This window comes from Paracoccidioides lutzii (genome assembly GCF_000150705.2).
Source record: "Paracoccidioides lutzii Pb01 unplaced genomic scaffold supercont2.37, whole genome shotgun sequence".
Lineage (NCBI taxonomy): Eukaryota > Fungi > Ascomycota > Eurotiomycetes > Onygenales > Ajellomycetaceae > Paracoccidioides > Paracoccidioides lutzii.
The window spans coordinates 26,380-98,468 of NW_015440983.1; the positions used below are offsets into that span (position 1 = coordinate 26,380).

At 33.6% G+C, this 72,089-nt stretch overlaps 6 protein-coding genes across 6 annotated transcripts; 4 read left to right on the forward strand and 2 right to left on the reverse strand.

The window, feature by feature from the left end:
* Window positions 1-14,468: 14,468 nt before the first annotated feature.
* PAAG_12579 (hypothetical protein) lies at window positions 14,469-14,873 on the reverse strand (the record flags this gene model as incomplete). The annotated part of the gene is made up of 1 exon (XM_015848054.1): window positions 14,469-14,873. One exon carries the CDS (start codon window positions 14,871-14,873, stop codon window positions 14,469-14,471), a length of 405 nt encoding a protein of 134 aa, XP_015702329.1.
* Window positions 14,874-33,630: 18,757 nt separating this feature from the next.
* On the forward strand, window positions 33,631-35,597 carry PAAG_12580 (hypothetical protein; the record flags this gene model as incomplete). The annotated part of the gene is made up of 2 exons (XM_002789489.2): window positions 33,631-34,651; window positions 34,726-35,597. 2 exons carry the CDS (start codon window positions 33,631-33,633, stop codon window positions 35,595-35,597), a joined length of 1,893 nt encoding a protein of 630 aa, XP_002789535.2.
* A 784-nt stretch (window positions 35,598-36,381) lies between these two features.
* PAAG_12581 (hypothetical protein) lies at window positions 36,382-40,253 on the forward strand (the record flags this gene model as incomplete). The annotated part of the gene is made up of 2 exons (XM_015848055.1): window positions 36,382-36,405; window positions 36,555-40,253. 2 exons carry the CDS (start codon window positions 36,382-36,384, stop codon window positions 40,251-40,253), a joined length of 3,723 nt encoding a protein of 1,240 aa, XP_015702330.1.
* A 974-nt stretch (window positions 40,254-41,227) lies between these two features.
* Window positions 41,228-41,777, forward strand: PAAG_08533 (hypothetical protein; the record flags this gene model as incomplete). Its single annotated transcript, XM_015846541.1, has 2 exons — window positions 41,228-41,473; window positions 41,538-41,777. 2 exons carry the CDS (start codon window positions 41,228-41,230, stop codon window positions 41,775-41,777), a joined length of 486 nt encoding a protein of 161 aa, XP_015701205.1.
* Window positions 41,778-47,830: 6,053 nt separating this feature from the next.
* On the reverse strand, window positions 47,831-49,888 carry PAAG_08535 (hypothetical protein; the record flags this gene model as incomplete). Its single annotated transcript, XM_015846542.1, has 6 exons — window positions 47,831-48,735; window positions 48,858-49,234; window positions 49,311-49,444; window positions 49,516-49,531; window positions 49,604-49,638; window positions 49,799-49,888. The coding sequence occupies 6 exons, from the start codon at window positions 49,886-49,888 to the stop codon at window positions 47,831-47,833; spliced, it is 1,557 nt and encodes a 518-aa protein (XP_015701206.1).
* Window positions 49,889-64,296: 14,408 nt separating this feature from the next.
* Window positions 64,297-64,749, forward strand: PAAG_12582 (hypothetical protein; the record flags this gene model as incomplete). Its single annotated transcript, XM_015848056.1, has 2 exons — window positions 64,297-64,478; window positions 64,557-64,749. The coding sequence occupies 2 exons, from the start codon at window positions 64,297-64,299 to the stop codon at window positions 64,747-64,749; spliced, it is 375 nt and encodes a 124-aa protein (XP_015702331.1).
* Between the last annotated feature and the right edge of the window lie 7,340 nt (window positions 64,750-72,089).

The window sequence follows — 72,089 nt, forward strand, 5'->3', positions numbered from 1 at the left end:
TTATTTTTATAAATTCTGAAACTTATATAAATTTTATCAATAAATTTTAAATCAAATTATATAAATTACTATCAACAGAATATATATCATATAGAATAAAAAGATATAATAATTAATAAATATATTTATTTAAAATTATAAATCTAGAGATAGAGTTATATATAATAAAAAAACTATAATTAGAAAATCTTTTTTCTTTTATATTATTAAACTTTCAGATTATGATATAATATTAAAATTTTTTTAATTTAAACAAATTAAGTTTTTTATTAATTAAAAGAATATAAAATTTTATTTTTATTAAAAAATAAATAATTAAGAAATAAATCTAAGTGCAATAGATGTTATTAATAAATTACTGATTAATACTTCTGACTATATACTTACAATAGTATCTATATCAATCTCATTGATCTCTGAGTCTTTTATCAAAATCTTTAAAAATTATGCATTCACTTCTGAACTTTATATTAATAGTTCTCAGATTTCTGTACAAGTCTCTGAGTCTATTATCAGAATATGTAAAGACTTTATATTTATCTTTAAACTTCATATTAGAGGTTCTCAGATTATTATATATATCTCTGAGTCTTATATCATAATCTTCAGAGATTTTATATTTATCTTTGAACTTCATATCAGAAAATTTTAGATCTTTTTACAGGTTTTCAGATCTATTACTAAAATTATTAATAATGTTGCATTTGTTTCTAAACTTCATGTTGAGAGTTTTCAAATCTCTATATAAGCCTCTGAGTTTTTTATTAAAATTTTAACACTTTTAAAAGATAGTTTACTTGCAAATACAGCTTCTATTGATGATTTATCTAACTATATCTAATTATATGTATATCTTTTCTCTAAAGAAAATATGTTCAGTGTATTTATACCTTATATATAGTATTTAATTAATTTTGAAGAAGAAGTTATATTCTCATTCATATTTATCTACAATCTCTCTGAAATAGAGCTTAAAACTCTTCAGAATTATATAAATAATACATTAAAAAAGATTGAATATTTTCTTCTTAGAGTTTTGCAGATATTCTTATTTCCTTTATTTTAAAGAAAAATAAATATATATAACTCTGTATAAATTATAAAATTTTGAATCATCTCACAATCAAAAATAAATATTTATTATCTTTTGTGAGTAAAATACTAAATAGATTCTTTAAAGTACAAATCTTCTCTTGTATTAATTTTTAATATACTTATTATAGAATATATATTCAGCAGAGTGATAAATGAAAAATAGTATTTCACATATGATATAATCACTCTGAGTATAATATTATATCTTTTAAACTCACAAATACTACTGTTATCTTTCAAGTATAAATAAACTATATTTTAGTAGATTTTCTTGATATATACTGTGTGATTTATCTACATAATATTTATATCTATTCAAATTTAATAAATAAGTATAAAATATATATACAAAAGATATTTGAATATCTTGACTATGTGAATTTGTATATAAAGTACAATAAATATAAATTTATTAAAAATAAAATTTTTTTTCTAAAATTTATTATTGAATATTAAAATATTAAAATAAAATTAAATTGAGTAGTAATTATAATAGAATAATTAATCTTAACTAGTGTTAAAGAAGTTTAAACTTTTTTAAAATTTATAAACTTTTATCATCACTTTATTAAAAACTACTTTAAAATTATGAGATCTATTTTTGATTTTATAAAGATCTCAAAGAAGAAAAAATGAATACTCTAGTTTAAATAAATAAAAAACATATAATATATCTTTAACATTTTAAAAAAATACTTTATATAGACTTCTCTACTCATTTATTGTGACTTAAGCTGAGAAACTTTAATTGAATCTGATATTTCTACAGTAGTAGTTATTATTATTATCTTTTAAAAACAAGATAATAATTAATAACACTCAATTATATTCTTGTCTTGTAAACTTCTAGATATAGAAATATAATATGATACTCATAATAAGAAACTTCTTATAATTGTCATATCTTTTAAGAGTTAATATCACTATTTTAAAGATAGTCAATACTTTATTCTTGTCTATTTTGATTATATCAATTTTTAATATTTTATGATAACTAAAATACTGAATCAATATCAGTCTAGATGAGTAGAATTATTATCAATATATAACTTTATTCTGCATCATCACTTAGATAAATAAAACTTTGCTGATGAACTCAGTCACTCTGTAGATTATATTAACTTTTTTTATGAGAAAATTATACTTTTTATCTTATAATAGAAGCTCTGTCACAGTATTAAATAAAATTAAAAATTTAACTTTTATAAAAAATTTATAATTCTCATTAACTATATATAAATCTATAATCAAAAGTATATACTTTATGTAAAATCTCTTAAAATCAAGACTTCAAGCTTTGAGTCTTTCTCAATCTTTACTCTAAGTATAGACTCTATTTTATCACTATGTTAGATGCTCATTCACAAGCTCATATTATATTTATTAAAATTACATAATATGTTGATAAGAAAATCTCTAAGAGAAAGAAATTTAATTTTAAAAAAAATATTTTAAAGAGTGAGATATTTTTAAATTGCTAATTAATACTACTATATTTTTCAAATCAATATATATAAATATATTAAAGTCTTTTATTATTCTTTTTGTTAAAGTATAGAACTTTAAATTTTTTTATAATAGCAAAGAAGTAGAAGATGTGAAGATACTAATGTAGATGAACTAAGTGTCAAAAAGAAGTATGAGAAGCTTTATAACTAAAATTGAAAGAAAGTAGGTGTATAGGCGCTGTGAGCATTATAGAGAGAAGAGGATAATGATAGATGAAATGTATATATAGAATTAAATAATAGTTAATCATTGAATCTCTCAATGGAACTTTAGAAATTTAAAGTGTTTATATATATAAATGAGTAGTAATAGTTTTTATCTCTAATTTTTCATGAAGTAGGGAATTAGCAATGCAGTAATTTGAATCTTTATGAAGTGCTGATTCTATCCTCCAAGAAATGTTGATGCTAAAGAGCTGATTTTCAAAAAGTACTGATCTATGCTGATTCTGAATACTGAATTTTGAGATGATACTAATCTTCTAGAAGGTGCTGATTCTAAAGTACTTTGGTAAGCAATATAAAAATAAGTGCTTTAGTAAGTAAGTGTGAGAACCTAGAGGATCTGATCCTAAAGTCCTTTGATAAGCAGTATGGTAAGCAGTGTGAGGACAAGGAGCTAGTATAGATAGCTTTGACATTATAGAAGATAAAAGATAAAGATAAAATTTTAAATAATGATATATTCTGAATTATATCAAAAAATAGTTTATTTTTATCAAATAATAAGATCTATATTCTATTACAACAAGCACTGATAAAAGAGATAATTCACATCAATTATAATAATTTATAAAAGAATTATTTTAATATAAAATAATTTATTAAATGTGTTAAAAGTACGTACTATTGATATAATCTTACTCAGAATATTACTAAATATATTTATATTTCTGATACTTGTTAGAAGATGAAAGAATGCTATTACAAATAATATGATAAACTTGATTTAATTTTATTATCAATCAATTTATAATAAATTATCAGTATTAACTTCATCACTAGTCTTTCAGTTATTATATGATTAGATAAAATCTATAATGCAATTCTTATCTTATTTTATATTTTAATCAAATATACTTTATACATTTCATACACAAAAGATATTACTGTAGAAAATTTTATAAATATTATATATACTTATACTTATAGTATTTTGATATCTTTGAAAATTATATATCAGATATAGAAGTTTTATTCACAAGTTAATACTGATCAACTCTATATTATCTATTTAAAATCAAATGTAAATTATTTATAATTTTTTATTTACAGATAGATGATTAAATTAAATGTCAAAATTAACTATTAAAGTATAATCTTTGATATTTTATAAATTTTCATCAGAATGACTAAGGTAGATAACTATCTTTAGTGCAGTTTATCTATAATAATTTATAATATAGCTCAATTAATAAAGTTTCAGCTTATATACTTCTTAGCTATAGATTTATTCTCTAAAATAATATCAATAATTTATTTTATTTAAACTCAATTAAAGTAATTAATGTAGAGAATTAAGCTCTAAGAAATAGAGGCTAGTCCTCCTATATAACAAGAATGAATTGCTTGAGAAAGGGAAGAAAAGAATGAGATGAGAACACAAGCTTAAGCAAGCTCATGTAGCATGATCATGTGCGCATATGCAAATAATAACTAGGCTGATTCAGCCAGCCAGAGCAAATCTAGAGGTTTAGCCTCTTATAATACTTCTCTTCTCCCTCTTTGTTGCAGGCCTTTATGACTATTTAAAGCTCTCTTTATATCTAATTTTGCCTGCTGAGAGGTCTCTCAAGTATTCAAAGCCTTCACTTCTTGTAGAAGACTCACATAATTTCATGTAGGCTTAGCCCAACCTACTCATTTAACAAAGTATTGCTTTTTCCTCTGGTAGGTTCATTCATCTCAAATTTCCTCAATCTTAAACTCAGGTCCTTCTGAAGTCTCTATAGCAGGTGACTGTCAGTTAGTTTGCCTCTGACTAAGCAGAAAATCCATCACTGCAGCATGTAGAAGCTTTATGTTAAAGATATTGTGAATGTCAGATGAGACATTTAGTTGATAAGTATGAGATTCTATCTTTTCTAGCATAGTATATTGATTGTATTTCACATCTAGCTTCTTGCACAGATAATTAGTTCTCATGTTCTCTAAGCTGAACCAGATTTTATCTCTGGGTTGAAAGCTTGAAGCTGAGTCTCTTCATCTATTTATGTAGTTCTCTTGAGATTGCTGAGTATCTGTCATTTTTACTTGAGCTCACTTCAACACTTTACAGACCTTTTTCATATAATTATCTGCAAACTCAATGGAATTATATGACATTTCAACAGAGGATACATCAGCTATATCAATAAAGGAGACATGAAAAAGATGTGTTAAAAAGAATGAGCTCACATCTATTGAGACAGCATCTCTATTATTGATAGCCAGCTCTGCTAGAGAGAGTTATTCATATCAGTCATCCTGTTGAAAGCTAACATACTTGTGTAGATAGGTTTTTACAGTCTGATTTATTCACTCTGTAGCTCTATCAGTCTCTGAGTGATAGACTGTAAAGAGTCATCTTTTAATGTCTAATTTCTCATACATCTGAGTTCAAAACATGCTTGTGAAAGCTGACCCTCAATTTGATACTATTATCTTAGAGATGCCATGTTGAGAGATGATATTGTAAAGGAATACTCTAGTCATTATCTCTGCATTAGTTTTCTTAACTGCTTTTAATATAATTCTCTTGGTCAGTCTATCTATTATAATTATGATATTTATTTATTCTTTAGAGCTTGATAAGTTCACAATAAAGTCCATAGAAAGCTTCTGTCATATGTGTTCAGGAATGAGAAGAGGCTTAAGCAGTTTCTGACATCAATCTCTCTATGTGATGTTTCATCTGCAAAGATGACAGTTTCTGATCATTCTTCTCACATCAGCAGCATAGTCTGACTAGTAGAACTCATATCTTAGAACTTCTGCCATTTACTCTCACCTGGGATGATCAGTAAGATGTGAGTCATGAGCCTCATATACTAACCTGGTTTGAAGAGGTTCAAAGTCTGACACTCATTTACAATCTGAAAAGAGAAGCTCCTCATTCTCATTTAAAAAGCACTCAGAGACAGAGGTCTTAATGCTGAGTTCAGAAGAAAATCTGAATCTTCTCTCATGAAGAGTCTGCTTCAGACACTGCAGAATCTTGTCATTTTTGTGAGCCTCATTTCACTGAGCTTGAAGAGATATCTCAGGTTTCACACTAGCAGTGATTACTCTTGATTTCATTTCAGATGTCAGTACATTAAACTTAAGTAGTTGAGCTTGCCTCTGCTTGATTCTCTCATCATCAGCACTCTGTAACATGTTCTGCTCTCTTTGTGATAGAGCATCTGGTTCAGTGTTCAACTTTCCTGACCAGTAATCAATTCTGAAGTTGAATTGATAGAGAATATCTATTCAACATAGCTGTCTTTCATTTAGTCTGCATGTAGTCATGAAGTATTCTAGATTCTTATGATATATGAGGATCTTGAATTCCTTTATACTTTGTAGCTCAGCATTTTATTTCTTTAAACACTCAATTATTGCTAATAACTTTTTATCATGAATCTCATAGTTACATTCCGCAGGTGAATGCTTGTGAGAGAAGAAGGCACATAAGCATAGAATGCTCTGCTCATCATATTGTAGCAGCACTTCTTCTGAGACATAACCTGAGAAGTCTGTTTCCAATATAGTCTCACAGTTAGAGTCAAATTGAAGCAGAATTGGAGCAGAGATAAACATTAATTTTAGACACTTAAAAGCTTTCTCAGCCTTGCTCATCCACCAAAAAGGAACATTCTTGCATGTAAGAATTATCAATGAGATCATGATCTTTGAGAAATCTCTGATAAATCATCTATAGAAATTGACAAAGTCTAAAAATCCTTGTATACTCTTAAGAGTAGTAGGTGTTGCTCATTCCAAAATAGCTTTAATCTTCTCTGAATTCATTTGTATATCCTTGCCTGCTTCAATGATAAATTCAAGATATTTTATACTGTTTACCTTGAACTCACTCTTTCTGATGTTTGCCTGCAAGTCTGCTTCTCATAGATATATAAAGCATCTTTTGTACATGCTCACAATGCTCCTGTAAGCTTCTTGAGAAAAATATCAAGATGTCATCTAAATAGACTGAGCAGGAGTCATCCAGATATTCACATAATACCCAGTTAATATATTTTTGAAATGTGCTTGGAGCATTGGCCAAATCAAAGAGTATAATCAGCTACTTAAATAGTCTGTATCTGATTCTAAAAGCTGTCATCCACTCATCACCTTCTGTGATTCAAATCTTATGAAAAGCTGCAATAATGTTCAGTTTAGTGAATTATTTAACTTGTCCAATTCACTGTAGAGTCTCACTGATTAATGATAGTGAATATTGATCCTTTTAGATGATTTTGTTAAGAGCTTGATAGTTCACACAGAATCTTAGCCTACTCTCAGACTTCTTTACAAATAGTATGAGAACAGCTGCAGGAGAGTTGCTCACTCTAATAAAACTCTTATCTAGATAATCTGTAAGAGTCTTTCACAAAGTCAGTAGTTCCTCTCAAGACATATTATATAGTAGGCCTCAAGAGAGTTGTTCTGTGCTACCATCAGCCTTTTTAATCAGTTCAATCCCATGATCTCTATCTGGGCCATGAAGTGGGGGTAGAGTGTCAGTAGCTTCCTTATCAAATACATTCAAAAACTTATGATAATGTTCAAGCAGCTTTTCTCTAGAGTCAATCATTGATTTCACTTTTAGAGTCTTTTGAATGTTAGCCAAACTGACAGTGAAGATCTCAATGTTTCACTTCTCTCAAGTGCTCATAAGCTTAAAGAAGCTTATGACAGAGATGAGAATCACATCAGCTTTTGCATTTGAACTAGGCTCCACCTCTATGCCACCCTCTTCAAATCTCACAATTCTTTGATGAGAGATCATGCTCATCTTTTGCTGGGCCAGCCAGGGGTCACCTAGATACATATCATGATCATATAACTCATTCACCATATAGAGAAAGGCTTGTTCAGTTACATGATCATCTATATCAATTTGAATGCTAGTCACTATGCTCATAGAGAGTTTCATGGAGTCTTCAAAGCCTGTCATTTTAACAGGGGGAATTTCAATGCATGAGAGCTTATGCTTGTTAATGTAGAATTGAGAAATAAGATCATAGACATGATATTCACTATCTATCATTGCTATAATTGAAAAGGCATTATCTACTAGAGTATTGACAGTGAAGGATTTGAATATCATCTTAGATTTAAATCTTCTTTATTGCTTCTTTATAAGCTTCTTATTTCACTTCTTTCAGTATCTTTTGATTGAAGCTACTCTTTTCTCAAATCCTCACTCATATCCACATTATTGTTGTCCATTACTAGCTTGAGAATCACCTTAGCTATCATAAGAGTGACATAGTATATGAGAGATTTGAACAGATAGCTCTTAATCATATGACCTTCAGCTTTGCATCTCAGATACAGGTCTTGCTTTCTTCATTGATTAATCTATATCTGATTTATCAATTTGATGTGGCAGGTGCTTGGGGTCTCAGCACCAGGAGAGAGATTCATCAGATTATCAGTAAAAGCTTGAGACTGGTTTCATCAATCAAGAACAGCATGACAAAGTGGAGAATGTGAATTAGATGTTGTATGATCTGAAGAAGATCTGCTCTTATAATGTTTAGACCATTATCTTAAAGTCTTAAGCTCAGAGAGTTGATGATCAACTAATCTAAGCTCCTTACAGTAATTCTTATAGAGAGATGATTCTCTTACACTCACTATGCCTTCCTTTAGCTCCATGCTTAGTGTGGATTTCAAATACCTCTTTTTAATGTAATCATTTCATTCATAACTATCAGCTTTCAGCAGTAGCTGATTAAATTCAAGCAGAAAGTCAAAAAGAGCTCTTCTACTCTGTTGTAGATTGTTGAGCTTTTGCATAGTCTTTTTCTATCATGCAGAATCACTAAAGAGCATATGTGTTTGCTTCAGTAAGCTCTCTATCATGAAGTTAATCTTATTCTTATTACTATCAATTCAGAGGTAAACTCAAGCTGCTGTCATTTCTTTCAGTCTTGAGTACACATATCAAGCACATTTCTCATTATTATCTAAAGCTTTCTCATCAATTTTAAGTTTTGATTAAAGCTTTAGCTCTCACTGAGAGTAGTGCTTCAGATTAGAATCATCATACTTCTCACAGTTCAGTAGCTTGGTCTTTAATCTTCTGACTGCAATGAGTGATTGTGAGTTTGATTGAAAGAGGATTGATGTTGAGATGTTCAAAGCTTGTTGTAGATTAGCTATTTCAGCTTGTTAAGCTGCTATTAAATTTCTATTCTCACACTGAACCTGTTTCTGCTGTTGAAGAAAAATCATTCATTGTTGTTCAAAGCTGCTGAGGGTGTCCCTGCTCATTGCTTTATGTTGATTCATTTGTGTATTTGTTGTACAAGTCTGCTGCTTTATCTTGTTCAGCTAGACATTTTCAATGTTGTTTGTGATGCAGGATTTAAGGCTCTCAATAGTCTATTATATGTCAGCACATTTGCTGAGCTTCATGATACAGGATTAAGACTCTTAGTGGCCTATCAATGAAAGAAGTGAAGCAATTTATAATGTAGAGGATTAAGCTCTAAGAACTAGAGGCTAGTCCTACTATATAACAAGGACGAATTGCTTGAGAAAGGGAAGAAAAGAATGAGATGAGAACATGAGCTTAAGCAAGCTTGTGTAGCATGATCATGTGCGCATATGCAAATAATGACTAGGCTGAGTCAGCCAGCCAGAGCGAATCTAATGGTTCAGCCCCTTATAATTAATCAGGTTAAAAAAATATAGATAATATGAAAAAAGATTTAAAACAACTAATGAAGATTAAAACTGCATAAAAAATATACTATGACTTCATATACTATGTAAAATACTTTTATATGAGAAAATTGAATTATAAATTTGTTTAACTCTTTTCAAATTATTGAATATTAAAATATATAGAAATATTAACTCTTTTTTTCACATTTAATATATAATATTCACTTTGTCTTTCATATCTCACTGTTTGAACTTTATAATAGAAGTGATAACACTACTTCATCTTCACCACCAGTGCTAGTGAATGATGAGAAATATTTTTAATTTGAGAAAATATTAAAAAATTAGAAATATTAAAGTAAGAAATAATACTGTATATAGTGAAAAAGCTATAAATCTTCTGATAATATATTAAAATCTCTTGAAAATATTTAAAAAATTGAGATATTTAATATTTTTAAGTAATAAAAATTATAGTTATAAATATATTAAACTTATTCTGAAAAGCATACAAAGTGCTAATTTTTTCTTATATATGTACTTTTAGAGAATAAATATAAGCTGCATAAGAAGAAAACTCTCTGTGTTACTAACTACTATATAATAAAATACTAAGATTGATGAGAAAAAAAAGATATTAGAGTCTGCTTACATTATAAAGTCTATATGATCACATGATCAGATCATGGCTGATCCTGTGAGATGATTGAACCTTCTATTTGGAGGAGCTAGCTAGGTTATTGCTATATTACATACAAGCGATCACGTGTAGGCGGGGCAGTCATTAGAGCAATATTACCCAGGCAAGCATCACTACACCCTCCCTCACATCACTATGCAGGATCTTGAATATCATATGTGAAAAAGAAAAAACTAGCTATGTCATCTTTGAATTTATTTAAATTATGCTATATATATTAAGTTTTGACATTCCTGTCTTTTCTGCCTGTAAAATCAAGTATATCAAGAAATTGTTGAAATGTCACTGTGCTCAAAGATTTAGTCAATCCATTTGCTGCTATTTCTTCAGTTGTGATATATTCAATCAAGATAATGTCATTGTTCAATTGACTACAGGTGTAATGAAATCACATGTCAATATGCTTGCTTCTAGCAGTAATCACAGCTACAGTGGCTAGATTGATCATGCTTTTATTATCTGTTTTGATTGACAGAGAATCATCTACTATAAAGCTTAGATCCATCATCATACTTCTTAACCATATTGCTTCATGTACAGTCTTACTCAATGTCATGTATTCAACCTCATTGAAACTCAAAGAGATGTATAAGTGCTTACTTGATCATTATAAAATTGATACATCAGCAAGCATGAAATTGTAGTCAGATGTAGACTTTTAATCATCATTCAACAGGCTGGCTTAGTCAGAATCTGTGTATCTGACTGGCATATATGCCATGTTCAGGAACTTATTCTCAGGTCTTTCATCATTATCATCCTTTGTGTAAAATATGTATGTCAATTTCACATGTGTCTTTCAAATATTGAATGACATGTAATAGGGTTTTTCATATTTTAAAAGTAGGAGCAGTATTCTTCTGTATCAATAGAGAAGCTATACAGGCAATATTCAGCTGCAGTTTACTTGCCAAATACTGCAAGCAGTCAACACCATGTTGAAATTGCTGTTTTGTAAATCCAGTCTCTTTTTCAGGAACAGAGAAGTCATTCAAATATAGACTCTTATTCATAGATGTTCAGACAGTAGTTGCATCATCCAGGTGGAAATCTTCTATCAATTGATTGATATAACATTAGAGGGTCAATTCAATATCATCATTTATATATTTTACTTCCATACCTAGATATTTTGTAGGTTCATTCAAATCTTTGATCTCAAGCTTCTGATGCAGAATATCAACTAGTCAATCAGTATTCTTCAGAGTGTCTGCAAATATATAAAGATCATCAATGTATATAATCATATATAAATATTTTTGAGCTGAATGTCATCAAAGAATAAGGTCATAAGGACTCAGAGTAAAGCTATTCTTCTGTAGCAAAGCTATCAAGTAATCATATCATATTTTGACAGTCAAATTCAACCTGTATAGGAATCTTTCAACTACACAAACAAGTGTACATAGAGCTCTTTCTTTGAAGTCAGTAGGTTGTCTTATATAGACTGTTTTTCCAAGTCTTCTGTGTAAGTATGTTATCATTATATTCACCTGCTGTAGGGTTTAATCATATTTTGCAGTAATCATAAACATCATGTGATTTGTGATATCTGTAAATACAGAGGTATATGTTTCTTGACATATTTTCTTTTTGAGTCAATTATCACAAATTACTCATCTGTACTTCTGCAATATGTCATCTTCATTAACATTGAGGTCACTAAGGTGATTCTTTTCAACAATGACTCAGCAGTAGGATGCCACTGACTCACTGTGAGAAACATCAGAATGTGAAATTAATATTCAAGTCTTTTGATATTCAAGATCATCAATTTCACATTGCATAGATTTCCTTCAATATGACCTCATCTGCAGATAATTAATCACATTCTTAAAGCTTTTCAGCAAATCACCTGTAATTGGGAAAGGTATATATGTCATGAAAGCTTTCACAGGCCTCATTCATAGAATATGTGGTTCTGAAAAATCAAGAACATCAGAATCATCCTTTATCAAATAGATGATAGGGGTTGAGGTGTTTTCAACTTTGATTATCACAGTAATGGTGAAATCCTTTTGTATTTTCTGCACTTTTATAGGGAAAATCTTATCAGAGATAGAACTTTACACATGATAGATTGACTGGCTGTGGAATTCAATAAGTTTGCATAATTCAGTCTGAGTAGACAGCTTATCTATCAGCTTCTGCAATATATGAAGATGAATAAAAATATTAGATTCAAGCTCACAGAAGTGAGTGATCTGCAGTAATGTGTTCATCAATACTGAAAAAGAAATTATATGAGAACTACAGATAAGCTTCTTGCTGTTATTATTTATGATTGCAGGCTAATACTTCTCATTATATAAGATTGTTGATATGAGTGTATTATTCATGATTGAAATAACTGTTTCTAGAACATTTACTCAGAACATCTTTGAAATTTCCTTTTCTATAATGATTACTCTGGCTTGTGTCATAATGATACAGATGCCATATTCAGATACATTGTCTTGATGAAGTGATTGAGAAGTAGTTGATTCTCATACTGTGCTATCAGCAATCATTAATGTTGTCATCTTTTGTGATTGAAAAACCTCATCTACATCTGTTCTGATGTAGGCAGAGGCTGAAAAACTGAGATTCTTAATGAACTTAACTCAATGAGAATAATAATCAGATGCTTGATCTTTGCTATATAGGAAATAGATTCATCTGAATCACATCACATCATCTGTAATTAACATAGAATATTTTGTGTCTTGGCAAGATTCTATAGGATGATTGTCTGTATCACTCAACATGTGGCTATCACTCATCAGATCAATATAAATCTATTCCATTGGCCTTACGGCCTATGGCATGAAGGTGATCAAGTATTTACATGTCATACCTGCTTTGACATAGATGTTGCAAAAGAAACTAATCTTGAGACTCTTGATGCAGATACTGGATAGTGAATTCTTAGTCAAAGTTATAATGACTCCCATGTGTATATGCCTCAGATCAACATGCCACTCAGCAAGCATTTTCACAGCTATGAGTGATTCTTGAGATTGGGGTTGAGCATTAGTGGGATTGTTGTCACCAGTGATGATCAAAGCCTTAGCATAATCATTATTGTATATATGTGATTTTGCTGTAAAATAGATCACTTTTGACTCATGATGAGTGTCAACTTCTGACATCCTTTCAATTATTTTATAAATTGAACTCTGAGCTGTGTGAATTGCAGTAAAAATAACATCATTGAGAGTCTTGATGATGAAGTAGAACAGAGTATTCAAATTTGAAAGTTCATATTGAAAACTCTGATCCTTCAACTTAGCAAAAGATACTAAGTTGACAGTAAGATTCAGAACATAATGAACATTATATATAAATATATCTTCTATATCAGATTCTAGAATGAAATTTTTAATCTTTTTGATATGATCATATTTATCATCTGCTATATGAACCTTGAGATTGCTATCATAGATTTTTCATTGAATAATAGACTGCTTTTCCCCTGTCATATGAAAACTTGCACACATATTGAGAAATCAATGATTGAAGATAATGTCAGTGATTACTGATAGAGCAATTGCAGTATTGACAGCAGCAGGTTGTGTCAATAGAAGTTTAGAAGATTTATTCTTTTTATCATTTTTATTCTTCTTTTTACTCTTTCATTTATTGTGACTGCTGGTGTTGCTATTTTCTGTGAACTTGATAATCTTATTCTTATTTGCCTCTCTTCACTCTTCAGTGGCAAGTTCAGAGTGTAATCATCAACAAGAGTTTTTAACATGTTAATTTGAGTGGCAGATCTTGCATTTGGAACTATTCAAATTTGTGGTGTCAAACAAGTTGGATTTTGATATGAAGGAGGTAGCTGTGTTGACTCATGAAGATTTGAGACATTCATTGAACTTGCTTGTACAATTCATTAACTGTTTCATGAGATCATTAATGTTAATATTTTTAATATGGTCCTGACTAGTCATGTAGAAATCATTCAAATGTGTCTTGACAAAAGACTTTTGATGTTCTTTCAAATCAATAAGAAAAAGATCATGATAGAAGTCCTCTGAGTCATTCATCAGTTTCTTATGATGTGTAACTAAGTAGCAGAATCTTCTTTAAAATGTCAAGTAATCATTATTGACATGTATAGTAGTCAGCTTCTTCATGACATTGAGACATTCTTTCATCAAAGACATCATATATTCAACATCAATCTTTTTTCATAATGCAGCAGTGTTGTTGGGTTCCATGACTTCAATGATTGTATATATAGATCTCAATAAGAATTGCAATATACATTGATAAAGTGCTTTGATTCAAATATTTTATTTTTCAGTGTTCAACATGTTTTAGCTAATATCATCTGAGCAAATGTGTTGATTCTTGATTAGAATGTCAGTTTCATCAATGACTTCAGCATCTGTAAGGATTTCCATATACCAGGTTTGATAATTAGTGTTATTGAATGTAGTTACCACTTTAGTATCCATAACTCTTTGAACATCCTTTTGATATTCATAGATCTGAGATTTGAAATCATCTGCAGGTGTATCATTGTTGATATTTGAAGTGTTCTGACATGTTGTTTGTTGACAAAAGATCAACAAATCTGCTACACTTATTGTAATCATGTCACTTGTGTTAAGAGTAAGCATTTGAGGCTGGAGGCTTGGAGTTCCTTCACTAGCTGCTGTGAATTCATGTATAGACTCAGGAGCAGGCATTTCACCAGGCTCACAGCTTGATGAATTCATGATGTGATTTGTACTTGATTCCTGCTCCAGGCCTTCTAATTCTTCATTCTTGTCTAGTGATAGGAACACTCCAACAGCTCTAGAATGTGATCATAAAGATTGCTTTCTCTCTGTTAAAGAAGTAGATAGTCCAGTCATTAGATCAGAGAATGAACTCATCCAGACATGTACACAGCTATTCTTAATGTGATTTTTATTGAAAACCAGCTATCTGGGCTATAACCTGTGGGATGGTTGAACCTTTCTATGTGTGTGTGTGTGTTTTTTATTTAACGCCCGGTTAGTCCCACGTGCCTTTAAGGGGCACGTGATCTAGTAGAGTCCCGCGTCGAACTATAGGGCGGGTAGAGCTACGCCCTGTATGCGACTCCCTATCTAGTAGCTTATCTTATAAAATGAGGAAAAATGGGTTGCGTATTGCCGCACCCGGCAGAAGCCCATGGGTCGGTTGCCATAGAGCAGAGGTTTTGAGAGGTTTTTAGGTTTTGTGGGAGGGAGGTAGGGGAGGCGGATAGGAAGGGAAGGCAAGGAAAGGAAAAGAAAGGAGAGGAAAGAGAGGAAGGAGGGAGGAGGTGGTGAGGAAGATGGGGGCAAGACAGAGGAGAGAATGGTCTGTGGGATCTGATCTGGAGGTGCGCGACGGCGCATTGGACAGATATTCTGATAGAAGGCTGTTTCTCTTAGCCCAGTTATTGAATTCTAGGGCCCCACGCGAGGTTGCCAGTGTCTCGCGGAGATTGTAGATAGGCCGGTGCCGCTTTGCTGCTTTTCTTGCAAGAGTGCAATAGTAGAAATGTTCTGGAGTTTTGCTATGTCCACACTGGCAGTAGCACTCTGCATCTTCATGCTTAAGGTGGCTGTGGTAGGCTGCAAAGTCTCCATGACCTGATCGGGCGGCATAGAGCTTTCCTAATGTGAAGCGTGAAAGTTTTACCTCTGTTGAGGCTCTCTTTAGTGGGATCTCCAGCTCCATATAGCGTTTGGGCCGATTTTTGGCCCAGTAGTTCTCAAAGGCCCGTGTGGTTTGTTCCATAGTGTGTCGTTTTATATAAGCTAGAGTGCCTATGCTGTCAGGTTGAGGTACCATGCTTGCACTTGCTGCCTGCGCTGCGGCTGCTTTGGCTTCAAGATCTGCCTTTTCATTACCAGCCACGCCTGCGTGGCCTGGGACCCATCTAATGACCACCCTGCTCTGGGTGGCCAATGGGAGCCTATCCCTGCTCTGCCAGGCCTTTATGGCTTTCAGAAACTGCGCGAAGACCTGCTGGCTAGAGGTGTTTGGCACGGATCCAAGGGCTCGTGCTACCTCCAAATTGTCTAGGCAAATGTAGACGTTGCTGGCAAACTTCGCCTGAGGCAAGGTGGTGGCTTCCTTTAGGCCCTGCAGGGCTGCCATTGCCTCTGCGTCAAAGACCTCTGCTTTATCCATTGGCAGGTTTCCTGTGGAGATTAGACGGTGTTTGCTACCCCAGCATATAGCCCATCCTGCACCAGTCGCACGCTGAGGGTGCTCTATCTGTGAACCATCGGTAAAGACCACCAGATCCAGGGGATTGCGTTGTTGTAGCCAGCTCTTAAAGTCTTGTGCTGCCTGTTCCTTTGTGCGGCCTGCCTCATACCCAATCTGCAGATCTTCTTTCCTGGGAAATCTCATCCAAGGGGGCGTGAGTAGAGGGTCATATGCTTCTATCCCACCAGCATGACTGGACGCTCTAGACAGACGTGTGGTATAGGGTTTGGTGGTAGCTACTTTATTAGAGCGTCTCACTAGCGGGTGCCTCTTGTCAAGCTTTTTGATTCTTACTGCAAATACAGCACGCCGGTTGTCTAGTGTCTCTTTCATTGGCATGATTCCTAGCTCACGGTGTAGAGCTGAAATGGGTGTGGTCTTGTAGACTGGCAGTGCCCCTCGCAAAGCATCTCTAAGGGCTAGATCTAGCTTTCTGACTAGGCAATCCATTCGATTGGAGATTTCCTTTCCCTTCTCCATTCGTGTGGCTCCAGGCCACCAGGCCTCTGCTCCATAGCAGAGCACAGAGAGCACACAGGCCTGAATGGATTGTCTAAGCAGTTGTACTGGGGCGCCTCTTGCTGTGTTGCTTAGTGCTCGTATGCCATTAGACACCTGTCGTGCCTTAGCCGCCATGGTCTCCATGTGTTTCTTGAAGCTCAGTTTTCTATCTAGCCAGATTCCTAGATATCTTATGGAGCTTTTCACTGCCTTTGCTGTAATAGAGTGAGTGCCAGATGTTGTTTCAAGGTCAATTGAGGGGTTTGAAAGGGTTCTGCGCCGTGTGAAGTGTGCTATCTCAGTTTTGGCAAAATCAAATGTCAGCCCTTCTTTGCTGGCCCAATCATTTAGCAACTTGAAATCCTCCTGGAGAGTAACAACATTCCCTTCAAGAGTGGTTCCAGCACTAAGCAGTCCTAGATCATCTGCGTAGCCTAAGCGTGCACGTCTTCTTTGTATAGTTCCTAGAAAGAACAGAGGCTGAATAAACAGCATGAATAGAATAGGTGAGACTGGCGAGCCTTGTGGAAGCCCTGCTGGGATATCAAAGAGCTCTCCCAGGAGTCCATCCAATCTGATCCTGCCTGTGCGTCCTGTCATGAAGCTTTCCACCCATCTAATTAAATTTGGTGGCCAGCCTTGTTCTTGCAATCTCCGCAGCATCCTTCCTCTGAGTACAGCATCAAAAGCACCCTTGATGTCCAGAGTAAGAAGAGAGACTACTTTTCCATGGGCCCAGGCTTCCTCTATATCATGAACCATCGCTGCCACTAGGTCTGAGGCAGCCCGCCCAGGGAGGGCTCCAAAATGCTGGGGGTGGACAATCTTCTCTTGTATAGCTGTCCAGGCCAGCCTACGGGCTACCAGGCGTTCCAGTCCCTTCCCCAACGTTGAGAGAAGGGCTATAAGCCTGTAGGATCGCGGGAGTGTTGGATCTCTGTTGACCTTAGGCAGCACAACCAGTGTGGCATCTCGAAAGGAGGTTGGGTGCCAGCCAACCCTAAGGCAGGCTCTGAACAGCCTTTCCACTGATACCTTAATATGTGGCCATGCCTTTTGTAGCACCTCTGTTGGCACTCCATCAGTTCCTGGAGTGGTATTACCCGTGTTCAGCAGAGAACTTTGTATCTCATGTGCTGAGGCAACAGGAAAAGGTAATTTGACAGATGGTGGGTTGGACCAGCTGATTGGGATATCCTCTCTGCTTGCAGCCTTCTGTAAGAGCACCCGTTGCAGAAGGTCTCTTTTCTCTCTAGGGGTTGTTCGCGTTCGCCCAGTCTCTTCATCTACAAGAGGGGGGGAATGAAAGGAGCCAGTTGAATGGGCCCATTTGATCATCTTAAAGATATCTTTCCCCACTGAGGCCTCTGCTATCTTGCCTCGCCAGTATTCTCTCTTGGCTTTCCTGGTGGTCCTGGCTACGTTGCTTTTTGCTTCTCGTAAAAAACTAGAGCCTAGGTGCTGTGCACGATGTAGTGTTGTCACTGCTTTCTGGCAGTCCTCATTCCACCATGGCTGACCTGTGCCTTGCCCGGTGCTCTTCTTGGTGGAACTTTCCAGGGAAGCTATTAGTGCATCTGTGATACCTTTAGCCAGGGCATCCAGCTGATCTGTATTGGGGTACTCTGGGAAATCACATAGTTTGTCTAGTTTTGGCTTATAGGCCTCCAGCGTCTGGTTAAAGACCTTCTCATTCATGGTGTCGAGACGGAAAAAATGGGTTGGCCTGTCAGGCCTTGCGCCCTGTGGAAGGCTGATTTTGGTGAGAAGAGTCTGGTGGTCAGAGGAAGTGTAAAGGGATCTGTCCACCTGTGTGTCCACTCCTTTGATAACTAATTCCGGGGTGGCCCAGGCCAGGTCTATCATGTTATGCCCACGTGTGGGAGTGTCTGGGTCCATGGTGAGAGTAAAGTTGAAATTCATGGTCCATTGCAGGAATGGTTCCGCCCACATGCTTGGAGGCACTCCTGGTTGCCACACGGGGTGCTTGATATTGAGGTCGCCAGCAAGGAGCAATGGGAGTGCTGGGACAGACCAGGAGAGAAGACAGCCCACACCTTGTCCAGGATTCTCTGCGCCTGGGGGTGCATTGTATATGTTGACTGTCTGAAGCTGTAGACCCCAGGCCTGTATGTGCAGCATGTGGATGTCCCGGTTTTCTGCCCAGGGGCCTGGGACTGCATGAGCATGGATTTGTGGGTGTTTACGCACATAGGTGAGGACCCGTGGCTTCCTGTCCCACTTTTCAATTGGGGCAAAGCAGTTGAATGCTGGATGCTTTTTGGAGATGCGTTGGCTTAAGTTCCTGTGAATCCAGGGTTCCTGTATGAGAAGGATGTCAGTCTTTCTTTCAAACGCTAGATTGAGGGCCGTCTCATGTGCTGGGCCCCCTTTTCCTACGTTGACTTGCATAATCTGCAGGAATTGCGGAGATCTAGAGTTCTTCTTCATTGAGTAGCTGAAAGGAGGGTGTTGTTGCGTGAGATGACGTGTTGGGTGTTGCATTAGATGTTGGGTTGGGCGCCATGCCTAATGCTGTGCCTGATGCTGTGCTCAATGCTGTGCTTGGTGCTGTGTTTGATGTCGGTGTGAGGTTAGATCTATGCTCAGTAGAATCATTCAACCTCAGGTCTGCTGATGGCCCTTGACCACCGCATTTGCTGTTACTTGCCTTGGCCAAGTATGCCTTACTCTGTGCATTGCGGATATCCCTCAGCTGGTTTCTTGAGTGCCTTTGAACAGTCCCATTCTTTATCCCTGGTCTGGCGGGGCAGGATGGATCATCCGCGGCATGTGGTCCAAGACAGTTAGTGCAGCGATTGGGGCATCCACATGCTTCATTCTCCTTATGACAGGATGGATTTCCTTTCACATGATTCTTAGAACTGCATTTTTTGCAGCGAGGGACGCGGAGGCAGTATCTCTCTTGATGAAATCCCCAGCATTTGCTGCATTGTTGTATTTTGACCTTAGGTGCCTTTCTGATCACTGGTCTTTGATATCCATATAGTTCCACTTTTGATGGCAGGTTTACTGCTGTCTCTTGCGAAAAGTGTAATATAAGAGTGGCTGTTGGGTTTCCAGGGTGTATTTTTGCCCAGCGACTCTGGACAGGCTTGATTCTGGTTTGGAGTGTGAATTCTTCTGTCATGGATTCTGCTGAGAGATGCAGAGTTCCACCACCATAGTCACTAATCTCCATGGGCAGCCCAGGAATCAGGCAGGTGATTCAATGTTCTTCCTTCTCTATCTGAGTATTGGTGAGGGTGGCTGCTAAAACATTCTTTTGGGCTAGCAGGGCCTCCATGTCTTGCAAGCTTCTAGGAATGATGGCAATGCCTGTGGGGATGGCTTGAACTGCTGTGATGGCTGCTGCCAAAGGCCCTGGGAGTTCAGCCTTCAGCTTTCTAAGAGTAGCAATTGGGCTTGCTTTGCGAGCTAGATGATCTGAAGGCAGGCGCGCGAGGATTCGTGGTGTTTTTCCTTCTCTGGGGTTATTCCTAAGCAGGGGTTTCTGCAGTATGGTTGCTGGTGTTTTTGTTACATTGGTGCTGTCTGCAGCTGTCTTTGCGTAGGTAGGAGCTCTTGCATCATTTGCACCAGTGGAGCCAGCAGGCTTGATTGTGGTGGACTGCTTAGCTGTTTCTAGACTTCCATTGTACCAGTCCTTGACTAACGCCTTCACAGCGGCTCCAAGGGCCAGTGCCCTTGATAGGCCTTTTGCCTTCATGACATCTAGGTCTTCTTCAATCCGATCAAGCATATTTGCAGCCGCTAGTGCTTCTGCATGGGATTTCTGTGCCTCAGCCTCGTGGGCGGCTAGGAGATCGCTAGCCATCGGGCCACGTAGGTTGAGGTGAATTGGTGCGACATTTCTGCTCTTTGAGCTGCCTGCTGGTGTAGGGGAGCTTGGAGACTCCATGTCATTCAGTTCACATGTGCGGCGGGCGATTGGGGTGAGGAGATGGGGTCTCTTGGGTGGACGGCGTATGGGGGAGCAGATGCGCGTCAAGGCTCGGGACGCGTTCGGTGGTGTTGGGGGGCTGGGCGCGCTGGCGGCGCTGCGTCGGCACGCCATCAGGCTTGCTGCCTGAGGGGATGGGAGAGAGCTTATAGGGATGTGATCAGGATTGATTAAGATGTTTTTGTATAACGATCAGAGAGTTGTTAATGACCCGTTGAACCTTCTATTCAGAGGAGCTATTTAGGTTATTGCTATATTACATACAAGCAATCACGTGTGGGCGGGGCGGTTGTTAGGGCAACGCCACCCAGGCGGGCGCCGCTACAGATCCACAAGGTCACATATGAGATGTGATCATGTGATGGAGATAAATCTAGCCTCAGTGCTGAGTCTAACATTACCCTATAATCTAGAAGTGAGCATGCTCTCATGCTGAAAGATCATTATTGTCTTCATCTTTCAGATAGCTATCTGTTTCTCAAACTCTTACTCATTCATCTAGATATTTCAGTGATCTGGCTTTAGTAGAGTTAGTCTCATGAAAATTCTGTATTATGTGTAATGATCTTTTAAAGTTATAGATGAGATATTATGAAGAATTTTCATCAAATCTCTTCTAATGCATCTGATACTGCAGCTTATCTTAGCTTATTCAACTGATTAGTATACAATCTATCTCTTATTCATTCTTTCTATTTATTTTAATTAAGTTTGATAGTCTAACAATTTAGTTACATAGAAACTCTATAAAATTCTTATATAGTTTGTATGAAAAGAAGATTGAATAAATCTTCATTATTGCAGAAAGGTTCAGTTTGTAGACGTTGTCAATCTTTTTCAGAATTTTAAAGAGGTCAGTATTCTGCTCTATCAGTTTACAGCTTGATCAATTCATTTTGTATGATCTCAATAGTAGATAAATAAAATCTTCTACTATAAACTTAAACTTTTGATGATGCTTATCAGTCTGTCTCTTTATATTTTTCTGTACTATTTTTATATCTTTACTTGTCTGATTTCAGATTTCTCTCATTTAGTGAATAAAGTTTCTAGCTACTTCTTAATTTCTTTTCTTATTCATATTCAATTTCTTTATCAGTAATTGTCAGTCAAATGATATCTGAGATTTATATTTATTTGCTATAAGGAAGAAAGAGATCTCTATAAAAGTATTTAAGATAAATGTATAGATGTAATCTATAATGAGCAGTTACTTATCTCAGTCATTTTGATAATAACTAATATAGAAATGAAGATAGATAACAATATATTAATTTATCACTTCTATTTATTTATCAGTTTATGCATAATATGTTGTTGAAAGTTTCAATTTATATTTAGAATTCATGTAAACTTATCTCAAAAGCTTGATATAAACTGAGAGTATTAGTCAGAGATAATTAAATCAGATATCTCATTGTGTGAATAGTAGAATTTAATGAATAATTGAATTAGCTCCTGAGCTATAACTTCTTAAATGATTGAAATGAAGATTATCTTTTTGCTTAGCTGACATACTATAATCAAAATGATATCATAATCTGTTTTACTTTTTAGCATATTCATGAAGTCTATAGTAATATACTGTCATACTCATTATGATATCAATAATAACTTTAGCAAATCAGAAGTTTTATCTCTTGAGATTTTACTGATTCAGTGCATATAACAGTTCTAAATATAGTGTAGAACATCTGTTCACCAGGTGACTTATCAATAATATAATTGCATCAAAGTCTGAATTTTTTATTCTTCAGAATATGCTATTGAAGCTTGATCATAAATTTTCTGCAGTAGCTCAGCTATCAGAGTTTTCTTTTTTCAAAGAGATATTATTAGTCTTTCATTGTACTGTAACATGTTATCTTTTATTGTATAGAGATTATTCATATCATCTGTCTGCTGCTGCAGAAGCTTGATTGAGATGATTGTTTTATTTAAAAATACTATATATTTAGTAATATTCTCTTCTTCTAAGAAGTTAATGCTAATAATATCTATAGACAGAGTAATCTAAAAGTCAAAAGTCTATAATTTTAGAAAAATTTATATATGACTATTCTATTGTCTTCTAATTTGCTCAGATCTACTCAGTACATCTGCTAGCAAATTGTCTTTGCCTGATTGATACTTGATCTTAAAGTAGAAATAAGAAAGAAATTCTGTTCAGCAGGCTTGATACACATTCAGCTTCTTGATAGTCATAAAGTATTTCAGTGCACAGTGATCAGTGATAATATTAAATTATTTCTTCTGTAGTTTTTCAAGCTCTGCTTATTATTTTTATAAGATTTAAATCACTATTATCATTTTCTTATCATGAACTTTATAATTAAGTTTTATTTTACTTATTGACTTTGAATAGAAGATTACTGAGTGCCAAAGATCATTTTCAAATTTTTAACTTAGTATCTTAGTCACTATTCTGTTAGAGATATTAGTCTTAATATGAGTCTTCTACTCAGAGTTATAATAATACAGTATTAAAGCCTTCATTAGATACCTCTTCAGTTTTTCAAAAACTGATTTGCATTCTAATGTTGATATAAATAAAATAGTCTTCTTTATCAACTGATATAGTGATTTTGCAATTCAACTGTAGTTTCTTATAAATTATCAGTAGAAATTGTCAAATTCTAGAAATAATTGAATTTCTTTAACTGTGATGAGAATCTATCATCTTACAATGATGATTATCTTCTCTAAATCTGTCTCAATTTCTTTTATACTGATGATGAACTCTTAATATTTTATTTTCTGAACTGCAAACTTACATTTCTGAATGCTGACTTGCAAGTTAGCTGTTTTTAACTGATCTAGTATTGAATTTACCTGCTGCTTGTGCTTCTTCAGATTCTTGCTATAGATTAAAGATCATTTATAAATACTATTATAAACTTGTTTAGATAGTCAAAGAAGATACTATTAACAAACTGCTGAAAGCAGGCAGAGGTTATTGTAAGATCAAAGAAAATTATCTGATATTTATAGATTCTGTAGTGAGTTTTAAAAATGATTAAATTCTTAAACTCAGAGTTTATTTAGATGTAATAAAACCTCTGCTGAATGTTCAACTTTGTAAAGTATTTTACTTCATTGAGTCAGTTCATCAACTCATCTATTAGAAGCAAGAAATACTGATTTATTTGATTATAGCATTCAACTTATAAAAGTCAACACAGAATTGTAACTTCTTCTCACTATGAGTAATCAGAATTGAGAAAGTGTAGAGAACTGAACTTGAGATGACAAAGTTCTTTAGTAGATTGATTTCAAAATAGATCTTTATTATGTCTAGTTCCTCTAAATTCATCTTGTATAGAGATATATATCTAATACTCTAAATGAAATCATCATCAGACTGAAGTTATATTTTAAAATCAATGTTCTTTTGTAAAGGAAGTAATTTATTTAATACTTTCTTTGAGAAACTATCTTCTTATTTTTTCAATCATTATGATAAGTTGCTAATCAACTTCTCATCAAATTCATTCTCAGCTCTTATCAAACTTCACTTCTTCTCAAATTGTTTATTAATTTCATATAAACTAATTATGAAGACTGTTGAGTTTCTGTTCTTCATATAATCATGAAAGAAAATAGTATTAATGAAGTTTGTATTCATCATCTGTGATACTGTCTCCTATCAGGTCAGTCACTATCTTGTCTAAAATATCATAATTAAGTTAATTTCTTTCAATTTGCAGAGATGAGTTTGATGCTCCTGTTTGATCTTCTTGTTCAATTTGAACTTTTTTTATTTTACATCTGTCTGATACTCAGGCTTATAATTCAGACACTTCGGTATTGACTGTAGTATTATCTTCAACATCATCTCTGCTCTCTGTTCAGAAATAAACTATTCACTCAGTCAAATTAAATATTGATTTTTAATCAAGTCATATATCCTGTACTGCTAATCACTTTCATTCCAGGATGACAGGGTGCTGGTCTAAGTCTGTTTATCAGCAGAAAAATATTCTAAAATTTTTAGCTATTTATCTAGAGATTTAAAGTCAATATGCAGTTTATTATTTCATCATAGACATTATTATATTCCTTTATGTGATATTTAAAAAAAGTTTTTGAATTTTTCTATTAAAGAATCTTATCAGTTCTATGATATATTGAATATCAATAAAATTCACATCATTTACTTTAGTATTAGCAAGAAAATTTATAAAAGTAGCAATTTCATTATAGACTAACTTAATCAATACATTAAAGTTTTTTTTCTCAATTAAGTCCTTTATATTAAATTTCTCACAGACTATTAAACTACTTGAGATGAAGTTTTCTTTTAGACTCACTTTTTTTCTAAATTCACTGAAGGTTCAGAAGTGTCATTCTCTGTGAGCTCAATAATCATCTGTTGGAATCTCTGTTTCATGAGACAGTTTCTTGTAATATAGTATTTTTCCTTACAGTAGTAGCACTGAATGTCTGAATAAATGCTCACAGTTTTCTTCATAATAGAGGATTTTGTAGCAGAGATGTCAGAAGAAATTTGACTGTTAAAAGTTCATGAGATGTTTTGCTTGAGAGTATTAGATTTATTTTTTTACAAGCTCTTTAATTTCTAAGTAACATTGATTGTCTGAAGAATGTGAGCTGTCTGAGTACAGATCTTCTAAAACTCATCATATGTAGTAATAATAGCATTGACTACTGCTATCATTCTTTAAAGATCAAAGAACAGCTTGTCATTGAAGTCTAGCTACGGCAGTCTATAGTGACATTTGAGTCAAATGGGTTTTTTTGATGGTTTTTATACTAGTGTTACCATGAACACGCACTAATCATATTCATTTCATTTGTAATCAAATAGATCTTGTTGATTATGGCTTCTCTGACTCTATTGAATACATGAGTAGCAAGAATAGAGGTAATAATAGGGGATAAGAATAGGGGTAAGAATAGGGGCAAGAATAGATCTGTAAGAAGTAAAACTTCTTATAAGAATAATAGATAGTAAAACAATTCTTCATATTAATATCAATCTTTACAGAGTAAACTAAAATCTATCAAACATTTTACTAATTACTCTCAACTCTAATGTCAAAAGAATTTATCAATCAATCTATCAATTACTATTGACACTGATGCTGAAATCTTGTCCCATTTACTGGTGAGTCAAGATAGTTTGATTGTGTTTCAATTTCACTAGAATGACTTTTTTTCATCTCTGTCATAGTGTTTTCCATCTTCTTCTTTATATTTTTCTCCTATGTCTCTAATTCTAGCTTTTTCCACTTGAACAATAGATTCTTCTCAAGCTTCATTGTCTTTAATTTATTAACTTTGTCTTCAGATTTTGTAGGGATTAGGGACAGCCATCTTTGTTTGATAAGATTTAGAATGAGTAAATCAACTGAGAGAGCATATTCACATTTGATCACTGATACAGAGATATTCTCTTCTTTGACTTTGATATTTGATAATTTGACTTTGATATTCTTTAGTTCTGATAGTTGTTCAATGGGGTGATTGAACTCATCATAAATAATAAGACAAATGTGAATAATTGTAGTTGTTGAGATTGATGAGTGTGCTTTCTTAAATGAACTCAATAACTTTTCCAAATCTAACATTCAAACATCAGAAATGAGTATAACTGCACCATCCTTTCCTGTAACTGAGATAGAAATGAATACATCAACTGAAGAAACAACAGTAAGAATATTCTTCCAAGCTGTATCAAGTCTGACATTGATGATTTCTAGAAAATTCTCTATTGTAAAAAACACACAATCTCAGTATATTTCATTTTGAATTTTTCAAATTGACTCCTAGTTATAGTGTGTTTATAGTTTGATGTTATTGTATTCACACTTCCAAATATGAATAAGAAATTTGTAGAATTTTTGCAAGGATGACAGTTGATTCAGCTCAGGTTTGATTGCAGATTCTTTTATAGATGATGTATGTTGAATTGGTGTACCAGCATTAGGGGTCATTTGTTGAACTTTCTATGTTTTTTGAATGGCCAGTTGATGTGCTCATTAAGGAGGTCCAGGATCAAGAATTGTAGCAGAGAGTGATGATGTCAGAGCTGGAGGACTGAGACCATCTTCAATGACAATGATTTCATCATTTATTGAAGAGATGATAGAGGATTTCAGTGTGAATGGATTGACTTTGCCACAATAAGAACAGGCAGCTTCACTATTATAATGTACTTCATGAGAAAATCCAGGACAATTGAGGCAGAATGGTGTTCACATAGTGAAGTAAATCAAGATGATAATAAACAACAAAGAGAAGAACAGGAAAATTTGAGTGTGTGTATATATATCTGTTTTTGTAGGTAAGAGAGTAAGAGAGAAAATGTGTGTATGTGTGTGTGGATTTCAGTAACTTGATTAGTATAATGATTAGTATAATAGCTAACCATTTTGAGAGTGATAAACATGATGAGTAATATTATATAGTATCTTTAAAGAGTGTACATACAACAGAATATTACTGTATCAATTAAATAAGAAAACTGTTAATTGATATATATTTTAATACTGTCAATAACTTTAGATATGACTATATAATGATATATGATTATAATTTTCAAATGATAAAGTGTTCAAGTATATGAATACATATATTCTGTATGTACGGTGTATATACATTGTATGTATATATATATATCTAGTTCAAAATCTACATAGCACTACAATATAAAATTTATAGAAGAATTGTTATTGTAACAAACTTACAAAGTATATTCTTGAGAATATTAGTAGAATACTTAGTATAATACTTATTCATATTCAATCTAATTACATCTGTGATACATCTGACTTAAGATTCTCACTATTCTCAGCAAAGATATCAGACTTGATATCTTCACTATTTTCACTATTCTCATCATAGATTTTCATTTCCATCACATTATCAAAATTCATCTCATGCTCCTGCAATCGCTCTGTCAGCCAGTCCCAAGCACCAGTTAGCTTGTCAAATTCCTGTAGAATTGGAACTTGTTAAGATTTTATATGATCATGTACAAGTTTTCGCAGCTGAAGATATATTATCTAATGTATATGTTCACCTTGTTCATTGACAGCTACAGCAGTGACTCTTTCAGAAAAAAATCCCAACTTTGAAATCTGATTCTGACATCAATTCTTTGTATTAAGTGATAGATACTCATTAATATCTATCAAGTATTAGTATTTTTATAATATTAGATTAACAGAGATATTAGTAATAAAGATATTACATACTCCAGTTTTCAAAATGCATGTGAAGTTCTGAAAGCACTTGTGAATCTGGTTTTAAACCATGCTGTAATGCATTATTAGAATGATAATAAGACTTTCAGGGCCATCTATATACCCCATCAGATCATTTACATTGAGTGCAAATTTGATGATTATTCCAGACTCCCACATAGTTTGTCACCTTGTTGAATAATTGGCATATATATAGTGAGAAAAGCAATATGATTGGATACTGTATTGATGTAATATAGACCTGCATGACTGAGATTCAGAAAATAGCACTGAAAAAAGATTAGTATAAAGATTAGTATCATAATTAATAGCAAGAATATGGAATTTCATACTCTTTAGTAATTTGTCAACTGTTTTACAAGTTGTCTCCACCAAGATTCAATTTATTGATTTAGTGTACTTGTTTTAAATTGATAGCACTCATTCAAAGAAACATTTAAATTAGTTGTCTGATGTAGTTTGAGTTGTGCAGCTGCAATCATTGAAGTTTCAGTTCCTCAATCTGAATGAATAATCTAAGGAAAAGTATCAGTGGTTTGAAGAATATCAAAAAATTGTCAAAGAACAGAAACAGTAGTACAGTTTGTGATTCCAATATATATCCATACTATATATTGAGAATATGCATCAATTGCTGCATAGATTTCAATTCTCCAACATTGAAACTTGCAATAACCATCAATAGATCAAAGATAATTTGGTCCAGGAATAATGTAGAATCCTCAGTGACGTTGGAGATCATTTAGTTGATGTATAATTCCATCTGAATTGAGCAGCTGAACTGTTTTGAATAGACAATCTCTGATTTTATTAGTATTATACTAATCATTATATTAATCAAAACATACTATGAAATGCTATGCCCCTGCTGTCTAAAATGAGTGTACAGATGTTCTCTTCCAAAACTCTGAATAAATTCACTATCAAGCTCTTTCTGTACAGTAAATATAAGCTCTTTCTGCACCTTATCATTCTCATAGTTATCTCTTTACTAATGAAGTTTCAATTACTGCTGAATTTGATGAAGCTCACATATAGAAAGTTGAGACTCAGGATACTTTTCTTGAATAATTAATAGAATATCAGCATCCTGCAAGCCTCATGAAAATAATTCTTAAATAAGATTTTGAATTGATTTATCAGCTTCCCATTTCTTAGTTTTTTTAATATTTCATTTTCAAAGATAATGAACAAGAGTTGATCAACTAACTTCAAAATTATAATCTCATTTCAATTGAGAGATAATATCTTATTGAGTTAGATTGTGTTGATAAAGATTAATAATAATATCTTTGTGAGAAAGAAGATATGAATAACCAGATAGAGGCATTTTAAAAGAAAGTGAAAGAAAAAGTATTCATTATTCTAAAATAAAGAAAAATGAATGAATAAATGAATGAAAATATCATAACATCATAAAAAAAGTAAATAAGAAAATCAAAACAAACAGACAATGCACTAAACTAACTAAGTTAGCTTGCTCTAATATAAAAAAAATTTTCAACAAAAAAAGATTAGTAGAATAATTGCTATAATCATAAAAATAAAAAAAAATAAAAAAAAATTAATTTTTAGACTTAAAAAGCATGCACTCATTCAGGCTTCATCTCATTTGCATAAATTTCTCTGAAGTCATTTCCTCTTTCAAGACTCTATGAGTCTATTTATGAGCATTAATGTCCTTTTCTGAATCTTTAGTCTTTTGCTCACTTTATCATTTCTTTGTCAAATTTGAGTCAATTTGTTCTGCACAAAGCAGCATTTTCAAAACATAAAACTTCTGATTTGAAATTTCTTTAAAAAATTGATGATGACTGGCAGTATTGTTGAAAGAATGATGTTGAAATTTTCAAAAAAGAGAATTGCTAATATCTTTTCATAAGAGAATTCACTACTTGTATAAAACAGCAGCAAGACTTCTTTCTTTTTTCATCAGTTTCACTCTTTCCTTATACACAGTCTGGGAATCTTTCTCAGTTGGCATATTTTCTTTATCAAACTGTTTTTCATCTTTCAGCCATTATTTCACTTCTTGCATAGTGTTCTCAGAATGTAACAAATGATTCCATGTGATGAGCTTGTGATAAATTATTAAAATGATTAATATAATGATTAGTAGAATATAGAACTTACTTTTCACTTGATTTTGAGATATCATTCTGTCTCTGCTTCAGTATTAATGCTGTAATTCCTGTGCTAAGTCTATATTCTATCAATATTTATATTAACAAGATTTCAAAATTTGCTAACTATCTTTTATTCATGATCTCTGTTCTTTTATCCTCAATCATCTTCTTTTGATCTTTGGTATTTGCCTCTTTGAATGTATTGATATTTTTTAACTGTCAAATATGATAATTTACTGCTGCATGATCTGCATTCTTCACTCATTCAATAGTGGCTTTCTCCTCATTCATTTTTTTCTATTATTTTATTACTCTTTTTATGTGAGGATTAATCAACATTTCTTCTTCAGCTTTTCATTTGTGATCAGCTGTGGCTCCAGGCTTTGGTCCATGATGTGTCATTTTGATAGAATGAGAAAAAAACTAATCTTAGAAGTGGGAAACAAAGAATTTGATGCAGGAAGTAGTTGATTGATACAATGATTGATAGAATAAAAAGGCAGGCAGGCAGCAGAGCAGAAGTAGTGAGATGGCAGAAAGAAGAATTGAAAGAATTGAAAATCAATGATGATATTCTTTGTGATGTGTTATTGTATTCACTTGATTGCCTATTTGAGTGTGCTTGTGTTGTTGTATTATTCATCAACTGCATATAATCACACATATAACTGCACACTGATTTCAAAGATTTTATCTCTTTGCTCTTTTTCTTTCTCAATCTTTTAATCTTCTTATTCATTTTATTCTATACGCCTCTCTCCCCCCTCTGCATAAATTTTTTAAATTATTTTCTTATTTCAGCAATGTAAGTGAGCTACAGTTCATTGTTATACTAGTTATTATACTAATCAGTAAATAAGCAGCTAGAATTATCAAATTCACACAAAAATAGCTTATAACAAAATAACTGCAAGAAAATATGTTCAACAGAGAGAGGTAAAAAAAATATAGCCAGCAAGGTAAGAAAAAGAGGAAAGCATCCTTCAGAACAGCATGTGGCTCATGTGAAATCTCAACATCACTATCATTGAAAAGCTGATAGTAAGTAAAAGTATATTTATAGATTTTTTGAATTTGAATATCTAATTTAATTATTTTAGCCACTGCTCTCTGTGAAATCTGCTATTATCAGTGTGATGTTGAGCTTCTTATTCACAAGCTCTCATTTCAGCATCTTGTTTGTGAAATTGCAGCAGATATATATGATGATCTTTGATTTCAAGCATCTGCAATTCTGGCTTTGCAGGAGGCTGCAGAGGTAGTTTTGATTGATGAATTCACAAGTAAGAAATGACTGAATTTTACAAGCTAATCTACTAATCATTATACTAATCAATTGAGATGTTAGTGACAAATCTATGCGCCATCCATGCCAAACATGTTATCATCCAAGATAGGGATATGAAATTGATGCAGAGGCTGCAACAAATCATGATAGGCAGTCACATTCCAGGATGTGAAAATGATTATTAGTAGTTTCTTGTTGTTTTCATCTTTTATTCACTTTCTTTCACTTTTTGATTTTTCATTTTGATTTTTTGATGATATCCATGAAAATGATTGTTTTTTGATTTTTTTGATTTAATTTTTTTTTTAACTTAATCAGAATGAAATGAGATGTTTCCACAACAGACAAATCTTCATATAAATTTCTATTGGTGAGTGTCTATAAGTGGAATTAAGTAATTACAGTGGAAAAACACAAAAAAACCCATTTGACTCAAATGTCACTATAGGCTGCCGTACCAAGTCTGCAGAGCGTGGCTTGCTTGTCTACAAAGTAGCTAGTGATAGTGGCTCTTTGACAATTTTTTTCTTTCTTTTTTCTTTCTTTTTATCTCTGCCACTGAATACTGTAGGGGCTCGCAATTGGTTAGCTAGTTACAGCAACTGAGAGAAAAAGCGAAATTTAATTTCATTATTACTGATAATAGCCTTCCTCAAGACAGATGCGCTCCGGAATTACTTTTGATCCTCATGGTATAAATACATACTTCGGTACGTCAATTCTTCCGATAAGTGCTAAATATAGCACAATATCGGAGATCGAATGAGGCGGATGAACCAGCGGATGCTCACGGAAGTAAATTTGACGGAAGGCAGAATTCTTTCTTCTTCGGAGGGGATTTTTCTCACAGGTAAGCTGTTATTCCACCTTCCAATGTTGATTGGTATGAGGTATAGTAGGTAGGTCGAATGGAAATGGTATTGATTCCTCATCAGGGACAAAAGCTGCTCATAACATCGGCTTATGAAAACGTGGATTGGTAACTGGGCTCTTCGGGAACCACAATCTTTGGCCAATTGGTCCATTTTGCGCATATTTGTATGTGAAATTTGAGGGAAGCTTGATAAAGTGATCATTGACGGCTCCAGATGGAAACGGGGGAATTTCCTGATTGTGAAAATAGCTCTATGCTATCCCAGGCTGGATTTCCTTCGTATATTAATTGGGTCAGGATGTTGGAGCAAGTCACTTTTCACTTTGACGTATAGAAACCCAGCCCGGCAACCAGCAACTAGAAGCCGGAAGTTGTATGAACAGAGTTATACTCACCATTCCCAAAGAGACGAATATTTGACAACTTTGGGATCTTGGAATGGAACCGGGTTCTGCCTGGTTTGAAATATTCTATTTTAATTGACCACTCAGAAATTACCACGATCACTAGAGCTTCTAGAAGTTGCTCTATTCCATTTCGCTCTCTGCTCCAATTGGCCCAAAGCCCGAATGGCCATCTTTATAGAATTAGAGTTGTGCAAGGAGAAGCAGGTTGATGTAACCAGTGTATTCAACCAACGTAACTCTCTGATGGGGTACATTCGACAATTTGATGAAAAATCATGTTAACATTGGGGAAATTGGACTATCTCACTTTCTTAAAAGTAATACAGCGTGTTATTTAGTATATATCTCATCATCTGCTCCGGGAGTTGGACTTTGGGGGGTGTGTTACTTAAGCCCCGCCAAGTCCCACGCCAAGTCCATGCAAGGGAGGACGCGTGGCCCCATAGCTGACTAAAAAAAACTCCCCCTTCCGTTCACTCCGGAGAGCCTCCCATAGCCTGAGGGTCTCATCAATCAGCAGTTCAACAGTTTGATCATCAATCATCAAACACAACGACAACATCAACATCAGCTTCAATATCGCCCTTTTTTGCCATCCTTCCTTCCGGGCCAACCTTTCTCCCTCCCCTTTCCCGCCTCTTCAGGCAACTTCTTTACCCCCAACTATACACTCTCCTGAAATATTGCTTGTTTCACTAAGTTTTTCTCCCATCCGACTCCTGAGCGATAAGATACTCGAGACTCGATATTCCCGCTCAAAAACCATCTCCAACATTCTTCCCCTTCTGTCTGGCATTGCATGCTGAACCTGAGCTAATACTTTCTTGCGAATACACCCCCCCCCCCCAACCCCTCGCTATGGCCACAACGGGGGAACTGCCACTTCCCACGACCTCATCGCACTCACCCTTGTCTCATATCAACAGCTGTATAGATCCAAATGACATCGACTCCTTTATCAACTATGACCAGCCAATCTATCCATCGCCATCGCTTTCACCCGCATCTTCAAGAGCGAAGACCACAGTGAACCCTATTCCAGTATCAACTCCTGTGACAAATTCGTCACTCAATGTTCCCATCTTCTCATCCAACTCCCAGTCCTCTCAGGTCTTGTTCTCGGGACCTAGCCATGAATATGACTCCTACAAACAGCAGACTGGTTTACCACCCGGAGGACTGGCCAACACCATTGCAATTAACCGCAATGTTGGCATGGATTTAGGCTTTGGAAGCCACAACTTTGCGCTGCCTACAGATTCCTTCATGAGCCCCAACCAAGATATGCTTAACTACTGCTCGACACCACTACCAACCGTATCATTCAGGAATATGGTAGATGTCGATTTGGATACTGATACTCCAAATGACTTATTTCCATCCCCGCAGTTTACCAACAAAACTCAATTTGTTGATCCCAATGCCCTTGGTGGCCATGAATTATCAGGAATTGGGCAGCCGAACCAGGTAGGGCGCATGTATCCAGGAATGCATCAACAGCAAGCTGCTTTGGCAAAGGCTGCACAGCAGCAGAGGCAGCAGGAGATTATCCGTCAGCAACAACAACAGCAGCAGCAGCAACCAAACCGTCCGGCCGCAAAGACCCAGAACAAAAATCGCTCCCCTGATCCCCTTGTTGAAGAACGCATTTCTCGACTGCTGCACCAGATGAGACAAAGTAGCGTTGCTTCTGTCGCAAAGGAAGAGGAACCCAAACCGCAAATTGCGCCGCATATCTCCAAACAAAAGAAGGATGAAGATGAAATGGATGAGGACGAACGACTTTTGGCTAGTGAGGAGGGCAAGAAACTTAGCAGTAAGGAGCGTCGTCAACTGCGGAACAAGGTTTCTGCTCGTGCCTTCAGATCCAGGCGCAAAGGTAATAATATCCTCTTAACATTTTTTACCCCAGCCCTATAAAAGACTAAATGTAACTGACAAATCTGAAAATAGAATATATTGGACAATTGGAAGGAGAGGTAGCTTCCAAGACCAATGAGGCTAACGACCTTCGACTTCAGAACCGCGCTTTGCTGGAGGAAAACGCCCGACTCATGGATCTCACACGCATGCTTCTTTCGTCGCCGCATTTTGCCTCTTTTTTAAACGACATGCCCATAGATGGCCCTCCCCCTCCCCAAGCGAACCAACAGTCGACTATGCAACAGCCAAGTCAGCAAACACAGCCTTCAAAGGAACCAAAACCATCTCAGGCGCCCGCGGACATCCAAATGCAGAATCACCAAGTTGGCATGACTATGATTCCAGAGCAAACGGTTGATTTTTCATCGATGGACATGAATACACCCGGCTGGAACACAGGCATCGACTTGAGCTTCAACAACACCCCCGTCTTTGCGGTGTTGAATGTCCCAGAAGGACCGGATCTTGACAGTGCAGTACTCTCCGACAAATCATCCAACTCCGTTGGTCCCATCTCCTCTGATGAGATAAAAGATATGATGCCCTCAATCGAAAGACCCCCAGTCGCTGAGCTGCCTGAGGAAAATGAATTCATTGAAACTTCGATTAAGGTGGAAGTCGATGAATCTGACCCGTCTCTAGCACTGTTCTTCGACCAACCAAGTGGTTCCACATTGAGAATTCCAGCATTCGAAGATACGTTTGTTGGCATTGCGCCGGAAAAGTTGTTTGCTCGGATCGATCTTGTGGTAGACGATGGTGACTTCATTTTAGATACGCGAGATGATTCTACAGGCGTCAGTGCTGCTACGATGCTACGGTTTGAGCAATTATGTTCAAGCATAGAAGGTGCTTATCAACGTGTCTCCCTGATTACTGCTCACTTCGACGATTCTACATAGTGTTTGAAGGTATATGTGTTCCCTTTTGGTACCATGATCGACGATGGAACTGCCAACACTTGACTCTTCCCTTCTTATCTTCACTCCACCTTGCGACCCTGGTTGGTTTCCTTATGGCTATAATTTTTATTTGCTGTTACCCCTTTAGCGTGTTTTCATATCTAAGAAGTACTTAAATCTCAACTGTGCCGTCCAGTCTTCAATTATTGCCCTCTCTTTTCCAATACAGAATGAATGTGCGAAGTGGCAGCCGCTAGACTATTTAGGCTTTTGGCTTATAAACTGGACCACATTACCCATTCCTTGTTTGTTGACTTGTGTTTTTGCCCCATTTTGAGGGCCTGGAAGGAGTTTCAGTTCAATTTCAACGGTTGGAATTTTTCTGTCTCTTTCCCTCTCTTCGCGCAGTATAGGCTGTCCTCTTTCTGCCAGCCTTTCTATCTGAGATCCGCCATCCTGCCCATATCGTGTCTCTGGCTTCTTTCCATGTTCATTTCTTACCCTGCTGGCACACTTCCGTCGTTTACATTTTCCTGTGTATTTTTTTGTGTTACTAACTTCCCCACCCTTAACAGCTTAACAACATATATATATTTAAATTAAAGTGAATATTTTAATCTTAATAAACTTGTTCTGTTTTAGAATCCTTTTCTATGATTTATTTTGTTATTGGGGCGAAGACTTATACTCGTTTATCACTGGATGGTTTGTCTGGAGTGATTAGTCATTCATTAGTCACAACCCAACCCCCACGATAAAAAAATAAAGACTTCGACAGACAACGATGGCGATGTTGGGCAAATACTCCGTACAGTTGGACTCTTTCTTCTACTTTCACTTGTTTATAGACAGACCACTTTTCTAATTTCATTTTCTGCTCCTTCTTTTGTTTTCCTGCTAGTAAATGACTGTAATTCGCTTCTCCTTTCAGCTGGTCGACACCTGTCGACCTGAAAGACAAAGGCTGGCAAATTGGCGTCCCTCTGCGCCGCCGGAACGCTTCTGACGAATGCAATTCGCAGATCGTCCCTGAATCAAGTGTCTCCACATCACACCCTCCACCCTTTGAAGTTGCCGTCGCCTTTCTTCATTCTCTTAAGACCCAGCCAATGCAATACCTTATCCGGTATTCGCACAACACCCAACCAGCTTCCTTTCAGGACGAGTCACTTTAAAAGAGACGTAAACCTCGATCAACCTTTGTTCCTTGCCCCGGCGCTTGATACAAAGATATCTGGCGGCATCCATAGAAACAGATATCTGTTTCGCAATCTCGAGAACGTATCCCGCTATCCCCACGACTCATACGAACTGTCGCCCATTGGATGTCACCCGATGAAGTTCTACTTCGAGTTCATCACGACCCCGACCGCGGACACGCCTGGCACCACCATCCTACTTCACTTCGATGACAAACGGTATTTGTTTGGGCATGTCCCCGAGGGTTTGCAGCGCGCATGTTCTCATCGGGGTGTGAAACTTACACATGTTACGGATATTTTCATGTCTGGGAAGACCTCGTGGACCAATAATGGAGGGTTGCTAGGCGTCATCCTGACTGTTGCGGAATCAACAAGTACCTCTGCATGGTCGCAGGCGGAAGACTACAAGACAAGAGTGGACAGGCTGGAGAAATTGGCTGCGGAAGCTGAGGATCCCGTTCAGGCTCAGTGGTATAGAGAGCGGCTTGAGCTGAATCTGAAGAAGAACAAAAGACTCGCACAGGATTTTGAGAAGGGCAAATTGGCTATACATGGAGGGCCTAATTTGACACATGCTGTGGCTACGGCGAGGAAATTCATTTTTAGAACTGGTATGCCAGTGTTTATTCATGAATTCAATGAATTTATGGGACTTTCGGGAAATGGAGAGGTCGAGACGAAGAAAGCTGTAGCAGACCCGACGTGGTCTGACTCACATCTCAATATATGGGCATTGTCGATATCACCGTCATCGCTCCCCGAGTCTCCTACTAGCTCCGCAGGAAATACGAAAAGTAGCCGCAAGCGAAATTTGGATGAGTTCCAAGGGGGTGCGGCTGGTGCAGAAGAAATTTCAGAGAGTGAGGACGGTATCCTTTCACGCGCTCAGGACCAAATAACCCGCCAGGCTGTTGTGTCAGATATGTTCAACTCGGACTGGCGGTTGGACTCTCTTGTCGAAATGCCGCTCAGTGAAGTTCGCATGCCTGCGAGAATCTTTGTGCGCAACTCGGAAAATCATAAGATTGAATCTTACACTGGACCTAAGCCTGGTGAGACAGAGGAGCTTCCTGACTTAAACGTTCTGGTTCGTAGACCGTGGCCTGGTGCCATGATCCAATCCCTACCCCCAACAACTCCATCAGATATCTCGATTTCATACATTATTCAGCATCATGATGTCCGAGGGAAGTTTAATGCGGAGAAAGCGATAGCATTGGGGGTGCCACGGGGTCCAAAGTTCAGCAAATTGACTATGGGACACAGTGTGGAGTCTACAGATGGCAAGGAAATCACTCCCGAGATGGTTCTTGGTGAACCTCAACCAGGTGGAGGAATTGCTCTTATGGATCTACCCACGGCCGACTATGTTGAAAATCTTCTCAATAGGCCTGAGTGGACGACACCTGAGGTTATGAGAGGGTTTACAACGTTTATATGGGTCCTTGGACCCGGCGTTGGTGGGCATCCGCTAATTCAAAAGTTTGTGTCTAAAATGTCACATTACAAGCATATCGTCTCTTCTCCAGATTTCTGTCCGAACTACCTCGCTTTCCCCCATAGTTCCATGGAGACTAGCCAATTCTCAGTCCTAGATAGTGCTCGCTACAGCGTTCCACACCATGATAATGTCATCCTTCCGCAGAAGACGTTTCTTACATCCTCAGCGTTGCCAACCCCTGCAGTTGATGCTCTGAAATCGGCATTCGAGCCTGCAGTACCTGGGTTACAGCTCGAATTGCAACCTAAATTTGTCATCAAGAGGGACAATGTTCAGAAACCCCTTAACGCGGATGTCATCAAGAATGACATCCCTCCCTGGGTCATCGAGACAGCACACCAGGCGGAGCAGGAAATTGAGGGTCATGAATTCCAACAAATTTTAGCAGGTGTTCGACGTAACCTACCAGATCAAGATGCGGAGATTATTACTTTAGGAACAGGTTCTTCAGTGCCGTCGAAGTATCGAAGTGTTTCTGGGACATTGCTTACGGTTCCTGGTGTTGGAAACTATTTGTTTGATTGCGGTGAAAACACTCTTGGCCAGCTGCAGCGCGTCTTCTCGCCCCAGGAGTTGAGAAAGGTTTTGCAGGATATGAAAGTGGTATGGATTAGCCACTTACACGCTGACCACCATTTGGGAACCGTGTCAGTTATTCGCGCCTGGTACAATGTCGTCTATGGAACTTTATCATCAGCACCCTCACCCTCACCAGAGCAGGATCTCACAAAAATCTTAAGCGAGAAGAGACTGTTCGTCGTCTCCCACGCGAAAATGATCGAATGGCTCGCCGAGTATGCTGGTGTCGAGAACTTTGGCTTTGACAAAATTACTCCCCTTGAAGTAGATTCCTCTGCCGCAGATAGCTTTAGATTTAGCCACCTCGACCAAAACAGCCTACCCATACTCAACGAACGCGGGAATCCCATGAAAACTCTCCTCTCATTTAATCCGGACCAGTGTCCGTTCGCCGCTCAACTCCAAGCCGCCACAGGGCTCAGCACCCTCCTCACCACCCCAGTCATGCATTGCAACGGCTCCAAAGCAACCTCATTCGTTTTCCCATCTGGCCTCAAAGTCTCTTACTCAGGCGACTGCCGTCCATCCCGGAACTTTGCCAAAATTGGCAAGGACTCCACCGTGCTGATCCACGAGGCAACTTTCGAAGATGACATGTATCAAGACGCCCGCGCTAAACGACACAGCACCAGCGGCGAGGCGCTACAGATTGCCAAACTTATGCGTGCGAAAAATATTGTTCTCACCCATTTCAGTCAACGGTATACTCACAAACCAACCATTCCCCGCCTGCAGATCTGGGCCTCCAGTTCCGGCTCCAGTTCCGGTTCTCGCTCCCCGCGATCTTGCTCCAATTCTCCAAGCCGCCCCACGTCTCCTGGAGCAGCCATGAAGAGGAACTCATGGCGAGGTTATAACACGCCCGACGTTACCATATCTAGAAACGACTATGATAATGACGATTATGAACCCGAGACATCAGTGCGAGCTCCGCGCGCACCAAATGTAATGCAACTCGGCGACGTACCCGTTCCCGTCGTCGTTGCTTTCGACCTGATGCGGCTCCGCATCGGTGATGTGTTTTGTGCACAGAGATATGTACCTGTTCTCAACCGGTATTACAAATATAAGGAGGCGGTTGAGCTGAGCAATAAGGGTGTGAACCAGAAGCGTTCGTCATCGGGTGCAGGTGCAGGCGGAAAGGGAAAACGGAATGACCAAGGGAAGAGGGATATAAAGGGCAAAAAGGATTGGAGAGGTGGGAAGGGAGGAAAGAGAGATGATCAGCGTGGGCGTCTGCGTGATTCTGGCCCTGGTCCAAATCCTGGTTCCGGGTCCGGTTATGCTTCTAGTTATGGTTATTTTGGAGGGCATGCAGGTGGCCAGAAAGCCGCGGGGGGCATTGGAGGTCAGGATTTTCTAAATCATGTTTGATGAAAAATGGTCAGGAGATGGATGTGAAACTTTTAGATTATCCTTTTTGAGCGTGTTTCCTAACTTTTTCCTCCAGCTTTTCAATTACCTTCATTACCTTTTCTCTTCCTATTTTGAATTGCTTTGAATTCATAACATATGTGTGATACTGCACTACTCAATGTCCTCTTGTATAGGCAGCAACATTATTCATAGAACAGTAGATGAATCGATTTGTTGCATAGAATGTCAATTTATCAATATCTCTTCTTTGGATGCCTTCTGGAATATTCAAAATAGAGATATGCTTTCAAGTATGATGATGAAGATTGCAAAGATACTTTATAACTACACACAACTGTGGTCCGAGTACGGGTTTTCCGAGTGCATATTTCCCATCAACTACCCCCGTTATCTACCATGTGCTGTTTGTTACTTCCAGATATCCAGCAATGCCAAAGTTGCATTCCTCACCTCTCATGAACGGCAACTCAACTGCGCTGTCATTGACGATGGAAAGGGTTGATTCAAACCATCATTACCTTTCATCAAATGGCTCCAATAGCATGAAATAGGAGGATAACACTGGATGTGATATGCCAAAGAGGCATAAAAATAAAGACCTAAGACTTTCTTAACTGTCATCCACCGCTTTTTGCCTGCCGTAATTAAGGCCATTAACACAGCTGAGCGGGACAACACCATCGGGCGTCCTTTGTGTTCCTCGTTGTCTCCACGTCTGTTATCTCCATTTGCATCCGGCCTAGAACCCCTTCCATTCAAGCTATTCTCAAAGCACTTCTCTTCCGAACTCCTACACTAGCCAATGCCCAACTAAACAGGCTATTCGCACATGGTGAAAAGGTTCCATTCAAGCAACGGCATCTTGACTTATGAGAACCGTATCCTTCGAAATGATGGTAAGATAAATGCACGACTCGTTGGAGGATGGTATCGTGATTCAAATGGAACAGACAGAAAGTGCCAAACCCGCCATGGCCCTGCCGCTCCGGAGAAAGGGAATAGAGAAGTCCACCGAACCAACTCGTAAACCCCGCAAACGACGTCATGCACATGAGGCCAAAATTGGTGGACGACATCTGGAGGAGATCAAGGGTACACAGCGAACAGATGAAACCACGAAAGATACGAAGGATGAGCTTGAATGTCGTTCTATGAATAGGAGCATAACCGGCAGATCAAATTCTTGGAATGTCTTCGTTTTTCACTTTGCACGGCTTGTGTGAGTAGTATCATCCAGGGGAGCGTGAATAGCAGTAAGTGACATAAATTTTTGAAACCAAGGACTACTATGAATGGGTCAAGATGGGAGTGGTATGGGTCCATTTCGAAAACTTGCCTGGAAAGGCCGTTAAGGTCCTTTTCCACTTTCTGAGAAAAAAGAAGCTGATGGATTCTGAGCCTGGAGCCGCGGATGAAGAGACAAGGAGGCAAATCCGGAAACGCAACGCGGAGACAAAGAGATATATGATGCAATTGAAGGAGAAAGTGAAGAGTGGACAGGTTGACAGTGGAAGTCGGTAGGGGGAAAGCGGAAAGCATTGAGGCAATCAGGGCATACACACCAGGGCCAGGTAAACGCAAAGGGGCGATGGGAAAATTAGGGTGACAAAGACCAGCAGCCCTGGAGGAATTGCTAGAGCTGAGATTGAGCAAAAAGCAGTGGGTAGCACTAAAGCAATTCTGTTCTGTTCTATTTTCCAGTGAATCATTTTCCTGCTGCATCCCTGGCAACTTTTGACCTCCAAGGGAGACCTGTTATGTGATCTTCTAGTTGCTGGGAAGATGAAAATACAACGGCTCATTTGTTCTTTATCCCGGAAATGCAAAAGCTGGCAAAACAAACCCTTGGCCCTTATGATTATTATACATACATTTGACAGGCCGCCAGTTGCAAACATTTCAGGTAAATGTGCCGGTTATCCCATAACGTAATCCACCACCCAACGCCCGTTTACACCCAACGCCGGTCATTTCGCCATCACTATGATGAAATATTTTCAATGTTATTTCAACAACACAATTAGATTTCAAGATGATATATTATATGATGAAAATGTATATAGAAAATTACATATAAAAATATATAGCTAATTCTGTAGATGTTTGTTTGACTTAATAACTTGCCTGGAATGTGAAGTTCTAAATAGAGACAGATTCAGCAAGCAAGCAGTCATTAAATCAGTAGAGATTGCAATATTGTCAGATCACTCAGGCAGTGGATCTGCAGGCATTCTGACAGGGCTCTGAAAATGTGATTTAGTCACTTTTTGCAAAATCAAGGGTCTACTTTTCTGATTAGAAAGGTGATTTTTGAATTTTTCAATCATCTTCTTATTTAATTGTGATTGTAGCTGTACAACAGCTTGTTCTTTCTTCTGTTTTTACTTCTGAGTCTTTTTTGCATCTCTAAGCTTCTTCTCAATTTGCTGTTGAGTGACTTTCACAGTTTTATTCATCTTTTTTTGCTTCTTTGCTGTCTGATAAACTGTCTTCTGCTTCATCTGCTATGATATAATATTTATCTTCTTCTGCTTCTTAAGAATAGTGTATTATAACTTGGTATTTTACTTATAAGTCTGTTTATTCTTTTTAATGATCTCTGCAGCAGTTATCTGCTTGCAGATGCTTTGCATCTTTGTCAGTGAAAAGAACTATGTCAATGATGAATTTAAAAAATCTAGCAATCTTATTGCTCTATTATGTTTATAACATCTTTTCTCTTGATTAAGAGCTTGCTATAATTGTCTGTTCTCTATTAAAAGAATCTCTTTATCAAGAGCAAGATTTTCCCTACACAGATCACTTAATTGATATTATTAAATATTTAATGCTACTGTTACTTGACTTGTTTTATCAATTTTCATAAATCAATAATAGAAATAGATATTCTTGATTGATATATTGCATCTCTGAGAGTGCAAGATTGTATTTGAAGCTTTTTAAAAATATGTTCTAAATTGAATGAATGTAGATCAATAGCAGTAAATACAGCTTCAATATTTGAAAATATAACTATCTCTTTTCACACAGTGTCAAAAAGCTATCAAAAAGATCTCTTTATAATATATATAAATTTTATTTCAGTTTTCATTCATTCATTCAATTGTTTGAAATATAATTTACTCAATGATTCAAATATCTCAATATTTAGTGACTGTAATCAGTATGTAAAATAAAAAGAAAAGACAATAAATAGAATTTAATTTCAATCTGTATAATTGATGAATGTCATATTAACATGAGATGAGTGATCATTCAATATAAGAAGTTTATATCTGCAGTCTGTCTTCTTTTTTGTGAAAGATTCAAAGATCTTCTTTAATTATATTAACTTATATTTATTATTACTTCACTTATTTTCTGAAGTAATAAAGTAGATTTGATTTTTTTCACTATCAAAATCTTCAAGTCAAGTATCTTGGATATCTCTTGATTCTTCTTGACATATGAGAGCAAATGAAAATGAAGTTTCATCTGCATAAATTGAGACAAGTAGTGTTATGAATTCTTAACTGTTATTTTGACTGACATCTATCATATAATCTGATTTAAGTGAATTAATCAATACAATACATTTGAGAGTGTGAATGAATTCTAATAGAAATTCTTTTTCATCAAAGTTGTAAATAATCATAGATTCAAAATTATATTTCATGATTTTTATCTACAGCTGAAAAATTAATATAAATTAGTAAAATAAAAATTAAAAAAGTAGTATAAGAAAGAAATCTATTATAAAATCAAAATAATGCTTGAAGTATGTAGAATTGTCTGCAATTTTGTATTTTTGATCAATATTTCACAGATACAGTGACTTGATCATATTCTTGTGACATTCATAGAACTGAGTCATTCAGTTAACTTCAATAGATGCTTTTAAAATCTCAATAACAAGATTATGAAGGATTTGAGGTGTATAAGAGAAATCACAATCTGTCAATTGATTGATATGAAAAAGAAGCTGTTTTTCTTGTGAATCAGTAAGAACTTTGCAGTAAATAGAGCTTACTTCCTTTCTTGATATTTGAACATCTCTATAATGCCTTGATAATGTATATTCACTGATTCCATATTTTTAGCAGTCTCAGTGTAATTAGATGTTAATTGCATGTTCAAATCATCAATCACAGCTTGTATAACTGCTTTATTGTGCATGTTGTGAGTAATTAAAGATGAATGAAAAATGAAGATTTGAGTGGGTGTTGAGTGTAAACGGGCGTTGGGTGGTTGATCACGTTAACCAGGTCCTAGTGGTTGATTTCATAATCAACCTCCGGTTGGACCCTCGCATACAAGGGTCCGCCACCTCAACGTGAACCACTACCTTAATGTGAAATATTTTCTTAGATACTTTATTCCATCTTCAAAATTCAATAACCAGTCAACGCAACGACTTCTTCATATATTTTAATAGAGAATAAGACCACAGAAGCTCTAGAGTCTATAGCCAATATTGAAAATTTTAATATTAATGCATTGGCAAGATAATTTAACATTTCTTACTCATATTTGATCAATTAATTTCATAGCCACTTCTCTCACATCAAAAGAACTCCTGCTAACTGATTACTATCTTCTGGCTAAGAAAAATCACTCTGTCAGTATATAGAAACACTAGATAAGATAGATCTATCTCTCAATCAATTGATGATACTTGATGCTGCTCAATTTGTTCTTATAGATAGTTATAAAAATCTCATTGATTTTTCATCTGAGATTGAAAAACATTAAATCAAAAAATTCATCAAATATTATTTTGAATACAATACATTATAACAGAAGACTATTGACATGACAAGGAAGCAAGTTTATGAGTCATCATTCATACTTGATTAATTTAATTATTTTAAAAAGATAGTGAATAAGTTTAAGATTCAACTTAGTGATATCTACAACTTTAATGAAACAGAATTCAGAATAGAAATTGAATGAGATCAGTGAATAGTGACATAAGATCTTTGAAAACAGACTTATGTTAAAAGTTCAAATAATAGAGAAAATCTTATAATCATTGAAGTAGTTTTAACAGACAGTTTCATCATTTCTTCTTTGTATATTTTCATCATAAAGTAGCTACAAAAGCACTGAACTAATGAAATTAAAAAAAATATTATGATAAACATATTAGACACTAGCTATAACAATGATTAAATTACTTTTCAGTAAATTTAACACCTTCATTACTCTATGAAGAGTCACATCAAAGAATTTCATTATCTGCTTCTATTGAATAATTTTAATTTTTATTATATATATAAGTTCATAAATTATTGCAATAAGAATAATATTATTCTTTTCTATCTTATTTCGTATATGAGTCATCTATTATAGTCTCTGAATGAGAGGTTTTTCAAGCATTCAAGTATCATCATTCATTAGCAGTTGAAGAAGCAATAAAATATAATTATGAAAAGTTTATAAAAGTTAAATTTCTTTATATTATTATCTTTAAATGAAAGATGATATTCAGAATTCATATAATCAAGAAAAGATGAGAAGTAACAGATCTAATTTCATTTAATTTATTCATTATTCTTAATAATTTATATGAGTTTGAAACAGCTATTCATTTTCATTGATTTTTTGATCTGTATACTCCTTCAACTGTATATCAATTCAATCAATATAAGTGTAAATTGAATACTGTGGAAAATGTCAAAGACTGAATATATTCAAATTAAATTAAAAAAGCTCTATAATAGCAGTATTATAATAATCAATATAATAATTTTTCTGTAAAATAAGCTTTCAAAAACTATCACAATTATTGTAAATTGTGAACATCATCAGTCAGCATTCTGAAGATAGTATATAAGAAAGAGATCATATTCACATCTAATATACACAAGATGACAGTCATTCATCAAAAGCTTGAATAATCAGAAGGTATTTGAGAAACTGCACTTGAAATGAAAGAAAGTTATAATGAAACTTAAACAATATTATAGAGACAAGAGTATTAATGTTAGAGCCACTAAATTCACTAAAAAGAGTCATAAATAGATTGTCTACTGCATAAGCAAGTTGTATTTAATGAATCTTGCTATATTCATTGATAAATTAATTTAATATCCTGGATAAAATAATTTTCACATTAAGGTTGCGGTTCAAATTGAGGTGGCGGACCCTCGTATGCGAGGGTCTGACCGGAGGTTGATTATGAAATCAACCACTAGGGCCTGGTTAGTTAAGGGACAACAAGTCTTATTCAGCCAAGAATTCGTGTAAGTTGTGGGGCCATTGGCCCTAAGAAGGCCTCGAGTGTTATTCAAGAGCAGAACAGCAAACAAGACGATGTTGACCAGCCATCAGAGCCAACTATTGGTAACGGAAATGGTGCTGGAAGAACTTGGGAGACAGAATGTCCAGTGTGTGTTCCTGTATCAACAACAAATATAGGTCTAAGGGGCTTCCTGTAACATGGATTTCTGTGAACCAGACTCCGGACATGTACGAGTATGTGAAGGTGTTCTTTCGAATAAACAAAATCCAAAAACTGGATCAGATAAATCATGACATGGCTTATCTAAAATATAGAAATTTTTATGAATGGATTGGTCTAGCACCGGAACGTGCTCCATTCTCACCGTACTCCTAATGATGGGTTTAGGGGTCTGTTTCCGAAGAGTCAACATGTATAGTTTCCAGCACAATATGAACTGGTGGTAACTGCTATTGAACAAAAAAGACCAATGAAAACTAAAAGTGAACAGAGAGGGAAGAGCGGCTCTGAGATAATTAGGGAAGCTCAACAGGCATAGGATGAACTCTTAGCAAGACCAAATCCAGGCACTCAGAATGGGGCCCTTCGAATATCGGGTGGATGGGACAGTGTAAAAGCAAAGGAAAACGGATAGGCAGTTCAAATGAATCCTGATTTACATCAGAATAACAACAGATAGAGTATTGATGTTGAAGTAAATGTTATGAGAAATTGACACCATCCACCATCAAATATTGCAGATGATGTGAAGGTAGATGTTGAAGTGCTGAAGTGATGAACTTGCATCAATAACACCTTTTTCAGCTTCAGTTTATCCCGATTTGTCCATATTCAAACCTTGACCATAGGAATGCAATGATTCATAAATCAATACACCCACCATCAATGAACATAATATCAATCTTCTGATGCGTGTCTGATTGAAGCCGTCATTAATCACGATGACTTTCAAACCAGTGGAAATTTTTTATTAAACATAATACACTACAGGTTTGTTAAAGAGCAGATTAGGAGTAGATCATATGAATATTAATTATTGTATCCCGATCATTTTCTCTCTTCATTTTGTCCGAGGGAGGCTCCTAAGCATATTAAACTGGATTAAACGCTATTTGCTTTTCCGATATCCCAAAATCTAAAATAAGTGTTGGCGGAAAACGGGTAAAACAGGGGCAAAATAGTAAGGTAATAATTAATAACTGATAAAATCATTTCCAGAATGTACGTACATACACATACAACGCAACTTCCCCATATTTATACTACCGCAACAAAATTCAATCGAAAATTGTAGAGTTAAGACCTACTTACTGCTCACAAGCATCTCCGATCCAGGCGGACAGGGTCTCTCTCAATAACCAGACGGCTCATCTCCCTTCGAGAACATCCCCTCGTCCAAGTTCTTCCCACACTCCTCATGCCAATGGATCGGTGTGAATTTATCCGCAATCTTCTTGAACGCTTCAAGTGTGCAGAACGTGTCGTTTCCAGGTAGGTGGTTGCGTGGATTCGCTGCGCAGCCGGGAATGCGCACGGGTCGGTCATTGTACCGGAGGCGCACATAGTGTTTCTGCAAAGGGGAGGAGGGGAGATCGGATACTGCAGCGCGTACATTTTCGGAAACCTGTGTTACCTCGCGCGATGACGATTTGCTGCCGAAAAAGTTCGACATGAAACTGGAGGGATTCTTTTTCTGGGATAGGTTGTCTGTGTCTGGGATGTTCAGCTCCTCGAGGATATGGCCTGGTTTTGTAGCGTAGGGACCTCTGACAGCTTTGAAGAGCTCAATTGAAATGGATGATGTATAAGGGGGCCACTTTTCATCGTCAAATGCGCCTAAGCTATTCAAGATTGCGGCGATGGTGGTATCGTGGCAGCCGCTTATGGCAAATTTGACTGCAGTCTTGGATTCACTTCCATTTGTGGTTGGGTGCCAGCCACCATGGACGGAGGTATGGACCATGCGATCAACCACATCTCCAATAAGTGCACCGATACCTAGTTTGCGGTATTCGTTGCTCTCCTTGTATCCGGCAAACCATTCGTCCGTGGCGATCCTATCGGCTAATTCGCGGGCCTTTGGGTCGTAGAATTCGGAGGGGAGGCGGGTTCCCGGGCCGTGTGCTAGGGATGAATTGATGGTGTCCAGAATACCAGATAGGCGAGGCCGGGAATCAACTGCGATTCGGGGAGAATTCGAAGGCATCCATTTAGACCACAAGGAATTCAGGTATTCCATTTCTTCAGACTCGTTCCCTAATATTAACCAAAGTCCCCAAAGGAAGGAGATGCGTTAGTTATCAATCAATCCATCTAAAATAAAAAGTCTTGTGAACATTTTGAGTGCTTTGAGCACGTATGACTTGGCGCGAATGTACATTTATTTGCTGCCCGTTGGGCAAAAAGGCGTGCCAGCTGCCTGAAACGGTGGCAATTGCTTTCGTTAGGATACAGGGTTTCTTCTGCGGGTGACCGGACCACTATGGTAGGGGGAGGGAAGTTTGCGGTTCGAGAGTCGGGAGGGTACATTCCCCAAAAGGTTTGCTGCAACGACTCGAGAGCTCTGGGTATCGGGGTCGTGCGAAGGTACATGTCATCGGTGTTCGGCCTGACTTTCGGCATGAATCCTAGCTGGTCGACATACAGATATCGTAATCGCTGGCCCAGAGCGTAAGTGGACCGGCGCCCTTTATCCGTCAATTCTCCTGGAAAACTAATTTTCGCAATATGAGTGAATGGGCTCTCCCTTCCAAAACTAGCATTGAGAATTCCGCGTATAATTAGAAGGCCATGACTTGCCAAATGCCTTCAATTTCTCCCTCTGGGCCTACGGCCACCACCGCCTGGTCCTTTCCTCCAAATCTCTCCATCTTTCTCCGCCATTTGAATTCACTCCAGCCGGATAGATCCTCGCTTGACGCAGCGATTTGTGTGAGCCTTCTTGCGGCATGGCAATATGGCCAGTCTAGTCGAGATATATCAGCATATGAACTGGACCCGGGCGCCAGTGAAATCGTAAGAGGTGGGTGACGTTACATGAAGCCAGGCCGGTCTACCTCTCAATTAGCTAAGGGAATAAGATGAAGACAGCGGGATTGTTTTATTCCTAGAGTTGCAGGCGTACATTTTGAAAGCGAGAAGAGACGGGAGTTCGTTCACCTAGAATGCGGGATTAGAATGGGAATGAACGGGAGCAGAACAATCGAGGTAGCTTGAAGGAATTACCGTGACGGAGAAACTATCAAATATCCGGGTAGAAAAGATTAGCATGGAGTATATAAATATATATGTGCATATCTGTTTAACCAAACTGACTCACCACCTGGACCAATTGCAGCTGCAGGCCCTCTGGATAGAGCTTTTGAAGCTCTTCTTTGGAATAGGGTTCACGGGGGACGAGAGAGGTCATTTGCGGGGACCAAGTAGCAAGCCGCGAAGAGGAGCACTACAAAAGGTTTCAGAGCCTAGGTAATGGGCGGAGTGTGACTTTGTTCTTTGTTTGCTGGTATAATGGATGAATGATGTTGGGGATCTCGAGGTTAAGCCTTGAGATTAGGGATATCAAAGATGGGATGCAGAAGTTGATATCAGATATCAGATTGATGACGTGAGAGACGAAGTCACATCGATGTTTAGTAAAATCCACAATCATTCTGCAGTTGAGTTCACAGCAAATGACCAGCTGGGTATTTTTCCACACATGTTTATGTTTGAATATCTCTTTTTCCTGTTGGTAAATATTGACAACATATTTGTCATAGATTTACATGATATTATGTGATTTACAAGATTAATACAAGGACAATTAAAGGACAACAAAAGCATATAGATTTAATTTAAGATGATGTCTGGTCTGATGGCCGCACCTTTCTAATGAACCAGTGTAAATTCCTAACCTTTTTAACTCAATGTGAAATATTTATGCAAAAAGTTATTGAAGAGTTAAAAATTACCATTTCTTCTGTTAAAGCTATATAACTTGTAAAGGGCTATGCCCTAACCCCCATGATATTCAGGCTCCGCTCGCACGATCGAAGCAGCGCTAGTTATCGAGGCGGCGCCTCCACCATATTCTTATAAACTCCTAACTACCGAAGCTCCGCCCTCACGTCTCTACCACTGAGGCAGTGCCTCAATCATCCTCATATAAAGCCTCTTTCTACTGAAGCTCTGCTCTTTATAAAGGAAGTCTGATCTCTACATGATCTGTCTTTCTTTTTCCTTCCTTAATAATTTCTTCTTGTTTTTAGTGTGTAGTTATTTAGCTGTTTTCAGCAACTAACTAGTTAATGTAATCAATCACCTAACAGATCATATCACCTAACGGATCCACCTTTCATCCAAATCATTCATGCTCATTCAAAAATTCAGTATGTCAACTCACTATAGAGGGCTTCTAATTAAAGGAAGTCAAGCTTTTATTAACTAGTTATAAAAGGCTATGCCCTAACCCTCTGATACTCAGACTCCGCCTTCGTACGTGCGACCGAGGCCTTCGGCGCTATCAGAGCAGCCCTATCAATCAGCGCCTCCACCACCAAGGCCTCCATACACCACACTATCAAGCAGTGTCGCCTTTGTACATATGACTGAGGCCTTCAGTGCTATCAGAGCAGCCCTATCAAGCAGTGCCTCCACCACTGAGGCCTTTGTACAAATACCTCCACTCTACACTACTGAGGCGGCACCTCTAAACTGAGGCAACATCTCAGTCATTCTCATGTAAAAGTCTCTTAATACTAAAGTTTTTTCTAGAAAAGCAGTCTGTGATGAATAGTCAGAACGTAGCAGGCATAAGATAGTAGTATTCATAATGACTAGCTAATTTATATGATCACTATAATAATGACTATCAACTTAAGAAAAAGAAGAGAAAAAACAATGAAAAAAGAATGGAACATTCTAGAAGTAAAAAAGCAAACTTTGCAGTAAAAATTGAGACTGAAACTTAGAAAGTAACTTAAAAAACTATATTCTGATTATACATTAAAAGAAAAATTAAAGAATCATGTTTTGATAAATGAATAAAAATCTGAGACAAAGAAAACAAAAGTACTTAATATACAAGATATGGAATGAAATCAAAGTAAAAGTCTTTATTAACAAAATGTAATAGAAAATATTTTCTTCTATAATACAATTGAAACTTAAACATAACTACTATAAATCATATATAAAAAGATTTAAAAACTCTTTAAACTCTAATAAATGTGATTTCTATAACATAGTTAAAAATTCATATTATATATTAATAAACTACTCATTAAATAATAAAATAAAAAAGAAATTAAAAAAATATATTAAATTAATCAGTTGAATATAATTTTTCTCTTTAATATTAAAATAGAAAAAATATTTTTAATTAAGTTTACATAAAAAATAAAAATTATTTTTAGAGAATAAATTTAAATTTCAAATAAAATTAAAATTTGATCTATATAAATTAAAAATATTAAATTTAAAATATTATTTTATTTTTAAATATAATATATATTACTTTCTTTAAATTTTATTTTGTATTAATTTTAATTATTTTTTTGTTATATTAATTTATTTTTATTTTCTACTTATTCATTTCATATTTTATTTTTAGTTTAGTATTTTTATTACAGGTATTTAATTATAAAAATGAAGTAAAATTTTTATTTTATTATTATTCTGATTTTAATTGAGTTATAATATAATATTAAACTTTTTTTTCTTAAAAAACTTTAAAAATTAAGTAATAGATCTATATATTTTTATTTATATTTATATAAACTTCTCAATGATTGTAAATATGCTGAATATTCAAATATATATCTATATCTATATTCATATTCATATTTATATTTATATCTATATAAACTTTTCAGTAATTATAATTATATTAAGTATTTAAAATATTTATTAATTTTTTATTCTTTTTTTTATCTTTATTATAAAAGTTTTTTTTACTATTCTTTATCAGAAATTTAAAAATATTATTCAAAAGCTTTATTATTAAAATTAACAACTCTGAATAAATTTCAATTTCAATTTCAATCTCATTCATAGCTATTACTGTCAGATTTTAAATAAGTTCTTAATAGTATATATCACTAAGTTGAATATATTTTCTATACTAAGATTAAATTCTTTAAAAATATTTTATTTTTGTTAAAATCTTAGTATATCAATTCAAATTTATCTAGTTTAACATTTAAGTCTTTTTTTAATTTACAAGAATTTTCTATATATTATTTAGTAATTAACTTCTAGTTTTTTCTATTTATTTTTATCACATACTTCTCAGTTAATCACATTAAGCGTCTGACTCACTTAGCTTGCTTTGATCACTTAGCTCACTTCAATAGTTTTACTTATTTTGATCACTTTATTTATTATAATATTATTAGATTCAACTTAAGACTTTCAATTTTTTAAATAATTTTTCACTATATATTCTGCCACTTTTATCCTCTTAATAAGAGAAATTTTATCAAAAAAACTATTGTATATATTGTGAATCTTATGATTATTGAATTAAAAACTATTTTTTTTATTTATATTCTTCTAAACTCTATATCTATCAAATCATCAAATGAATTTTATTCTCTAGACAAGAATCTGATAACAAATTCAATGATAGTAAAATATAAAAGAAAATTTATAAGAATCTGATAAATGATGATCAAAATGATTAGTTTACTAATAAGTTTAATTGATTTTTTTTTTCTTTTACTTTTTTCTTACTTGTAATACAGCTATTTAAGAGTAAATTTTTTTTATAATCAGAAAATAATATTTTAATATAGCTAATAATATATAAATTAAAATTAATTTACTTTGTTATATTTTAAAAATTAAATTATTATAATTTTTAATTATTCTTACTTTAAAAATTAATTTATTTCAATTCTGAATTATATTTACTCTAAAAATTAATTTATTTTAATTTTTAATCATTTTTATATATTTAGCTACTCATTAATTTCATAATTTAATTCTCAATTTATTTTTCTCATTATAGCTATTTAATTATATAAATAAATTGAAGTTATTATTTTATTATTATCTTATTTTAATTTAGTAATGATATTTGATAAAAGATTAAATAAAAATTAAAACTATAAATTTATCTTTTATTAGAAGTTTATTAAATACTATATTATTTTAAAATAAAACTTTATAATTATATAATTTAAATACTATTTATTAAATAAATTAATAAAATAATTAAATTTTTATATAATTATATAAATATTATAATTATTGATTAAATATATTTTAAATAAATAAATAAATAATAATAATAATAATAATAATAATAAATTTATAATAATTTAATAAATAAAAATTAAAATAATTAATTTATTAGCAAATTTGATAAATTTTTATTTATTTATTTATTTTTATATTTGATATAACTGCTTAAAAGTAAATATTATTTTAAATCAAAAAATAATATTATAATAAAATTATTTATATATAAATTAAAATTATTCTTTTTTAATTTTTAACTATCTTTTCATATTTAGTTACTAATATATTTTATATTTTAATTTTCAGTTTATTATTCTTATAATAGCTGTTTATTATATAGATAAGTTGAAGCTTTTATTTTATTATCATTTTAACTCTAGTAGAGTTATAATAACAGTAAAAATTATAAATAAATAAATATTTTTTAATTTAAAAATTATAAATAAATAACTATAATAATAATAATTAATATATAAAATAAATTTTATTTTTATATATTTAATATAACTACGATAAAAAAATAAATATAAATATAAATATAAATATTAAATTTAATAACTATAAAAGATCTAATTAGAAAAAAAATTTAGAATTTTATTATTTTATTTATTATATCTGTTAAATAAATAATTATTTTAATTTATAAATTTTTATCATTTAAATTTAAATTATATTAATAATATTTTTAATATTATAGTAATTATAATAATTTTAAATATATAAAAATATTATATTCTTAATCTATTATAAATTAATTATAAAATAATAATATTGTAATCTATTAATTTAAATAATTTATTTATTTAAAAATAATATTATTTATTACAGTGTAATTATTTATATATAAATTAAAATTAATCCACTTTATTTTATTCTGAAGATTAATTTATTTTAATTTTAATTATTTTTACTATAAAGATTGATTTATTATATTTTTTAATTTTTTTTACTTTAAAGATTAATTTGATCTAATTTTTAATTAATCTATATAGTTAGTTGCTCATTCATTTTATATTTTAATTATTAATTTAGTATTTTATTGCAGCTATTTAATTAAATAAATAAATTAAAACTATTTATTTTATTATTATTATAATTTTAGTTAAATTGTAATATAATTATACATAATTATATTTATTTTTATAAAATAATATAAAGTTAAAAATTAAAATAAAAAATAAAAAAAGATATATATATAATATTAAAAAATAATTCTTATAACTTTATTAAAATAAATATATTATTGAAAAAAATTTAAATATTTTAAAAAAAAATAAATCCATTAAAAAAAATAAAAGATAAAATTATAAATATAAAATTTTATTATAATATTAAGATTTTTTATAGTAGTTTTTTACTCTTATATTATTTATTATACTGCTTATTAAAATATTTCTCTTTTTACAATACTTATTAAAATACTTTAAAATTAATATTTTATTAAGAATCAATAGCTTTTAAAAAATCAATATCATTTTAATAGTCAACACTTCTAATTAATAAAGATTAGCACTTTTTAAAATTTAATTTTTTATAATTAATACTTTTTGAAGAATAGATTTAGTACTTCATAAAAAATCATATTATTATATTATTAATTTTTTATTTTATAAAAGATTAGAAATAAAATCTATTATTACTTATTTATATTTATAAATACTATAAATATCTGAAGTTTCTTTTAAAAGATTTAGTAATTAACTACTATTTAATTTTATATATATATTTTATTTATCACTATTCTCTTCTTTTTATAGTACTTATAATGTCTATATATTTACTCTATTATAATTCTAGTTATAGAGCTTCTTATACTTTTTTTTAATAATTATTTTATCTATTCTAAATATTCTTTCAATTTCTAACTACTTTAATAGAAGTTACTTATTAAGTCTATAATAATAAGTTTAAAATATAATCTATAAATTAATACCTTATATGCAATATCTAATGAAGAAGTATATATTCCAGAACTCAGAATATACTTCATATAGAATAGAAAAATTTGATGATTATTATAAGAAGTTGAACCTCTAGATTTGCTCTGGCTGGCTGATTCAGCCTAGTCATCATTTGCATGTGTGTACATGATCATGCTACGCGAGCTTGCTTAAGCTTAAGTTCTCATCTCATTCTTTTCTTCCCTTTCTCAAGCAATTTGTTCTTGTTATATAGGAGGACTAGCCTCTAGTTCTTAGAGCTTAACCCTTTACATTATGAATTGCTTCACTCCTTTCATTGATAGATCACTGAAAGTCTTAATCTTGTATCATGAAGCTCAGCAAACATGCTGACATATGATAGGCTATTGGAAGTCTTAAATTCTACATCACAAAGTTCAGTGATAGTACTGATATATGAATAGACTAGGTTAGCAATCATGCTAACAAATGAATGAGCAGTATTGAAAATATCTAGCTGAATGAAATAAAGTGACAGACTTGTACAACAAATACACAAATGAATCAACACAAAGCAATGAGCAGGGACACTCTCAGCAGCTTTAAACAACAATAAATGGCCTTTCTTCAACAGCAGAAACAGGTTCAGTGTGAGAACAGAAATTTAATAGCAGATCAGCAAGCTGAAATAGCTAATCTATGACAAACTTTGAATATTCTGACATCAATTCTCTCTCAATTGAATCTGCAATCACTCATTGCAGTCAGAAGACCAAAGATCAAGCTATCAGATTGCAAGAAGTATGATGATTCTAATCTGAAGCACTACTCTCAGTGAGAGCTAAAGCTTCAATCAAAACTTAAGATTGATGAGAAAGCTTTAAGTAATAATGAGGAATGTGCTTGATATGTGTACTCAAGACTAGAAGGAATGGCAGCAGCTTGAGTTTACCTCTGAGTTGAGAATAATAAGAACAAGATCAACTTCACAGTAGAGAGCTTACTGAAGCAGACACACATGCTCTTTAGTGATTCTGCATGTCAGAAAAAGACTATATAAAAGCTCAATAATCTACAACAGAGTAGAAGAGCTCTCTTTGACTTTCTGCCTGAATTTAATCAGCTACTGCTAGAAGCTAGTGGTCATGAATGAGATGATCACATTAAAAAGAGGTATTTGAAATTCACTCTAAGCATGGAGCTGAGAGAAGGCATGATGGGTGTAAGAGAATCATCTCTCTATAAGAATTACTGCAAGTAGCTTAGATTAGTTGATCATCAACTCTCTGAGCTTAAGACTTTAAGACAGTGATCTAAATATTGTGAGGACAGATCTTCTTCAGATTATACAATATTTAATTCACACTCTCTACTTTGTCATGCTGTTCTTGACTGATGAAATTGGTCTCAAGCTTCTGCTGATGATATGATGAATCTCTTTCCTGGTGCTATGACCTCAAGCACTCATCATATCTAATTGATAAATCAGACAGAGATTAATCAATGAAGAGAGCAAGGCCTGTGCCTGAGATGTGAAGCTGAAGGTCATATGATTAAGAGCTGCCTGTTCAAACCTCTCAGATGCTCTGCCATCTCTATGATAGCTAAGGTGATCCTCAAGCCAGTACTGGATGATGACAATGTGGATATGAGTGAGAATTTGAAAAAAAAGTAGCTCTAATCAAAAGACACTGAAAGAAGTGAAATAAGAAGCTTATGAGAAAGCAATGGAGAAGATTTAAATCTAAGATGATATTTAAATCCTTCACTATCAATGCTTTAGTAGATAATGCCTTTTTGACTAGAGCAATGATAGACAGTGAATATAATATCTATGATTTTATTTCTTAATTCTATGTTAATAAGCATAAGCTCCTGTGCATTGAAATTCCCTCTGTTAAAATGACTGGCTTTGAAGACTCTATGAGACTCTCCACAAGCATAGTGACTGGCATTCAAATTGATAAAGATGATCACATAACTGAACAGGTCTTTCTCTATATGGTGAATGAGTTACATGGTCATGATATGTATCTAGGTGACCCCTGGCTGGCCCAGCAAAAGGTAACTATGATCTCTCATTGAAGAATTGTGAGATTTGAAGAGAGTGGCATAGAGATAGAGTCTAGTTCAAATGCAAAAGCTGATGTGATTTTCATCTCTGCTGTAAGCTTCTCTAGGCTTATGAGCACTTGAGAGAAGTGAAACATCAAGATCTTCATCATCAATTTGACTGACATTCAAAAGACTCTAGAAGTGAAATCAAAGATTGATTCTAGAGAAAAGCTGCCTGAACATTATCATAAGTTTTTGAATATATTTGATAAGGAAGCCACCAACACTCTACCCTCACTTCATGACCCAGGTAGAGATTATGGAATTGAACTGATTAAAAAGGCTGATGGTAGTGTGGAACAACCCCCTTGAGGCCTGTTATATAATATATCTTGAGAGGAACTTCTGACTTTATGAAAGACTCTTACAGATTATCTAGATAAGGGTTTTATTAGAGTGAGCAACTCCTCTGCAGCTGCTTCTGTACTATTCATGAAGAAGTCTGGGAGTGAGCTAAGATTCTGTGTGAACTATCAAGCTCTTAACAAAATCACCTGAAAGGATTGATATTCTCTACCATTAATCAGTGAGACTTTACAGTGAATTGAACAGGCTAAATGATTTACTAAACTGAACATTATTGCAGCTTTTCACAAGATTTGAATCACAGAATGTGATGAGTGGATGACAGTCTTTAGAATCAGATACAGACTATTTGAGTGGCTGATTACACTTTTTGATTTGGTCAATACTCTAAGCACATTTCAAAATTATATTAACTGAGTATTACATGAATATCTGGATGACTTCTGCTCAGTCTATTTAGATGACATCTTGATATTTTCCTCAAGAAGCTTACAGAAGCATTGTGAGCATGTACAAAAGATGCTTATGCATCTACAGAAAGCAGGCCTGCAGGCAGACATCAGAAAAAGTGAGTTCAAGATGAACAATACAAAATATCTTGAATTCATCATTGAAGCAGACAAGGGTATATGAATAGATTCAGAGAAGATTAAAGCTATTTCGAAATGAGCAACATCTACTACTCTTAAAGATGTATGAGGATTTTTAGGCTTTGTCAATTTCTATAGATGATTTATCAGGAATTTCTCAAAGATTGTGATCTCACTGACAATTCTTACATGCAAGAATGTTCTTTTTTTGTAGATGAGCAAGGCTGAGAAAGCTTTTAAGTGTCTAAAATCAATGTTTATCTCTGCTCTGATCCTGCTTCAATTTGACTCTGACCATGAGACTATATTGGAAATGGACTTCTCAGGTTATGCCTCAGGAGGAGTGCTGCTACAATATGATGAGCAGAGCATTCTACACTCATGTGTCTTCTTCTCTCACAAGCATTCACCTGCGGAATGCAACTATGAGATTCATAATAAGAAATTATTAGCAATAATTGAGTATTTAAAGAAATGAGATACTGAGCTATGAAGCATAAAGGAATTCAAGATTCTCACAGATCATAAGAATCTAGAATACTTCATGACTACATGCAGACTAAATGAAAAACAGCTATGTTGAATAGATATTCTCTATCAATTCAACTTCAGAATTAATTACTGGCCAGAGAAGTTGAACACTAAATCAGATATTCTATCACAAAGAGAGCAGAACATGTCACAGAGCACTGATGATGAGAGAATCAAGTAGAGGCAAGCTCAACTACTTAAGTTTAACATACTGGCATCTGAAATGAAATCAATAGTGGCTGCTGTTAGTGTGAAACCTGAGATGTCTCTTCAAGCTCAGTGAAATGAGGCTCACAAAAATGACAAGATTCTACAGCATCTGGAGCAAATTCTTCATGAGGAAAGATTCAGTTTTTCTTTTGAACTCAGTATTAAGATCTTCATCTCTGAGTGCTTTTTAAATGAGAACAGAGAGCTTCTCATTTGAGATCATAAGTGAGTGTCAGACTTCAAACCTCTTCAAACCAGGTTAGTGCATGAGGCTCATAACTCATCTCTTACTAGTCATCCTAGGTGAGAGCAAATAGCAGAAGTTCTAAGATGTGAGTTCTACTGACCAGGCTATGCTGCTGATATGAGAAGAATGATCAGGAACTGTCATCTTTGCAGATCAAACACTGCATGAAGAGATCAACATCAGAAACTGCTTAAGCCTCTCCTCATTTCTGAATGCATATGACAGGAGCTTTTCATAGACTTTATTATGAACTTATCAAGCTCTAAAGAATATACAAATATTATGATTATAATAGACAGACTGATCAAGGGAGTTATATTAAAAGCAGTTAAGAAAACTGATGCAGAGATAGTGACTAGAGTGTTACTTCATAACATCATTTCTCAACATGGCATTTCTAAGGTAGTAGTGTCAGATCAAGGGTCAGCTTTCACAAGCATGTTTTGAACTCAAATATGTGAGAAATTAGACATTAAAAGATGACTCTTCACAGTCTATCATTCAGAGACTGATGGAGCTACAGAGCAAATGAATCAGATCATAGAAATCTACCTATGCAAGTATATTAGCTTTCAACAGGATGACTGGTGTGAATGACTCCCTCTAGCAGAGCTGGTCATCAATAATAGAGATGCTGTCTCAACAGGCATGAGCTCATTCTTTTTAACACATCTTTTCTATGTCTTCTTCATTAATATAGCTGATGTACTTCCTATTGAAATATCATATAATCTCATTGAGTTTGCAGATGATTATATGAGAAAGACTCATGAAGTGTTGAAGTGAGCTCAAGTAAAAATGATAAATGCTCAGCAATCTCAAGAGAAATATATGAATAGATGAAGAGACTCAGCTTCAAGCTTTTAACCTGAAGAGAAGATCTGGTTGAGCTTAGGAATCATAAGAACTAATTGTCTGTGCAAGAAGCTGAATGTGAAATACAATCAATATACTGTGCTAGAAAAGATAGAATTTTATACTTACTGACTGAATATTTCATCTGACATTCACAATATCTTTAATATAAAGCTTCTACATACTGTGGTGATGAATCTCCTGCCTAGTCAGAGGCAAACTGACTGACAGTCACTCACTATAGAGACTCTGAAAGGACCTGAGTTTGAGATTGAGGAAATTCAGAATGAATGAACCTATCAGAGAAAAAAGCAATACCTCATTAAATGAGTAGATTGAGCTGAGTCTACATAGAATGATGTAAGTCTTCTACAAGAAGTGAAGGCTTTGAACACATGAGAGGCCTCTCAGCAGGCAAAATTAGATATAAAGAGGACTTTAAATAGTTGTAAAGGCCTGCAACAAAGAGGAAGAAGGAGAGAATTATAAGAGGTTGAACCTTTAGATTTGCTCTGACTGACTGACTCAGCCTAGTCATCATTTGCATATGTGCATGTGATCATGCTACATGAGCTTGCTTAAGCTTGAGTTTTTATCTCATTCTTTTCTTTCCTTTCTCAAGCAATTTGTCCTTGTTATATAGGAGGACTAGCCTCTAGTTCTTAGAGCTTAACCTTTTACAATTATTAAATATACTAATTTGAAATTATTAATTTAAAAATAGATATTTTAGATAGCAAGAAAACTATAATTAGAAAATTTCACTTCTTTTATATTATTAAACTTTCAAACTATAATATGATATTATAATTTCTCTGATTCAAATAATTCAACTTTTTTATTAATTAAAAAGATAAAAATTCTATATTTATTAAAAATCAAACAATCAAAAGATAAATCTAAGTATAATAGATATTGCTAATAAATTACTCACTGATATTTTTAACTATATACTTATAATAGTATCTGTTTTAATCTTATTGATCTCGGAGTTTCTCATTAGAATTTTCAAAAACTTTACATTCATCTCTGAGCTTTATGCTAAAAATTCTTAAATCTTTATATAAATCTTTTATTCTTTCTCTAAAATTTTAATATTTTTAGAAGATAGCTTACTCATAAATTCAACTTTTATTGATAATCTACCTAACTATATTAGATTATATATATATATTTTCTATAAAAAAAAAGCATTCAGTATATATATATTTGATGCGAAGCACTTAATTAATCTTAAAGAAGAAGTTAAATTTTCATTTATATTTATATACAATTTCTTTAAAATAGAGTTAAAAACTCTTCAGAATTATTTAAATAATAAATTAAAAAAAAATTAAATATCTTCTTCTCAGAGATTTGTAAATACTTTTATTTTTTTTATTTCAAAGAAAAATAAAAATTTGTAACTTTATATAGACTATAGAGATCTGAATTATCTCATAATTAAAAATAAATATTCATTATATTTTGTAGATAAAATACTAAATAGATTATTTAAATTTCAAGTATTTTCTAAAATTAATCTTAAAGATATTTATTACAGAATATTCATTTAATATAATAATAAATGAAAAATAGTATTTCACATATAATACAGTTACTTTAAGTATAATGTTATATTTTTTGAGCTTATAAATATCTCTGTCATCTTTCAAATTTATATACGTTATACTATAGTAGATTTTCTTAACATATACTATGTGATTTATCTAAATAATATTTTTATCTATTCAAACTCAATAAATGAGCATAAGATGTATGTACAAAAAATACTTAAATATCTAGATTATATAAATCTATTTGCAAAGTACACTAAATATGAATTTATTAAAAATAAAATCTTCTTTTTAAAATTTATTATTAGATCTTATAATATTGAAATAAAATTAAATTAAATGATAATCATTATAGAATAATCTCAACTAGTATTAAAAAAATTTTAAACTTTATTAAAATTTATAAACTTCTATTACTACTTTATTGAAAACTACTTTAAAATTATGAAAGTTCTCTTTGATATTATGAAGATCATAAAGAAGAAGAAGTGAAATATGCAATTTACATGAATAAAAAATATAAAATATATCTTCAATACTTTAAAAAAATACTTTATATAAACTTCTCTACTCACTTATTGTAACTCAAGCTGAGAAAGTCAGATTGAATCTGATATCTCTATAACAGCAGTAACTGTTATTATCTTTTAAAAATAAGATGATAATTAATAATACTTAATTATATTCTAATTTTATAAACTTCTATATATAGAAATATAATATAATACTTATAATAAGAAACTTTTTGTAATTATCACATCTTTTAAAAATTAATATTATTGTTTGAAAGAAAGTCATCATTTAATTTTTATCTATTCTAATCATATCAATCATCAGTATTTTATAATAACTAAAATATTGAATTTATGTTAGTTTAGATAAGTAGAAGCACTATCAGTATATGATTTAATTTTGCATCATCATTTAAATAAATAAAATTCAGCTGATAGACTCAGTCACTATGTAGATTACATTGACTTTTTTCATGATAAGATTATATTTTCTATCTTACAACAGAAGCTCTATTATAGTGTCAAATAGAATTAATAATCTAACTTTTATAAAAAACTTATAATTCTCATTAACTGCATATAAATCTATGATTAAAAGCATATATTTCATGTAAAATCTTTTAAAATTAATACTATGAGCTCTGAGTCTCTTTTAACTTCTGCTCTGAGTGCAGACTTTTTTTAATCTCTGCATTATATACTTATTAACAAGATTATATTATACTCATTGAAATCATTAAATATACTGATTAGAAAATTTTCAGAAGAGAAAAATTTAATTTTAAAAAAATATCTTAAAAATTAATATATTTTTAAATTATTGATTAATATTATTATAGTCTTTAAATCAGCATATATAAATATATCAGAATCTCTTATCTCTCTTTTTATTAAAGTATAGAATTTAGATTTTTATACAATAGTAAAGAAATAGAAGATAAAAGATAAAAATATAATTTTAAATAGTGATATATTCTAAATCATTTTAAAAGACAGTTTACTTTATATAAATAATAGAGTTTATATTCTGCTGCAATATATGCTGATTAAAGAGATAATTCACATTAATTATAATAACTCACAAGAGAGTTATTTTAATACAAAATAATTTATTGAATATATTTAAAATAAGTACTATTGGTATAATATTATCTGAGATATTACTAATATATTCATACTTATAATACTTATCAGAGAATAAAAGTATGCTATTATAAATATTATAATAAATTTAACTCAATTTCAATATTAATTAATTTATAATAAATTATTACTATGAACTTCATTACTGATTTTTTAGTCATCATCTAACTAGATAAAATCTATAATACAATTTTTATTTTAGTTAATATATTAATTAAATATACTCTATACATTTTATATACAAAAGATATTACTATAGAAGATATTGCAAATATTATCTATACTCATACTTATAGTGTTTTTGATATCTTTAAAAATTATATTTTAAATAGAAAAGTTTTTTTCACAAGTTGATACTTATTAGACTCAGCACTGAGACTAAATTTATCTTCATCACATGATTCTGCCTCACATGTAATTGTAATGACGCCTGCCTAGGTGGCATTGCTCTAACAACTGCCCCGCCTACACGTGATCACTTGTATGTAATATAGCAATAACCTAGCTAGCTCCTCTGAATAGAAGGTTCAACCATCCCACAGGTTATAGTCTGAATAGCTGGTTTTTAATAAAAATCATATTAAGAACAGCTGTGTACATGTCTGAATGAGTTCACTCTCTAATCTAATGACTGAACTATTTATCTCTTTAACAGAGAGAAAACAATCTTTACAATCACATTCTAAAGCTGTTGAAGTGTTCCCATCACTAGACAAGAATGAAGAATTAGAAGGCCTGAAGCAGGAACCAAGTTTAAACTGCACCATAAATTCATCAAGCCATGAGCCTGGTGAAACATCTGCTCCTAAGTCTATATGTGAATTCACAGCAGCTAGTGAAGGAATCTTAAGCCCATAGTCTCAAATGCCTACTCTTAACATGAATAGTATGATTACAATGAGTGTAGCAGATTTGTTGATCTTTTGTCAACAAATGACATGTCAGAACACTTCAAATATCAACAATGATACATCTGTGAATGATTTCAAATCTCAGATCTGTGAATATCAAAAGAATGTCCAAAGAGCTATGGATACTAAGGCTGTAACTACATTTGATGACACTAATTATCAAACTTGATGTATGGGAATTCTTACAGATGCTGAAGTCATTGGTGGAACTGACATTCTAATCAAGAAGCAACACATCTGCCCAGATAATATTAGTCAAAACATGTTGAACACTGAAAAATGAAATATTTAAATCAAAGCACTCTATTGATGTATATTGTAATTCTTATTGGGGCTCATATGTACAATCATTGGAGTCTTGAAACCTGACAACACTGCTGCATTATGGAAAAAGATTGATGTTGAATATGTAGTGTCTTTGACAGAAGAATGCCTCAATGTCATGAAGGAGTTGACTACTCTACATGTTAACAATAATTACTTAGCATTTCAAAGAAGATTCTGCTACTTAGTTGCACATCATAAGGAACTGATGAACAACTCAGAGGACTTCTATCATGATCTTTTCCTTATTGATTTGAAAGAACATCAAAAGTCTTTTGTCAAGACACATTTGAATGATTTCTATATGATCAGCCAGGACTCTATTAAAAATATTGACATTGATGATCTCATGAAGCAGTTAATGAATTGTATAAGCAAGTTCAATGAACACTTCAAACCTTCATGAGTCAACACAGCTACCTTAAATAGTTCTAAATGTGAGATCTACCACTCAAATCAGCATGTTAAGAACTTTTATTGGCAATTACACCCTGAACTTGTCACTGAAGAGTGAAGGGAGGCAAATAAGAATAAGATTGTCAAGTTCACAGAAAATAGCAACACCAGCAGTCACAATAAACAGAAGAGCAAAAAAAAGAATAAGAATGATAAAAAGAACAAATCTTCTGACCTTCTAGTGATATAACCTGCTACTGTCAATGCTGCAATTGCTCTGTCAGCAATCACTGACATTACCTTCAAGTCTTGATTTCTTAACACATGTGCAAGTTTTCATATGACAGGGGAAAAGTAGTCTATTATTTAACAGAAAATCTATGACAGTGATCTCAAGGTTCATATAGCAGATGATAAATATGATCATATCAAAAAGATTGAAAATTTTATTCTAGAATCTGATAGAGAGAATATATCTATATATGATGTTCATTATGTTCTGAATCTTACTGTCAACTTAGTGTCTTTTGCTAAGTTGAAGGATTAGAGTTTTCAATATGAACTTTTAAATTCAAACACCCTGTCCTACTTCATCATCATGGCCCTCAATGGCATTATTTTTACTGTGATTCACACAGCTCAGAGTTCAATTTATAAAATAGTTGAAAGGATGTTGGCAGTTGACACTCATTATGAGTCAAAAGCAATCTATTTCACAGCAAAATCACATATATATGACAATGATTATGCTAAGGCCTTGGTCATCACTGGTAACAACAATCCTACCAATGCTCAACTTCAATCTCAAGAATCACCTACAGTCATGAAAACACTTGCTGAGTAGCATGTTGACCTGAGGCATATACACATGAGAGTCATTATAGCTTTGGCAAAGAATCCACTATCTGATATTCATATCAAGGGCCTCAAGACTAATTTCTTTTGCAATACCTGTGTCAAAGCAGGTATGACATGTAAATACTTGATCACCCTCATGCCATAGGCTGTAAGGCTAATGGAATGAATCTATATTGATCTAGTGGGTGGTGATCATATGTTGAGTGATACAGACAATCATCCTATAGAATCTTGCCAAGGCATAAAATATTTTATATTAATCACAGATGATGTGACATGATTCAGATGAATCTATTTCCTAAATAGCAAAGATCAAGCATTTGATTATTATTCTCATTAAATTAAGTTCATTAAAAATCTCAGTTTTTCAGCCTCTACCTACATCAGAATAGATGTAGATGAGGTTTTTCATTCACAAAAGATGACAACATTAATGATTGCTGATGGCATAGTGTGAGAATCAACTACTTCTCAATCACCTCATCAAGATGGTATATCTGAATATAACATCTGCATCATTATGATATGAGTCAGAGCAATCATTATAGAAAAGGACATTTCAAAGAAGTTCTGAGCAGATATTATAGAAACAGTTGTTTCAATCATGAATAATACACCCACATCTGCAATTCTATATAATGAGAAGTATTGACCTGCAATCATAAATGATGACAGCAAGGAGCTCATCTGTAGTTCTTATACAATTTCTTTTTCAGCATTGATGAATGCATTATCACAGATCACTCACTTCTGCAAGCTTGAATCTAATGTTTTTGTCCAGCTTCATGGATCACAAAAGCTGACAGATAAGCTGTTTGCTCAGACTGAATTATGCAAACTTATTGAATTCTACAGCCAGTCAATCTATTGTATGTAGAGTCCTATCTCTGATAAGATTTTTGATATATCTGATGTGATTTTTTATACAAAAGTGCAGGAAATACAAAAGAATTTCATCACTACTGCAACAATTGAAGCTGAAAACACTCTGACCCCTATCATCTATTTGATGGAGGATGATTCTAATATTCCTGATTTTTCAGAACCACATATTCCATAAATGAGATCTATGAAAGCCTTCATGATGTACACATCTTTCTCAATTACAGGTGACTTGCTGAAAAGCTTCAAGAATGCAATTAATTATTCATAGATGAGATTATATTGAAGGAAATCTATGCAACATGAAATTGACAATTTTAAATGTCAAAAGACTTGAACATTAATTTTATGTTCTGATGTTCTTCATAGTTAGTCAGTGGCATCTAGCTGCTAGGTCTTTGTTGAAAAGAATCATCTCAGTGACCTCAATGCTGATGAAGATGATATATTGTGAAAGTTCAGATGAGTAATTTATGACAATTGATTCAAAAAGAGAACACATCAAGAAATATACATCTCTGTAGTTACAGATATCACAAATCATATAATGTTTGCAATCACTGCAAAATGTGATTAGACTCTACAGCAGGTGAATATAGTGATGATATACTTACACAGAAGACTTGAAAAAACAGTCTATATGAGACAATCTACTGACTTCAAAGAAGAAGCTTCACATACACTTGTTTGTGCAGTTGAAGAATCTCTATATGAGTTGAATCTGACTGTCAAAATATGATATGATTACTTGACAGCTCTGCTATAAGAGAACAGCTTTATCTCAAGTTCTTATGATTCTGCTCTTTGGCAGCATTCAGCTTGAAAACATCTATATATGACTATATATATTGATGATCTTCATATTTTTGTGGACACTCTAAAGAATGCTGATTGACTAGTTGATATTCTGCACTAGAAGCTTGAGATCAAAGATTTGAATGAACTCACAAAATATCTAAGCATGGAAGTAAAATGTATGAATGGCAGCATCAAATTGACTCTCTGATGTTATATTGATTGATTGATAAAAGATTTCCACCTGGATGATGCAACTACTGTCTGAATGCCTATGGATGAGAGTCTACACTTGAATGACTCTTCTGTTTCTGAAAATGAGACTGATTTTACAAAACAGTGATTCTGACACTGTGTTGACTGCTTGCAGTATTTGGCAGTTAAACTGCAGCTGAATATCACTCACATAGCTTTTCTATTGATATAGAAGAATGCCACCTCTACCTTTAATACATGAAAGACTCTATTACACATCATTTAATATTTGAAAGACATGTGTGAAATCAGCATATTTTACATGAAGGATGATGATGATAAAGGACCTGAGAATGAATTCCTGAACATGACATATATGTTAGTTGAATACATGAATTCTGACTGAGCTGGCTCATTGAATGATGATTAAAAGTCTATATCTAACTATGTTTTTATGCTTGTCAGTGTGTCAATTTCATGGTGATAAAGCAAGCAGTCATGCATCTCTTTGAGTTCCAATGAGGCTGAATACATGGCATTAAGTAAGGCCATATGTGAAGCAATGTGATTAAGAAGTATGATGATGGATCTGAGCTTTATAGCAGATAACCCCCTGTCAATCAAGACAGATAATAAAGATGTGATCAATCTAGCCACTGTAGTCACAATCACTGCTAGGAGCAAGCATATCAACATGTGATTCCGGCATTATCTCAATTGAATACATCTTAACTGAAGAAATGGCAGCAGATAGATTGACTAAATCTCTAAACACATTGACATTTCAACAATTCCTTGATTTACTTGATTTTACAGGTGGAAAAGACAGGAATGTTCAAACTTAATGTATGTAGCATGATTTGGATGAATTTGAGGATGGCATAGCTAGTTTTTCCTTTTTCACATATGGCATTCAAGATCCTGCATGGTGATGGAGGGGGGGTGTAGCAGCGCCCACCTGGGTGGTGTTGGTGTTGCCCTAACGACCACCCCGCCCACACGTGATCACTTGTATGTAATATAGCAATAACCTAGCTAGCTCCACCGAATAGAAGGTTCAACCATCCCACACCTAGGCCCCCTCAGCACCAAGCCCCGGCGCTGAGCCTAACACAGATCAGTATTTTTTAAAAATTAATTCTTTAGAATTAGTACTTTCTGAAGAATAGAATTAACACTTTATAAAAAATTCTTATTTTATGAAAAATTAAAAATAAAATCTATTGCTACTTATTTATATATATAAATATTTTGAAACTCTGAAGTTTTTTTAAAAGATTTAATAATTAACTACTATTCAATTTTATATATATTTTTTTATTTATTAATTTTTTTTATAGTATTTACTATATCTATACATTTACTCTGTTATAATTCTAGTTATAGAGCTTTTTATACTTTCTTTTAATACTTAGTTTATTTATTTTAAATATTTTTATAAAATTATTTTTAATAATATTTTTTTTTAAATTTATATATAATTTATAAAATATAAATTAATAATATTTAATAATTATAATAGATATAATAAAAAAAGTAATATAATAAAAAAAACTAATATAATTTTAAAGTAAAAATTATTTAAAATTAAATTAAATTAAAATTTTATATTTATTAAAAATTAAAAATTAATATTTAATTTTTATATAATATAAAATTTTTATTAAATATATTTTATTTATTTATAATATTATTTATTTAAATAATAATTATTATTAATTAATAATTTAATTTTATTATTAATAGAATTAATATATTTTTTTCTTAAAAATAATTATAATATATAAAGTTTATTTAATAAAATTAAATTAAATAACAATAATAATTTATTTTAATTATTTATTATATAAATTTTAAATAATAATTTTATTTAAATTTAATTTAAAATTTAATATTTAAGTTATAAATATTATTTAATAAAATTTATATTTAATAATAATATTTTATATAAATTTAAATTATTTAACTAGTTAATTAATTAATTAATCAACTAATTAATAATTATATTTATATAAAAATTTTAATTTTAATTTTTTATAATAATTAATAAAATTTTATATATAATATTCATTAATTAAAAATAAAAATTAAAACTTTTAATAGTTTTTTTTTAAAATTTTATTATTTTATATTTAATTTAAAAAAAATTAATTAAATAAAATATTTTTTTTAATTAAATTAAATTTTTAATTATTTAAAAAATAATTAATTTATAATTTAATAACTTTATATATAATAAATTAAAGTTAAATAAAAAATTATATAATTTTATTATAATTTATATACTTGTAATTTAATTATTATTAAATATTAAAATAAATAAAATATATTTTTATTTTAATTAAAAGCTTAATTATTCTATATAATTAAAATTTAATGAGTAAATTTTCATTATATAATTCTTTAAAATATGATTTACTTGCTTTTAGAATTTATTCTTTGTGAATTATATTAATAAGTTAAAATCAAACTTTAAAGTCTGTTAAACTGAGTAAACTACAGTCAAAAAAGCAGGTTTTATAAAGATGTAATAAATGTAGAAAAGAAAATTATATAATTTAAAATTACTTATTAAAAAAACAATTATATTACTAATATATATATTTTTTTTACTATCATTATTTAATAAAATTTATTCAGATTTTAAAATTTAATGTTCAGTAAAAAATATGTTCTAATAGTTAAAGAGTGTTTTACATTAATTGTCCAGGTATGGCAAGCTTTCTCATCCTCACATTTGATTTTACTTGATCTCTTCCAGCCCTTGAAATAAAAATATCTTCGTCATTCAAATTCCATTTTGGCATTTTACTAGTGGTTTTATGGTACACACCACTCTCCACTGTCCAGCCAACCAACTGTTCTTAAATCATTGTTCAACGTCGATCTTCCTCTTGCAAAACCTTCTTCATCCGTAACTGCAAAAACTGCTCCACTCCAGAAGCAGATGTTCTTTTACCCCAATATCAGTTTCCATCCCAGTACCTGACAAACCCATAGACCAGGCTTACAACATCTGCCCGGTCCTTCACTTCGTTTGACAAAAGTTTCCAGACTGGGTTCCTTTCCTACCCACCCATGATACAGAGCCCATTGAGTCTGTAGCCGGCCTCTTTCTGTGCTCTCTAGCTGCCCAATTATCACCTGTGTATCCCCTCTGTCCCTACAGATTCCGGTTTTGGCTCCTCAGTCTTTCCCCTTTATAAACCTTGTTTCATTTGAATTTCAACTCCAAGGCTCTCTCTGGCCTAGCTGGATCCGGCGGTTTCTCCAGAGGCGTTGAGGAGTTGAGTCGAATTCGGTATGGAAGCTCCATTATTCTCACGATGTATCTCTATATCTTTCCGAGTCTATCTCACTCCCGCCCCTGCCTACCCCTTCGCCACTAGAACTCTAAAGCCCTCTTCCCCTTTTTCTGCGTTACTTTGGGCTGACTGTAATAATGGTCCCTTTCCCTAATGCTGCTATTATTGTGATGATTACAGACAGACACATCCAGTTTCCCATAGAAAGACAAACCAGCCACAGATCCACGGAGCTGGATCTGGATCTTGGTGTTGGCACTGGCACAAATGGAGGTAAGACACTGCTTCTTCTTCTTCTTCTTCTTCTCTCACCCATGGCATCCACTGCGCTTGGCTGTCTTTTTCGCTTTATACCTGTTGCCTGGTTGTCTTGGGTATACATATGCTTCAGCTTCTGAAACCGGGTGTGCTTAATTATTTGAATTGATGATACCCCTCTGTGAATGTGCGCATGTGCTGTAAATCTGCAGACCGATGTGGATTGCACTGTAAATAACTAATAACACCAAACTCCCCAGTCTTTTCCTGTCAATGCCAATATACTTTATCAGCTCCAAATATCCTTGCTGAAATTTTTCTTCCCCTCTTTTCTTCTTTTATTTATTCTTTTATTATTCTTTTATTATTTATTATTAATTTTTATATATTTCTTCTTCTTTGATGTCATTTTATCAACATCTCAGATCAGTTTCTGTCATGTGTTTCTTTTGTTATATTGCTCACACTCTCTCACTACCTTCCACTTTTTGAGTGT